The 71,980-nt window shown below is 43.9% G+C and overlaps 1 protein-coding gene and 1 long non-coding RNA gene across 3 annotated transcripts; both read left to right on the top strand.

Moving 5' to 3' along the window:
* The first annotated feature begins 32,708 nt into the window (after positions 1 to 32,708).
* Positions 32,709 to 69,573, top strand: rundc3ab (RUN domain containing 3Ab). Of its 2 annotated transcripts, XM_046369318.1 has the most exons (12): positions 32,709 to 32,751; positions 32,878 to 33,079; positions 35,936 to 36,051; positions 36,217 to 36,344; positions 36,594 to 36,679; positions 45,578 to 45,667; positions 45,927 to 46,007; positions 52,045 to 52,213; positions 52,815 to 52,972; positions 67,260 to 67,373; positions 67,708 to 67,808; positions 68,065 to 69,573. In XM_046369318.1, exons 2-12 carry the CDS (start codon positions 32,967 to 32,969, stop codon positions 68,205 to 68,207), a joined length of 1,299 nt encoding a protein of 432 aa, XP_046225274.1. In that variant the 5' UTR covers positions 32,709 to 32,751; positions 32,878 to 32,966; the 3' UTR covers positions 68,208 to 69,573. The 2 variants fall into 2 exon arrangements, with proteins under 2 accessions (XP_046225274.1, XP_046225273.1); XM_046369317.1 differs by having other exon boundaries at positions 32,719 to 33,079.
* Positions 40,960 to 43,083, top strand: LOC124048481. The gene is made up of 4 exons (XR_006841223.1): positions 40,960 to 41,991; positions 42,097 to 42,195; positions 42,308 to 42,383; positions 42,504 to 43,083. It is a non-coding gene; the product is annotated as an uncharacterized LOC124048481 (long non-coding RNA).
* Positions 69,574 to 71,980: the final 2,407 nt, after the last annotated feature.

Below are 71,980 nucleotides of genomic sequence, written 5' to 3'. Positions count from 1 at the left end.
CTTGTATGCTGCTGCATAAATGATGTAATATGCCAGGGAGATATGTATACTGTAGCTAAGAAAGGTATACTAAGTGTATGTTTGGTGGAAGCTGTTAGGAGCCCATTTGCCTCACCCTAATCATTTGATATATTTTCACCTCTTAATTTCACCTACTGTTTTGACTTGGTGGTGCACATGTAGCCTATAAGCTGTTTTTGAGAAATGTAATCATCGAATATTGAAAGAGCTTTCATTGCCTACTTATATGTCCCCTTTATTTATCCTATGGTTCTGAATTGGTGTACAGGGAGAACACTGTAAGAACGGCCCATGTCTGAATTCTGTCGCTGTACACTTCAAAAGTGCTGAACAAATAGTTATATTGACTACGTCCGTCCTAGCTCGCTCATTACTGTCTTAATCGAAGTTACGGATTGCCTCTTATCTGCTTGTCATCCCCTTATGCCATAGTTAGTACATGTCAATTGTCAGTTAAAAACACATTTGTTTCAGCAAGTCAGCCATATCAGCTATGTCTTTTTAAGAGGCAGTAAATGTGGCTGAATGAGCTGTTTTGCTGCCAGACATGACTCCGCTGAGAGCCAGGTGTAGCAGTGGTAAGGTGTTGGGACCGCTGTGGGGAGTCTGCTGTAGGGACAGCTTATGTAGGCCTTAATAGTTTGTGGGCACCGTTTGTCACCGTTATAGTGCAATTCATGTATTGTTTAATGTTGTGTTGTGCAGTTGCTTTGCTGGCATGCATCCCACTTCTTTTTTTTTCTCCCATCAAGCTTTACATGCTAAAATCGCCACTTCCTGTAAGGCAGGCAGTGTGCCCCTGGTGATGCGTTTGGCAGACCGCACCACCCTCTGAAGAGGCCTACGGTTGCGGTCGGTGCAGTTGCCGTACCAGGCGGTGATACAGCCCGACAGGATGCTCTCAATTGTGCATCTGTAAAGGTTTGCGAGGGTCTTAGGGGCCAAGCCAAATTACTTCAGCCTCCTGAGGTTGAAGAGGCGTTGTTGCGCCTTCTTCACCACACTGTCTGTGTGGGTGGACCATTTCAGATCGTCAGTGATGTGTACGCTGAGGAACTTGAAGTTTTCCACCTTCTTCACTGCGGTCCCATCAATGTGGGTGGGTCATTCTCCCTCTGCTGTTTCCTGAAGTCCACGATCAGCTCCTTCGTTTTGTTGACGTTGAGGGAAAGGTTCTTTTCCTGGCACCACTCCGCCAGGTCTCTCACCTCCTCCCTGTAAGCTGTCTCGTCATTGTTGGTAATCAGGCCTACTATGGTTGTGTCGTCTGCAAACTTGATGATTGAGTTGACTTGATGATTTGCAAAGTCATCAACAGCTATTGTTTCAATTCAACCTAGAGTTCAACAATAAATAGACAATACATATGCAGTGCCTTCAGAAAGTATTCTCACCCCTTGACGTATTCCACATTTTGTTGTGTTACAGCCTGAATTCTAAATATTTTTCTCTCACCCATTTACACACAATACCCCATAATGACAAAGTGAAAACATGTTTTTAGAAATGTTTGCACATTTAAAAAAAAATGAAATATCTAATTTACATACTGTAAGTATTTACACCCCTCAGTCAATACTTTGTAGAAGCATCTTTGGCAGTGACTATGGCTCTGTCATGTTTTGTCATATATTGTCTTGTCATTATGCTTTCCCTTCTGTTCGTTTCCCCCTGCTGGTCTTATTAGGTTTGTTCCCTTTTTCTCTCTCCCTCCCTCTCTCTCCTCTCTCTATCGTTCCGTTCCTGCTCCCAGCTGTTCCTATTCTCCTACTCAATCATCTAGTCTTTTCACACCTGTTCCCTATCTTGTCCTCTGATTAGAGTCCCTATTTCTCCCCTTGTTTTCCGTTTCTGTCCTGTCGGATCCTTGTATGATGTTCGCCGTGCTGTGTCTTTGTCTCGCCCTGTCGTGTCTTGTTTCCCTCAGATGCTGCGTGTGAGCAGGTGTCTGAGTCTGCTACGGTCGGTGCCTTCCCGAGGCAACCTACAGTTAATGGTCGAGTCTCCAGTCTGTCCTCGTCACTACGAGTGGAATTAAGTTTTTTATGTTTTGTTTTCTGCTCTGATTGTCCAGGAGTATTGCTTATATCCTTTACTGGAATAAAGACTCTGTTTTCGCCAAGTCGCTTTTGGGTCCTCATTCACCTGCATAACAGAAGGATCCGACCAAGAATGGACCCAGCGACTATGGATTCTCTCTACTCTACTCTCGAGTTCCAGGGAGCGATGCTCGGCAGACACGAGCAGGAATTGTCTGCTGCTCGGCATGCCGTTGAGACCCTGGCCGCTCAGGTCTCCGACCTCTCAGGACAGTATCAGAGTCTTCGTCTCGTGCCACCAGCTACTTCTGGGTCTTCCGAGCCTCCGGAACCTAGGGTTAATAACCCACCATGTTATTCTGGGCAGCCCACTGAGTGCCGCTCCTTTCTCACCCAGTGTGATATAGTGTTCTCTCTCCAACCCAACACATACTCAAGAGAGAGCTCGGATTGCCTACGTCATATCACTCCTTACTGGTCGGGCTCGGCAGTGGGGCACAGCTATCTGGGAGGCAAGCGCTGAGTGTACTAACGATTATCTGAACTTTAAAGAGGAGATGATAAGGGTTTTTGATCGTTCAGTTTTTGGGAAAGAAGCTTCCTGGTCCCTGTCTTCCCTATGTCAAGGTAATCGATCCATAACGGGTTACTCTATAGAGTTTCGCACTCTTGCTGCCTCCAGTAACTGGAACGAGCAGGCGTTGCTCGCTCGTTTTCTGGAGGGACTCCACGCTAAGGTTAAGGATGAGATTCTCTCTCGGGAGGTTCCATCCAGCGTGGATTCTTTGATTGAACTCGCTATTCGCATTGAACGACGGGTAGATCTTCGTCACCGAGCTCATAGAAGAGAGCTCGCGTTAACTGTGTCTCCCCTCTCTCCGACACTGCCATCTTTCCCCACTGACTCTGGTGTTGAGCCCATGCAGCTGGGGGGTATTCGCATTTCGACTAAGGAGAGGGAACGGAGAATCACCAACCGCCTCTGTCTCTATTGCGGTTCCGCTGGTCATTTTGTCATTTCATGTCCAGTTAAAGGCCAGAGCTCATCAGTAAGCGGAGGGCGACTGATAAGCGCTACTAGACGGTCCTCTCCGTCAAGTACCTGTACTACCTTACCGGTCCATCTACGCTGGACCGGATCGGCAGCTTCCTGCAGTGCATTAATAGACTCTGGGGCGGAGGGCTGTTTTATGGACGAAGCCTGGGCTCGGGAACATGACATTCCTCTCAGACAGTTAGGGGAGCCCACGGTCATGTTCGCCTTGGATGGTAGTCCTCTCCCCAGTATATTATGTGAAACACTACCTTTAACCCTCACTGTATCTGGTAACCATAGTGAGACCATTTCTTTTTTTTGATTTTTTGTTCACCTTTTACACCTGTTGTTTTGGGTCATCCCTGGCTAGTGTGTCATAATCCTTCTTTTGATTGGTCTAGTAATTCTATCCTTTCCTGGAACGTTTCTTGTCATGTGAAGTGTTTAATGTCTGCTATTTCTCCTGTTTCTTCTGCTCCCTCTTCACAGGAGGAACCTGGTGATTTGACAGGAGTGCCGGAGGAATATCATGGTCTGCGCACGGTCTTCAGTCGGTCCAGAACCAACTCCTTTCCTCCTCACCGGTCGTATGATTGTTGTTCTGATCTCCTCAAGAAGCGTTTTGCATCCGCTCCTATCCTTGTTGCACCTGACGTCACTAAACAGTTTATTGTCGAGGTTGACGTGTCGGGGGTGGGCGTGGGAGCCATTCTGTCCCAGCGCTCCGATACTGACGATGGGGTCCACCCTTGCGCGTATTTTTCTCATCGCCTGTCACCGTCGGAACGTAACTATGATGTGGCTAACCGCGAACTGCTCGCCATCCGTTTAGCCCTAGGCAAATGGCGACAGTGGTTGGAGGGGCGACCGTTCCTTTTGTCGTTTGGACTGACCAAAGGAACCTTGAGTACATCCGTTCTGCCAAACGACTGAATGCGCGTCATGCTCGTTGGGCGTTGTTTTTCGCTCGTTTCGAGTTCGTTATTTCTTATTGCCCGGGTACTAAGAACACCAAGCCTCATGCTTTATCCCGTCTCTTTAGTTCTTCTGTGGCTTCTACCGATCCCGAGGGGATCCTTCCTGTTGGGCGTGTTGTCGGGTTGACTGTCTGGGGAATTGAGAGACAGGTTAAGCAAGCACTCACTCACACTCCGTCGCCGCACGCTTGTCCTAGTAACCTTCTTTTCGTTCCTGTTTCTACTCGTCTGGCTGTTCTTCAGTGGGCGCACTCTGCCAAGTTAGCTGGCCACCCCGGCGTTCGGGGTACGCTTGCTTCTATTCGCCAGCGGTTTTGGTGGCCTACTCTGGAGCGTGACACGCGCCGTTTCGTGGCTGCTTGTTCGGACTGCGCGCAGAATAAGTCTGGTAATTTTTTTTCTGCTTCTGCTCCTGGTCTTGCTGGGTCTCAGTCTGTTCCCTGCCACCGCATCTCTCCTGGTCTTGTTCCTGCCCTTGCTGTGTCTCAGTCTGTCCCTAGTTGTTACTCTCCTGGCCTGTTTGGTCCTGTTTGCTCTAAAGCTTTCAGTTCTCTACCCGTGTCTCATTTTTTTTTTAGAGTAGTACCCTAGTTTCCCTTTTTATCGTTTTCCGTTACGGTCTGAGGAGAGGAGTTGGGTTCTTTCTCGGGACGTGCTGGACCGTTTGTGATCTATGATTTCCTCCGTTGCCGCCAGTGTTCCTCCTCGAGTGCGCCAGGAGGCGCTCGGTGAGTGGGGGGGTACTGTCATGTTTTGTCATATATTGTCTTGTCATTATGCTTTCCCTTCTGTTCGTTTCCCCCTGCTGGTCTTATTAGGTTCGTTCCCTTTTTCTCTCTCCCTCCCTCTCTCTCCTCTCTCTATCATTCCGTTCCTGCTCCCAGCTGTTCCTATTCTCCTACTCAATCATCTAGTCTTTTCACACCTGTTCCCTATCTTGTCCTCTGATTAGAGTCCCTATTTCTCCCCTTGTTTTCCGTTTCTGTCCTGTCGGATCCTTGTATGATGTTTGCCGTGCTGTGTCTTTGTCTCGCCCTGTCGTGTCTTGTTTCCCTCAGATGCTGCGTGTGAGCAGGTGTCTGAGTCTGCTACGGTCGGTGCCTTCCTGAGGCAACCTACAGTTAATGGTCGAGTCTCCAGTCTGTCCTCGTCACTACGAGTGGAATTAAGTTTTTATGTTTTGTTTTCTGCTCTGATTGTCCAGGAGTATTGCTTATATCCTTTACTGGAATAAAGACTCTGTTTTCGCCAAGTCGCTTTTGGGTCCTCATTCACCTGCATAACAGAAGGATCCGACCAAGAATGGACCCAGCGACTATGGATTCTCTCTACTCTACTCTCGAGTTCCAGGGAGCGATGCTCGGCAGACACGAGCAGGAATTGTCTGCTGCTCGGCATGCCGTTGAGACCCTGGCCGCTCAGGTCTCCGACCTCTCAGGACAGTATCAGAGTCTTCGTCTCGTGCCACCAGCTACTTCCGGGTCTTCCGAGCCTCCGGAACCTAGGGTTAATAACCCACCATGTTATTCTGGGCAGCCCACTGAGTGCCGCTCCTTTCTCACCCAGTGTGATATAGTGTTCTCTCTCCAACCCAACACATACTCAAGAGAGAGAGCTCGGATTGCCTACGTCATATCACTCCTTACTGGTCGGGCTCGGCAGTGGGGCACAGCTATCTGGGAGGCAAGCGCTGAGTGTACTAACGATTATCTGAACTTTAAAGAGGAGATGATAAGGGTTTTTGATCGTTCAGTTTTTGGGAAAGAAGCTTCCTGGTCCCTGTCTTCCCTATGTCAAGGTAATCGATCCATAACGGATTACTCTATAGAGTTTCGCACTCTTGCTGCCTCCAGTAACTGGAACGAGCAGGCGTTGCTCGCTCGTTTTCTGGAGGGACTCCACGCTAAGGTTAAGGATGAGATTCTCTCTCGGGAGGTTCCATCCAGCGTGGATTCTTTGATTGAACTCGCTATTCGCATTGAACGACGGGTAGATCTTCGTCACCGAGCTCATAGAAGAGAGCTCGCGTTAACTGTGTCTCCCCTCTCTCCGACACTACCATCTTTCCCCACTGACTCTGGTGTTGAGCCCATGCAGCTGGGGGGTATTCACATTTCGACTAAGGAGAGGGAACGGAGAATCACCAACCGCCTCTGTCTCTATTGCGGTTCCGCTGGTCATTTTGTCATTTCATGTCCAGTTAAAGGCCAGAGCTCATCAGTAAGCGGAGGGCGACTGATAAGCGCTACTAGACGGTCCTCTCCGTCAAGTACCTGTACTACCTTACCGGTCCATCTACGCTGGACCGGATCGGCAGCTTCCTGCAGTGCATTAATAGACTCTGGGGCGGAGGGCTGTTTTATGGACGAAGCCTGGGCTCGGGAACATGACATTCCTCTCAGACAGTTAGGGAGCCCACGGTCATGTTCGCCTTGGATGGTAGTCCTCTCCCCAGTATATTATGTGAAACACTACCTTTAACCCTCACTGTATCTGGTAACCATAGTGAGACCATTTCTTTTTTGATTTTTTGTTCACCTTTTACACCTGTTGTTTTGGGTCATCCCTGGCTAGTGTGTCATAATCCTTCTTTTGATTGGTCTAGTAATTCTATCCTTTCCTGGAACGTTTCTTGTCATGTGAAGTGTTTAATGTCTGCTATTTCTCCTGTTTCTTCTGCTCCCTCTTCACAGGAGGAACCTGGTGATTTGACAGGAGTGCCGGAGGAATATCATGGTCTGCGCACGGTCTTCAGTCGGTCCAGAACCAACTCCTTTCCTCCTCACCGGTCGTATGATTGTTGTTCTGATCTCCTCAAGAAGCGTTTTGCATCCGCTCCTATCCTTGTTGCACCTGACGTCACTAAACAGTTTATTGTCGAGGTTGACGCGTCGGGGGTGGGCGTGGGAGCCATTCTGTCCCAGCGCTCCGATACTGACGATGGGGTCCACCCTTGCGCGTATTTTTCTCATCGCCTGTCACCGTCGGAACGTAACTATGATGTGGCTAACCGCGAACTGCTCGCCATCCGTTTAGCCCTAGGCAAATGGCGACAGTGGTTGGAGGGGCGACCGTTCCTTTTGTCGTTTGGACTGACCAAAGGAACCTTGAGTACATCCGTTCTGCCAAACGACTGAATGCGCGTCATGCTCGTTGGGCGTTGTTTTTCGCTCGTTTCGAGTTCGTTATTTCTTATTGCCCGGGTACTAAGAACACCAAGCCTCATGCTTTATCCCGTCTCTTTAGTTCTTCTGTGGCTTCTACCGATCCCGAGGGGATCCTTCCTGTTGGGCGTGTTGTCGGGTTGACTGTCTGGGGAATTGAGAGACAGGTTAAGCAAGCACTCACTCACACTCCGTCGCCGCACGCTTGTCCTAGTAACCTTCTTTTCGTTCCTGTTTCTACTCGTCTGGCTGTTCTTCAGTGGGCGCACTCTGCCAAGTTAGCTGGCCACCCCGGCGTTCGGGGTACGCTTGCTTCTATTCGCCAGCGGTTTTGGTGGCCTACTCTGGAGCGTGACACGCGCCGTTTCGTGGCTGCTTGTTCGGACTGCGCGCAGAATAAGTCTGGTAATTTTTTTCTGCTTCTGCTCCTGGTCTTGCTGGGTCTCAGTCTGTTCCCTGCCACCGCATCTCTCCTGGTCTTGTTCCTGCCCTTGCTGTGTCTCAGTCTGTCCCTAGTTGTTACTCTCCTGGCCTGTTTGGTCCTGTTTGCTCTAAAGCTTTCAGTTCTCTACCCGTGTCTCATTTTTTTTTTAGAGTAGTACCCTAGTTTCCCTTTTTATCGTTTTCCGTTACGGTCTGAGGAGAGGAGTTGGGTTCTTTCTCGGGACGTGCTGGACCGTTTGTGATCTACGATTTCCTCCGTTGCCGCCAGTGTTCCTCCTCGAGTGCGCCAGGAGGCGCTCGGTGAGTGGGGGGGTACTGTCATGTTTTGTCATATATTGTCTTGTCATTATGCTTTCCCTTCTGTTCGTTTCCCCCTGCTGGTCTTATTAGGTTCGTTCCCTTTTTCTCTCTCCCTCCCTCTCTCTCCTCTCTCTATCGTTCCGTTCCTGCTCCCAGCTGTTCCTATTCTCCTACTCAATCATCTAGTCTTTTCACACCTGTTCCCTATCTTGTCCTCTGATTAGAGTCCCTATTTCTCCCCTTGTTTTCCGTTTCTGTCCTGTCGGATCCTTGTATGATGTTTGCCGTGCTGTGTCTTTGTCTCGCCCTGTCGTGTCTTGTTTCCCTCAGATGCTGCGTGTGAGCAGGTGTCTGAGTCTGCTACGGTCGGTGCCTTCCCGAGGCAACCTACAGTTAATGGTCGAGTCTCCAGTCTGTCCTCGTCACTACGAGTGGAATTAAGTTTTTTATGTTTTGTTTTCTGCTCTGATTGTCCAGGAGTATTGCTTATATCCTTTACTGGAATAAAGACTCTGTTTTCGCCAAGTCGCTTTTGGGTCCTCATTCACCTGCATAACAGGCTCCTGAGTCTTTTTGGGTGAGTCTCTAAGAGCTTTGCACACCTGGATTGTACAATGTTTGCACATTCTTTTAAAAACTCTTCAAGCTCTGTCAAGTTGGCAGTAAATGTATATGGCAAGACATGACCATTTTTACTCCTGAACTTATTTAGGCTTGCAATAACAAAAAAGTTGAATACATATTGACTCAAGACATTTCAGCTTCTCATTTTAAATTAATTTGTAAAAATGTATAAAAACATAATTACACTTTGACATTATGGGGTATTGTTTTTTTTATTTAAAAAAATGTTGAACCTTTATTTTACTTGTGTGTGTGTAAGGCCAGTGACACAAAATCTAAATTGAATCCATTTCAAATTCAGGCTCTAACACAATAAAATGTGGAAAAAGTCAAGGGGTGTGAATACTTTCTAAAGGTACTGTATCAATTATACATTTGTAGAAAAACTGGAATCAATGTTGATATTTGGTTGAATTGACAACCAAACACAATTCAGTATCACTTTTGCAACACAGTAAATAGCCAATTAACTTGTTGACAAGTTTTAACAAATTATATGTTGTATTCACGTCTCCAACTAAACCAAAAATGTAAGTAAAAAAATAGTGGTTCAGATGAAACTATCCAAGCATTAGATATCCTTGAAATGTTGATATTTGTTTGCGTTGTCAACCAAACACAATCTCAATAATACTTTTGTAATACAGTAAATAGCCGAAAGTTAACACTATCTTACAAACTAATGTAACAGTATTTATTCAACCTTAAAACGAGTAACACATCCATGGCCACATTACAAAAGGCTTAATGTAACTAGCAATGTCTTCTTATGTAATCTTAAAAAGTGTGCATGTTCAAGATTCCATGCATTGGTGTAGATTTTCACAATTGCTATAATAATCATACTTTTCATTAAATCTCAACTGCAATCCTTGTCATTTGGATGTGCTATTAGATGAAGCACAGTGCTAACATTAAGCTGTTATATAAATAGAAATATTTGACATTGTATTCCCATTTGAACTTTGTGCTTTTAAATGGTTGAAAGCGCAGTGATAACACTGGGAATTCAGCTAACTTCTGGCTGTCTTTTTGAGTGGGTGAATAAAGGTTGAATTCTCCTTGATCAAGAGCTCAACCAAATGTTACCAAAATGCCAATGTTGAAAATACATGGGCTGCCCAGTGGGACGTAAACAAACACACACACACACCTTCTCTCTTCTCTCGTCATTAACCGCAAAAGCCATTCTGTGGCACTGACTGTATTCCTGCTAGGCCTGCTTTAGTTAGAGATGATCACGTTTCCGCCGCTAGGCAAATATTGACCTGTACGTTTCAGGGAAGATTTACCCAAGCTGGTGATGGAAAAAAAAAGAGTTTTTCATCGCTTTCTTTTTCTCTCTCACAGTTGACTGTATTATTTCCACAATGGTCAGTCTAAACCCTCCTTTTGTTACAGGCTTGTGTACCTTGAATGTTAATTGCATATACACGTGGGTTGCTATACTCAAGGTCGCTGGTTTGTTTTTTGTTTTCTAACCTCATCCCAACCCCTAAACTTAACCAATTTATTTATTTATTAAACTTCACCCAACCCCTTACACTAACTTTAACCAATTGTGATTACTTGCCTAATCTTAATCAACAACATTTGTTTCGGCCTTCGAGACAGTGCTGCCCTCAGAACTCCAATGTGCGTGAAAACTGGGGTTACAGACAAGAGGACCAAGAGAGGTGGTCAGTGGAAGCTTCTGCACCTGGAAGGGCAACTTAAAGACCGTCGCTCCCGAAACCCTTCTCTGTCCCAAATGCCCTCGTGACCGGGTCTGGAATTTCACAGCCGGCCATGAGGTCTCGTCCCGGAGCAAGACGTAGCCAGGCTGTGTCTGCAGGACTCGAGTCTTAGTGGCAAAACCTGACTCCTAACCCGCCAGTGTCTCTCATCCACATAGCACATCGAAGATAAATACCAACACAAAATGGTGGTGGTGGCTAAGACATCTAATAATACCTGTTTTAGAACAAATGGGGGATTCAAAGGCAACTTGGCAAGCCAAGAAGGACATTTCAGCCCATGCGAGTATGAATGAACATGGCAAGAGACTGAATGCTCCAAATAATCCAATAATAGTTTATTGGTTAGAAACTTTTTGGAATGACTCTTGTCAAATTCTTGCAGCTCTCCTTTGATATCATAGAGGTTCCTTAATTATCAGTGGGCAAAAATAACGGATTGCCATTACTGTTAACAGACAACAACGTTGGATGGCCCTTTGAAAACATTTTGGAATCACTTTAATTTCCCAGACCATTGGAGAGAACACAAGAAGAGGCACTGTTGAAGTGATATTGACCCTGTTGTGACGGGTTTTTTTCCAGTCAGTGACATAAACGTTGGTAGACATAGTGGTTCTCTTTCCCTTTAACTATCTCTGGTCTAGTCTCTTCCTGTTTGCTTAGAGCAGACACACTGACCCGCTGAACATCCTTCTCCAGGCTGTCTACACATGTCATACTTACACACTATAGTGTAGCCTATAGCCGAAATTAACATTCTACTGACATTTCAATTACCAGCTTATTGGAAGAAGGAAAACTGTAAATGTTGTAAATTGCCATACACTATGTCAGGCTGTGTAGGTTTCATATAATGCAAATGTATTTCTTTAAAAAATAAAAATAATCTAACTTCATCCAAATGGTCTCTCTCGAATGTGATTCAAACTTTACTTATACTATAGTTTCAAACTGTGCAACTGAATGGATAAAATATGGTCTACATCCACCATCTGGTGGCCAACTATGAGAACAAATAGGCCAAATGGAAAAGTCTGATGCCATTCATGCCACAGTGAAACAGCCTAGAATGATTTCCTATAAGAATGCATTAGGTTTTAAAGAAATAATTGAATGCAGAGGTTAAATAGTGTGAAATTGAGGGTTTATAGAGATGTCAGGGCCACATGCTCCAAATGCTCTAAATGGTATCCAAAAGCAATATGTTTGCATACATTTTTGTGTAGGCTATATCTTGTATAGTTCTTTCCTAACCAATGAATGGGCATATGGCCCCTCAGTTTCAATGTGCAATCGTGCATGCATGGCTCTGGCTTCTGTGGAATGACCTGGAGTGGGTCTGGCGAGGGTTCAGTCCTCATATGTAAACCTGTAAAAGGGTGTTGACATTTGTGTAGAATACAATCGTCCAATTGCCCTTACAACTGTAGGCCTATGGATTTTCCTCTCCTAAAGCTCAGCCTCATTTTACCATGCATATGTATGGCCTAGTATCCCATAAATCAGCTGTCAAAGACAACTGGTGAATGTGGGAGTCTGCAGCAACCTTGCCGCTATTTCCCACTTCTGCAAACAGCTGTTCATTGTAATGATGTGCATTTCGCGACCTCTTTTTACTGACTCGAGAGTTATGATTCGTTTATCTGAGTGACTCGTTCATTTAAGTCATTTGTTTGAATTACTAGTGCTGGCAGCAATGAGCTCTTCAGCAGGATTAATAAACACTCCTCCAGCTCAGTGGCAACAGAGACCTTCTCCAACCACCAACTGTCATATTCATGCAGGGAAATAGATCATGAAATAGATCTTCTCTTGTGGTGAAGGAGAGTCGGACCAAAATGCAGCGTGTAGATTGCGATCCATGTTTAATGAACAAACGTAACACGAATCTAAATACAAAACCTACAAAACAATAAATGTAATGAAAACCGAAACAGCCTAATACTGGTGCACATACACACAGAACAAGGAACAAAGACACTAAGGACAATCACCCACGACAAACTCAAAGAATATGGCTGCCTTAATATGGTTCCCAATCAAAGACAACGATAAACACCTGCCTCTGATTGAGAACCACTTCAGACAGCCATAGACTTAACCAGAACACCCCACTAGCTACAATCCCAATACATACACACCACATACACAAACCCATGCCACACCCTGGCCTGACCAAATAAATAAAGATAAACACAAAATACTTCGACCAGGGCGTGACACATGAGGTGATGGCAGAGGACGAATGACACGACAATGGGCCTCAGGATCTTGTCATGGTATCGCTGTGCATTCAAATTGCCATCAATACAATTCAATTGTGTTCGTTGTCTGTAGTTTATGCCTGCCCATACCATAACCCCACCGCCACCATGGGGTACTCTTTTCACAACGTTGACAGCAGCAAACGGCTCGCCCACACAATGCCATACACGTGGTCTCCGGTTGTGTGGCCAGTTGGACATACTGCCAAATTCTCAAAAATTTGAGAGAAATAAGCTTTTCGTGTGTATGGGACATTTCTGGGATCTTTTATTTCAGTAAAGAACATGAAGGCCCAGACACTGTTAAATCTCCCAAATCCCAGTTTTATTGACAACGTTTAGATCCGAAACGGATCTTCATCAGTTCAAACAAACAAACTGAGTGCCCACTTCCCAAAATATACACATTTCACCTCACATGACCATTGCTCACATGGTGGGTGTGGAAACAATTCAATTCCCTTGTGTGCAAAATCAATCAAAATTCATCACAGAGGTACATCTTGTCATAAAATATTAGATACACACACATGGGTTCAAGTTAAAAACCTAGGCAACAGTAAAAAAAAAAATATCATGTTGTAAATTGTTGAAATACCCAATCATATGACCATTATGCGTCGGATGAACTTTGGCCTTAGATATAATTCCAGTGACCTATTTCAAAAACAATATGTGTATCTATAATTATTTGATATCAATGAGGTGGGCACATGTAGTCAATAATAGATTATCAGTAGCCCCCCCCCCATCCTAGGAGTCTTAACATGTTCGATACCAATGTATCTCAGAGAGCTAATGTTGTGACGGGCCTCCATGAAATGCGCAGCCACAGGGTTTCTCTGGTCAAGGGCCCTGTCCTTGTTTTCCAAGGTCGTTTAGTTTTCCCGACATAACATAGACCAGAAATACACTTGATCAGGTATATCACATTTTTGGTGGAACACGTAATAATTCCCTTAATCTTAATGGCCTTTGCCTGTGATATGGTGATCGAACATTGTGCATTTGTTTGTTAAGTTACACTGGGTACATTGGCCACATCTGTAATGACCGTCAGACACATTGTCTAGGAAGGTGCTATGTGGCACCAGTGGAAGATCAGACCTCACAACCATTTGACTGATGTTGTATTTTCCAGTTGTGGATCAGTGCCCAAGATTTGCCAGTGTTTTTTTAAATGATATGGTCAAACTGTTTACCAAGTGGGGAGCTTTAAAGGAAGTATTGAGCACGTTGGTGGTTTGGGCATGAGGCTGTCATTCTGTGTCATGCAGCCACTCTGGGTAACACAGCTGTCTGAAACGCTCATCCAGACAGTCAGCTTGTTTGTCATAGTCACTCTGTGTACTACAAATCCTGCGTATGTGGTCTTCCTCTGATGAGGAGTAAGAAATGTCAGACCAATGCACAGCGTGGTAAGTGTTCATCCTTTTAATAAACTGTCATGTTTTGTCATTTATTATCTTGTCTTGTCCCTGTGCTTCCCATTCTATTCGTTTCCCTCTGCTGGTCTTATTAGGTTCTTTCCCTCTTTCTATCCCTCTCTCTCCCCCTCCCTCTCTCACTCTCTCGCTCTCTCTTCTCTCTATCGTTCCGTTCCTGCTCCCAGCTGTTCCTATTCCCCTAATCAATCATTTAGTCTTCCCACCTGTTCCCGATCCTTTCCCCTGATTAGAGTCCCTATTTCTTCCTTTGTGTTCCGTTCCTGTCCTGTCGGTTCCTTGTCTAGAATTCACCGTGCTGTGTTTGTGTATCGCCCTGTCGTGTCGTGTTTTTCCTCAGATGCTGCGTGGTGAGCAGGTGTCTGAGTCTGTCTGGTTCAAGTGCCTTCCCGAGGCAACCTGCTGTTCACCTGCTGTTCAAGATCGAGTCTCCAGTTTGTCCTCGTCATTTCGAGTGAAAGTTGTGTTTTTTGTTTGTATTTACTTTACTGGATTAAAGACTCTGTTTTCGCCAAGTCGCTTTTGGGTCCTCTTTCACCTGCATGACAGAAGGAACCGACCAAGGAATTCAGACGCTCGTTACACTGCCGTCGAGATCCAAGGAGCCATGCTCGGCAGACACGAGCAGGAATTGTCTGCTGCTCGCCATGCCGTGGAGAACCTGGCCGCTCAGGTTTCCGACCTCTCTGGACAGTTCCAGAGTCTCGTCTCGTGCCACCTGTTACTTCCTGGCCTGCCGAGCCTCCAGAACCTAGGGTTAATAACCCACCTTGCTACTCCGGGCAGCCCACTGAGTGCCGCTCCTTCTCACGCAGTGTGAGATTGTGTTCTCTCTCCAACCCAACACATACTCTAGAGAGAGAGCTCGGGTTGCTTACGTCATTTCACTCCTTACTGGCCGGGCTCGAGAATGGGGCACAGCTATCTGGGAGGCAAGGGCTGATTGCTCTAACAAGTTCCAGAACTTTAAAGAGGAGATGATTCGGGTTTTTGACCGTTCAGTTTTTGGTAGGGAGGCTTCTAGGGCCCTGGCTTCCTTATGCCAAGGTGAACGGTCCATAACGGATTATTCTATTGAGTTTCGCACTCTTGCTGCCTCTAGTGAGTGGAACGAGCCGGCGCTGCTCGCTCGTTTTCTGGAGGGACTCCACGCAGTGGTTAAGGATGAGATTCTCTCCCGGGAGGTTCCTTCAGATGTGGACTCTTTGATTGCTCTCGCCATCCGCATAGAACGACGGGTAGATCTTCGTCACCGGGCTCGTGGAAGAGAGCTCGCATCAACGGTGTTTCCCTGCTCCGCATCGCAACCATCTCCCTCCTCTGGCTCAGAGTCTGAGCCCATGCAGCTGGGAGGGATTCGCATCTCGACTAAGGAGAGGGAACGGAGGATCACCAACCGCCTGTGCCTCTATTGCGGAGTTGCTGGACATTTTGTTAATTCATGTCCAGTAAAAGCCAGAACTCATCTGTAAGCGGAGGCTACAGGTGAGCGCAACTAAAGTCTCTCCATCAAGATCCTGTACTACTTTGTCGGTCCATCTACGCTGGACCGGTTCGGGTGCTACATGTAGTGCCTTGATAGACTCTGGGGCTGAGGTTGTTTCATGGACGAAGCATGGGTTCGGAAACATGACATTCCTTTCAGAGAGTTAGAAGCCTACGCCCATGTTCGCCTTAGATGGTAGTCATCTTCCCAGTATCAGATTTGAGACACTACCTTTAACCCTCACAGTATCTGGTAACCACAGTGAGACTATTTCTTTTTTGATTTTCGTTCACCGTTTACACCTGTTGTTTTGGGTCTTCCCTGGCTAGTATGTCATAATCCTTCTATTAATTGGTCTAGTAATTCTATCCTATCCTGGAACGTTTCTTGTCATGTGAAGTGTTTAATGTCTGCCATCCCTCCCGTTTCTTCTGTCCCTACTTCTCAGGAGGAACCTGGCGATTTGACAGGAGTGCCGGAGGAATATCATGATCTGCGCACGGTCTTCAGTCGGTCCCGAGCCAACTCCCTTCCTCCTCACCGGTCGTATGATTGTAGTATTGATCTCCTTCCGGGGACCACTCCTCCTCGGGGTAGACTATACTCTCAGAACGTAAGGCTCTCGAGGATTATTTGTCTGTGTCTCTTGACCCGGTACCATAGTGCCTTCTTCCTCTCCGGCCGGGCGGGGTTCTTTTTGTTAAGAAGAAGGACGGTACTCTGCGCCCCTGCGTGGATTATCGAGGCTGAATGACATAAAGAATCGTTATCCGCTTTATGTCATCAGCCTTCGAGATTCTGCAGGGAGCCAGGTGCTTTACTAAGTTGGACCTTAAACGCTTACCATCTCGTGCGCATCAGAGAGGGGGCGAGTGGAAAACGGCGATTAACACTCCGTTAGGGCATTTTGAACCGGGTTCTGCCGTTTGGTCTCGCCAATGCGCCAGCTGTTTTTCAGGCATTAGTTAATGATGTTCTGAGAGACATGCTGAACATCTTTGTTTTTGTCTATCTTGACGATATCCTGATTTTTCTCCGTCCTCGAGATTCATGTTCAGCACGTTCGACGTGTTCTACAGCGCCTTTTAGAGAATTGTCTCTACGTAAAGTCTGAGAAGTGCTCTTTTCATGTCTCCTCCGTTACTTTTCTCGGTTCCGTTATTTCCGCTGAAGGCATTCAGATGGATTCCGCTAAGGTCAAGCTGTCAGTGATTGGCCCGTTCAAGGTCACGTGTCGAGTTGCAGCGCTTTTTAGGTTTCGCTAATTTCTATCGGCGTTTCATTGTAATTTCGGTCAAGTTGCTGCCCCTCTCACAGCTCTTACTTCTGTCAAGACGTGTTTTAAGTGGTCGGTTCCGCCCAGGGAGCTTTTGATCTTCTAAAAGAACGTTTTACGTCCGCTCCTATCCTCGTTACTCCTGACGTCACTAGACAATTCATTGTCGAATAGGCGTGGGAGCCATTTTATCCCAGCGCTTCCAGTCTGACGATAAGGTTCATCCTTGCGCTTATTTTTCTCATCGCCTGTCGCCATCTGGCGCAACTATGATGTGGGTAACCGTGAACTGCTCGCCATCCGCTTAGCCCTAGGCGAATGGCGACAGTGGTTGGGGGGCGACCGTTCCTTTTGTCGTTTGGACAGACCATAAGAACCTTGTACATCCGTTCTGCCAAACGACTTAATGCCCGTCAACTCGTTGGGCGTTGTTTTTCGCTCGTTTCGAGTTTGTGATTTCTTACCGTCCGGGTAGCAAGAACACCAAGCCTGATGCCTTATCCCGTCTGTTTAGTTCTTCTGTGGCTTCTACTGATCCCGAGGGGATTCTTCCTTATGGGCGTGTTGTCGGGTTAACAGTCTGGGGAATTGAAAGACAGGTTAACAAGCACTCACGCACAGCGCGCTTGTCCTAGTAACCTCCTTTTCGTTCCTGTTTCCACTCGTCTGGCTGTTCTTCAGTGGGCTCACTCTGCCAAGTTAGCTGGTCATCCCGGTGTTCGAGGCACTCTTGCGTCTATTCGCCAGCGCTTTTGGTGGCCGACTCAGGAGCGTGACACGCGCCGTTTCGTGGCTGCTTGTTCGGACTGCGCGCAGACTAAGTCGGGTAACTCTCCTCCTGCCGGTCGTCTCAGACCGCTCCCCATTCCTTCTCGACCATGGTCTCACATCGCCCTAGACTTCATTACCGGTCTGCCTTTGTCTGCGGGGAAGACTGTGATTCTTACGGTTGTCGATAGGTTCTCTAAGGCGGCACATTTCATTCCCCTCGCTAAACTTCCTTCCGCTAAGGAGACGGCACAAATCATTATCGAGAATGTATTCAGAATTCATGGCCTCCCGTTAGACGCCGTTTCAGACAGAGGCCCGCAATTCACGTCACAGTTTTGGAGGGAGTTCTGTCGTTTGATTGGTGCGTCCGTCAGTCTCTCTTCCGGGTTTCATCCCCAGTCTAACGGTCAAGCAGAGAGGGCCAATCAGACGATTGGTCGCATACTACGCAGCCTTTCTTTCAGAAACCCTGCGTCTTGGGCAGAACAGCTCCCCTGGGCAGAATACGCTCTGAGTCGCTTCCTTCGTCTGCTACCGGGTTATCTCCGTTTCAGAGTAGTCTGGGTTACCAGCCTCCTCTGTTCTCATCCCAACTTGCCAGTCCAGCGTTCCCTGAAGCGTTTGTCCAACTGAGCGCACCTGGAGGAGGGTGAGGTCTGCACTTTGCCGTTACAGGGCACAACTGTGAGCCGCCAATAAACGCAGGATTAGAGTCAAGGTATTGTTGCGGCCAGAGAGTGTGGCTCGCAACCTTCCTCTTACGACAGCTTCTCGTAAGTTGACTCCGCGGTTCATTGGTCCGTTCCGTGTCTCCCAGGTCGTCAATCCTGTCGCTGTGCGACTGCTTCTTCCGCGACATCTTCGTCGCGTCCATCCTGTCTTCCATGTCTCCTGTGTTAAGCCCTTTCTTCGCACCCCCGTTCGTCTTCCCTCCCCCCTCCCGTCCTTGTCGAGAGCGCACCTATTTACAAGGTACATAAGATCATGGACATGCGTTCTCGGGGACGGGGTCACCAATACTTAGTGGATTGGGAGGGTTACGGTCCTGAGGAGAGGAGTTGGGTTCCGTCTCGGGCGTGCTGGACCGTTCACTCATTGATGATTTCCTCCGTTGCCGCCAGGAGGAGTGCGCCAAAGTGGGGGGTACTGTCATGTTTTGTCATTTATTATCTTGTCTTGTCCCTGTGCTTCCCATTCTATTCGTTTCCCTCTGCTGGTCTTATTAGGTTCTTTCCCTCTTTCTATCCCTCTCTCTCCCCCTCCCTCTCTCACTCTCTCGCTCTCTCTTCTCTCTATCGTTCCGTTCCTGCTCCCAGCTGTTCCTATTCCCCTAATCAATCATTTAGTCTTCCCACACCTGTTCCCGATCCTTTCCCTGATTAGAGTCCCTATTTCTTCCTTTGTGTTCCGTTCCTGTCCTGTCGGTTCCTTGTCTAGAATTCACCGTGCTGTGTTTGTGTATCGCCCTGTCGTGTCGTGTTTTCCTCAGATGCTGCGTGGTGAGCAGGTGTCTGAGTCTGTCTGGTTCAAGTGCCTTCCCGAGGCAACCTGCTGTTCACCTGCTGTTCAAGATCGAGTCTCCAGTTTGTCCTCGTCATTTCGAGTGAAAGTTGTGTTTTTTGTTTGTATTTACTTTACTGGATTAAAGACTCTGTTTTCGCCAAGTCGCTTTTGGGTCCTCTTTCACCTGCATGACATAAACTGAACTGAACACTAAATACAAAGTAACAAATGAGAACAGACGAAACAGCTCCGTCAGGTGCAACACACACTAAACAGAAAATAATCACCCACAACTCAAAAGTTAAACCAGGCTACCTAAATATGGTTCTCAATCAGGGACAACGAAAAACAGCTGCCTCTGATTGAGAACCATACCAGGCCAAACACAGAAATCCCAAAACATAGAAAAAGGAACATAGACAACCCACCCGACTCACACCCTGACCATACTAAAACAAAGAGATAATAAAAATAACTAAGGTCAGAACGTGACAATGTTAATATATTGGCTGATGGGGAGGCTCTTTCTTAAGGGTGTAGGGTGGAAGCCGTCTCCACGTAACAGGGAATTAATGTTCGTCGGCTTCCTGTATAGGTCCGTGCTAAAGCCACCCCCCTCCATCTTTATCAAAATGTCCAGAAAACGTGTTATATGTCATGAATACGTCATCAATGAAGCGTTTGCAGAGCTTGATATGGCAAATGGATTGTTAGGGGTGAAAATCCCATTATTCTCAAACAACCCCACATACAGATTGGCATAATTTGGGGGCATTTTATTACCCATAGCAGTTCCCTTCTGTTGAATGAACCTTGTTATTTTCAAACATGAAAAAGGTCTTTGTCAGAACAATCTCGTTAAGTTCAACAATACAGTCAGAGCTAGGGAGTGTACCAGTGCGTCGTTTAATTCAGCTCAACCAAAACTATTTGTTCCGTTTTTATATTTTAATCCAGTGTATTATTGAATGTTCTGATGGACACGACTTTGTAAAACCAAAACATACACAGACTCAGGTCAACAAACTCAAAGTCGATAATTAATCATTTGTGGGGGGGGCTGCAGTTCACGAACGACATTGTGGGGGGGGGGGGGGCTGCAGTTCACGAACGACATTGTGATTATCACAGCAGTCAAGGAATGCATTCTGCCATGAGTCGTTTACAATCAGGTGCGGTTGCGGCTACAACCATTCCTAGACCTCATTTAAAATGTATCAAGAAATAATCGTATGTGTTTGTATGCCAAGCAATACACAAATGTACATTGTTTAAAATACATGTCAACAAGGCTCAGTCACAAATGACAACTCCTATATAATCCCCCTATGGTGAACGAGAGGCTTGTAGAAACTTGGAGTTCGAGTTTTCAGTTCATTGTTCTGTCCTGTGTGTTCTGTGCATGACTGACTCAAATTAACAAAATTAGTCAAAAGATTTGTTATTTTGACTGAACAAGTCAAAAAGATCTGAGTCAATGAAAAGAACCGAACTTCCCATCACCAGTTCATGGTTAATTGTGTTGGGGATGGCTGTGGTGAAAATATTGCCTACTAAATTGTTAATTTCATTACAGTGCATGTGTGTGTGTGTGTGGGGGGGGTTTCTTACATATATTTTAATGTGAATGTGAGGATGATGATGTGAGGATGATGATGATGAAGGAAATATAGCTGTCTTGACAGTGATCAAATCAAATCAAATCAAATTTATTTATATAGCCCTTCGTACATCAGCTGATATCTCAAAGTGCTGTACAGAAACCCAGCCTAAAACCCCAAACAGCAAACAATGCAGGTGTAAAAGCACGGTGGCTAGGAAAAACTCCCTAGAAAGGCCAAAACCTAGGAAGAAACCTAGAGAGGAACCGGGCTATGTGGGGTGGCCAGTCCTCTTCTGGCTGTGCCGGGTAGAGATTATAACAGAACATGACCAAGATGTTCAAATGTTCATAAATGACCAGCATGGTCAAATAATAACAAGGCAGAACAGTTGAAACTGGAGCAGCAGCACAGTCAGGTGGACTGGGGACAGCAAGGAGCCATCATGTCAGTTAGTCCTGGGGCACGGTCCTAGGGCTCAGGTCCTCCGAGAGAGAGAGAGAAAGAAAGAGAGAATTAGAGAGAGCATATGTGGGGTGGCCAGTCCTCTTCTGGCTGTGCCGGGTGGAGATTATAACAGAACGTGGCCAAGATGTTCAAATGTTCATAAATGACCAGCATGGTTGAATAATAGTAAGGCAGTTGAAACTGGAGCAGGAGCATGGCCAGGTGGACTGGGGACAGCAAGGAGTCCTCATGTCAGGTAGTCCTGGGACATGGTCCTAAGGCCCAGGCCAGTTGAAACTGGAGCAGCAGCATGGTCAGGTGGACTGGGGACAGCAAGGAGTCATCATGTCAGGTAGTCCTGGGGCATGGTCCTAGGGCTCAGGTCCTCCGAGAGAGAGAAAGAAAGAGAGAAGGAGAGAATTAGAGAACGCACAATTAGATTCACACAGGACACCAAATAGGACAGGAGAAGTACTCCAGATAAACAAACTGATCCTAGCCCCCCGACACATAAACTACTGCAGCATAAATACTGGAGGCTGAGACAGGAGGGGTCAGGAGACACTGTGGCCCCATCCGAGGACACCCCCGGACAGGGCCAAACAGGAAGGATATAACCCCACCCACTTTGCCAAAGCACAGCCCCCACACCACTAGAGGGAAATCTCCAACCACCAACTTACCATGCTGAGACAAGGCCGAGTATAGCCCACAAAGATCTTCGACACGGTACAACCCAAGGGGGGACCCAGACAGGCCGACCACAACAGTGAATCAACCCACCCAGGTGACGCACCCCCCAGGGACGGCACGAGAGAGCCCCAGCAAGCCAGTGACTCAGCCCCGTAACAGGGTTAGAGGCAGAGAATCCCAGTGGAAAGAGGGGAACCGGCCAGGCAGAGACAGCAAGGGCGGTTCGTTGCTCCAGAGCCTTTCCGTTCACCTTCCCACTCCTGGGCCAGACTACACTCAATCATATGACCCACTGAAGAGATGAGTCTTCAGTAAAGACATAAAGGTTGAGACCGAGTTTGCGTCTCTGACATGGGTAGGCAGACCGTTCCATAAAATGGAGCTCTATAGGAGAAAGCCCTGCCTCCAGCTGTTTGCTTAGAAATTCTAGGGACAATTAGGAGGCCTGCGTCTTGTGACCGTAGCGTACGTGTAGGTATGTACGGCAGGACCAAATCAGAGAGGTAGGTAGGAGCAAGCCCATGTAATGCTTTGTAGGTTAGCAGTAAAACCTTGAAATCAGCCCTTGCTTTGACAGGAAGCCAGTGTAGAGAGGCTAGCACTGGAGTAATATGATCAAATTTTTTTTTTGGTTCTAGTCAGGATTCTAGCAGCCGTATTTAGCACTAACTGAAGTTTATTTAGTGCTTTATCCGGGTAGCCGGAAAATAGAGCATTGCAGTAGTCTAACCTAGAAGTGACAAAAGCATGGATGAATTTTTCTGCATCATTTTTGGACAGAAAGTTTCTGATTTTTGCAATGTTACGTAGATGGAAAAAAGCTGTCCTCGAAATGGTCTTGATATGTTCTTCAAAAGAGAGATCAGGGTCCAGAGTGATATCATTCAACAGCTTTTTTGTGCTGAGTCGTCATCAATTGCTGTGATGTGGTTTGAGATCACCATAATGCCAAAGATGGGGGGACCGTCTACAGAGCCGTCTGTTTAGTTGGCGCCGCCGGCATGAGCAGTTAGCACCGACCCAACAACTTGGGAAACACAGCTTCAGCTTAATCACCAAATTAATTGGGAAATAAATGAAAATCTCACCAGCTAGCTAGCAATCTATTTTAGTTTCACTGTCCGATCACTCACAAAACGAGCGCAGTAATTGTTAGTTTTACCTTTCCACAAACAATTTGGTATGTGTTGCTTGATATGAGCAAGTTAACCCAAATATATCAAAGAATAGGTCACGCGTCCCCGATTAGTTAGTGGCTACTGCCTGGCCAGTGATCTAGCTAGCTACATTTCAGTAAATAGCTATCCTCCTTAATGAGGTGGCCAGTGGATAAACTAACATTGAGTTGAAAATATTTGCCAGAAAATGAACTAGTTGCCAGTTATTGTTGCCTGTGGTGTAATCATGTGCCTAGGTGATTATTATTATTGCTGCAATCGTACTATTCAGGAATGTATATATTGTTGTCATTTTTCCCAGACAGCCATAGACAAATGTAATTTCCATCACATCATTAAACATTCATTTTAGTTGAAAATTAAATATCATACAATTGATTTATAACGGATTTCTAATACATTTGTACATGAACTTGTATTGAATATTATTTTAAGTGACTTTTAAGGTTTTTCTAATATTAACAATTCAACATGACGCCTGAATGTAATAACTTGCCTTGATGACAGCTGAAAACATTTATTTATAATGAAAAATAAGATATTTCTACCCAACCTTTTTGTGAGATTATGATAACAACCATATGATTTCCATGTGTAAAGGAAAGGACAGAAAATATGTGCCAAGTGTGAAGGGGAACATGATTACGGTGAATGTGGGAGCAATGTGAAAGTTAAGGGTTGTAATTGTGGGGGGGGGGGACATAGTGCAGCATTTGGTGGATGCCAGGTGCAGAGAGAGGCTATAGAGGCTCAGAGATATAGAATAATTATATAGTTGACTGTTGCCCACTATAGCCCCATAGGAGACACTAAAACATGAAAGTCTTTAACGACTGGTATAACTCATTAGAAGTTACTTTATACCCATGGTAGCAGGCTCAAGGGGGTGGGGTTTCCACGTCACCAAGTTCAATAACCAAACACGCACACGAAGCACAACTAGAATACAAATGAGGAATTTATTAGGGAGATTTGCAAACTGTGGGAAAGGGGGGGAATTCAGCAACCAGTTCACATTACACACTCCGTTCTCATTGTCCGTTCCGTTCTCCAGGAGTAATCCTAAAACACGGGTCCTCAGCCAAACTTGTTCGGTACACAGTGGGGGAAATCAGACAGTCCAGGTCACAATGGGTAATCACACAGCTAATTCTCTCTTTTCTCACACTTTCCATAACACAGGTTTCCCTCTCAGTCCTCTCCCTGTTTGTGCAGCCCGCTTCCTCTTTCATCCCCAAGCACTCCATGGCTTGATGACCCACAGGCCTGCCTGGGACAGGAAGTCCATATAAGGCTCGGGGGTGGAGCCAGCAGGCTGTAAGATATCTCCCTTCAATCACCACTCCCTTCACATCTCCCTGCCAACCCGGGTGTTACTGTCCTTATTCCGTCACATCCAAACCAGTGGTGCATGGTCCATCACAAGGGTGAAGTGCCGTCCCAATAAGTAATATTTCAGCATCTCCAGCACCCACTTGATCACGAGACATTCTTTCTCCACGGTGGAATATCTTTGTTTCCGGCTAATGTGCATGACTGAGTGTTCCTCACCTTCTTGTAGCTGTGATAAGAGTGTACCTACCCCTGTTTTGGACGTATCGGTCTGTACCACCAGTGGTCTCGAGAAGTCCGGTGTCACCAGCACGGGTCCAGAACACAGTGCCCCCTTTAGGTCTTGGAAGGCTTTCTCCGTCTCCTCGGTCTGTCACCTAGGCGAGCAGACGGCTCCTGGTCAGATCTATCAGGGAGCTGTCTAGGGAGACAAAGTGGGGAATAAATCTCCGGTAGTAACTAGTCAATCACACAAACGTGCGTACCTGCTTCTTGGTGAGGGGGCGGGGCCAGTCCCAAATCACCTCCACTTTCTTCACCTGGGGTTTAACACATCCCCTCCCGATTGTGTACCCCAGGTACCCAGCCCCCCCAGGCCGAGCTGACATTTCCTTGGGTTAGCTGTTAACCCCGCCCTCCGTAAGGCCTGCAATACCGTGCTCACCTAGTTTAGCTGCATCTACCACTCGCTCCCATGGATCAAAATATCATCGAGGTAGGCCACCACATAGGGATGGAGAATCTGGTCTATTAACCTCTGGAAGGTGGCCGGGGCCTGGTGCAACCCAAAGGGCAGCTTCTTGTAGTGGAACAGCCCGTCAGGGGGACGAAAGCAGTTTTCTCCCGTGCCTCGGGAGGTTAGAGCATCTGCAAATAATCCTTCATCAGGTCGAGCGTGCTGATAAATCAGGCGGTCCTTAGCCGTTCAATTAGTTCATCAATTCGGGGGATGAGGTAGGCGTCAAATTTGGACATTTCATTTACCTTTCGAAAATCATTACAGAAGTGAATAGTGCCGTCTGGATTCGGCACCAACACTATGGGGCTGCACCACTCACTTTTGACTCTTCGATAATATCAGCTTCCACCATCATTCTTATCTTCAGCCCTGATGGCCTCTCTCCTTGCTTCCGGTATGCGGTATGGGCTCAACCACACCTTTTTCCCGGGTTCGGTGATGATACTGCGCTGAACCAGATCGGTGTCCTGGTTCACTGGAGAACACATCCTGGTTCCCCAGTGGCACCTCCGCTGGCTTGGTTTCTGTGGTTGCATTCTTTGGGGAAATAGAGTAGATTACATCACGTGCATTCCATTTCTTAACAAATTCACATGGTAAATCTGGGTCAGATACCTACGTTCCGGCTGTCTGACCCTATAGTTAACTTCCCCCACCTTCTTCTGGACTTCGTATGGCCCGTTCCATCGGGCCAAAGATGTACATTATGAGGTGGAGATCAACACCAACACTTTGTCTCCTGGCTGGAAGGCTTGTTGTTGTGCCCCTCTGTTGTACACCCACGCTTGGGCCTCCAGCATATGTTACCGTACCGGGGACACAGGGTTGCTATCTGGTCTCTCATGTCTTCTATGTGTTCCACCATGGTTCGATGGAGCGACGGTTGCTGTTCCCAGGCTTCTTTAGCCATGGCCAGCAGTCCTCGGGTCATCTCCCGTACAGGAGTTCAAAGGGAGAGAATCCTGTTGAAGCTTGGGGCACTTCTCGGATCGAGAACATCAGGGAGGGTATCAGCTGGACCCAATTCTTTCCATGCGGCTCCATCACCTTCTTTAGCATCTGCTTCAGGGTTTGATTGAATCTTTCCACCAACCAATCGGTCTGCGGGTGATACACTGAGGTGGGTAACTGGGTTATTTTCATTAGTTGCAGAGATCCTTCATGATTTGTGACAAGAACGGGGTTCCCTGGTTGGTTGATATCTCGTCTTGGATGCCTACTTGGAGAACAGCATGACTAGCTCATGTGCAATACCCTTGATGGCCATGGTGCGCAGGGGATTGGCTTCCGGGTACCTGGTGGCATAATCCAGAATCAACATGATGTATTGTTGCCCTCGGTTGATCTTCGGTAGAGGTCCCACCAGGTCCATTGCGATCCTGCTGAAAGGGACGGAAGCAATTGGTAGGGGAATTAAGGAGCTGCGAAAGTGTGGTTTTAGCACCACCTGCTGGAGTGGTGAAAAGAGCTCAGCCATGTGCTTGATGGTAGGCTTTACCCTGGTCTAAGGTGCTGAACCAGGAGTAGCCACCAAGCGTTTCTGTCAGGTATTTGATTCTGGGTAAATGGTGCCTGTCAGGTACCGTTTTCTTGTTTAACAGGCGGTAGTCAATACAGAGGCGCTGAATATACCCCTTAACTCCTTGGAACAATGGCTTCGGGACTGATGAGTACACTCTCTGCACAGGAATGTCATCTTTGAGGTTGAGTGACATTGTAGGCTTGGAATACACCCAAGGTCATTGCTGTCTCGAGTGAACACTGCTGATTCTTTATATAATATCTTCTTGGCTGTCTCTTTCTGCCGCTCGTCTAGGTGACTGATGTCAACTGGCGGGTGCCACAGTGATGGGTTTCCATCAACTGGTGGGCTGGTAACACTGTTGACATTCACATTGAATTCTGATTTGCTGGATGAGACTGTTTCAACCATCTTCTGAATGGCCTGAATACTGCCCAGAGCTGTCTTTCGTGGCAGGATGATGATGTGTTTTGTGTTGTTGCCTACCAGCATATGGCCTCCATTGGTCCTGGATTTCTAGCAAGCCTTCACCCATATACAGTTGCTGTAGCGGCATACCGTTTTCATCTAGCTCAAACAACACTGGGGCATCGGATCGGTCCATACTGAGCGGAACTCTACACTTAATCCAAGCTACCTGGCCAGCGGCGATGTCTCAGGCATCCTTGTTGCACATTGGGTTTTACGGTCTGCATACAGCTCACAATGGCCTTTGTTTTGTCAATCGGGACAGAAATGGCCCCACAGAGTAGGGTAATGAGGGTAGGTATGAGTCTTTCTGGATGCCCTTGGACCAGTTCTTCAAGTACATTGAACCCAAGCAATGGCCTCTCCAGTGGTAAACTACTCACTAGGAAAGCAAAGTTTATTGACAGGCTGGGGTCCTCATTCCCAGGTAAGTTTACTGTTACGGTAACCCAACCATCGAAAGGGATGAGGTCTCCATTTACTGCATACACCTCCAGCTCGTTATCACCGTTAATGATTTCAATTAGTTATCTGATATCAAGATCAGGTATGTCTTTCCAAATACGATCTATCATGCTGACTTGAGCTCCTGTGTCAAGCAAAGCGTTTACTGCTAAGCCATTCAAGTTACATTGGGTCAGGGCTTTCCTCCCTATGAGTCTTACAACATGTTCATTTTTAGCAGGTGCTGGGTCTGGTGATGGTAAAGTGGAGATCTATCTCAGCCTACGTTTCTGTTGTACGCTGACTACTTCTGGTGTGATACAGGGAGGAGTATTGATATTACCACATGGCCCTGTATTAAGCTCAGTTCTTTGGACACTATTAGCCTGGAACGGTTGTCAGGGCCCGGTCACTGGGCGTCCCCCTGCAGCGACCGGCTCCAGTTTCCCTGGCGCTTTGGTTTCTTCACAGCCCATGGCCCTGTGATCTTCCTCACTGAAAAATAAGCAATATTGACTGTTTCCTTGAATCGATTATGCTCGTGAGTATTGGTTGCACAGTGTTTGAAACTTTCCGGTAAATGTCCGGAATTTTCCCCAAAATGTTCCATGGGAAGTTAAGCCCTGGAATTTGGGGAATTTTACTTAAAATCATCAAAGAAGTTTGCTTATAACAGTAAAAGAAAATTGTGGGATACACATAAGGCAATTTTAGGTATTGTGGCATATTTTGGTGAAACTATCCCCAATTCAATGGAATTGTAAGCCTCTGCATGTCACGGCCGTTGAAAATGAAGAGGACCAAGGTGCAGCGTGGTGAGCATAAATGTTCTCTTTATTAGAAAAAGACGCAGAACACAACAATAAACACTCCAACAAACCGTCAACTTCCCACAAAGACAGGCGGGAAAAAGGGCTACCTAAGTATGGTTCTCAATCAGAGACAACGATAGACAGCTGTCCCTGATTGAAAACCCTACCCGGCCAAAACATAGAAATACAAATAATAGAACATAGAATACCCACTCCAAATCACACCCTGACCAAACCAACATAGAGACATAAACAGGATCTCTAAGGGTGTGACACTGCATGCACAGTGCATTTTTCCATCACATGTGCAGTGCACTCTTCCATCACATGTACATCTGATTGTCAAGATCTTACACACTAATGAGATGCTATTGAGCCCACCCTACTACACTGGCTAGCCAAGGACTACATGTTTTCTGGTAAGTTTTGATTACAATACTGGGTGGGGTGAATATATTTCATAAGACATATATGATTTCTTTGTTAACTAGTAAATAGTAGCCTAGAGCAAAGTGTGTTTAAATCATTTCAAACTTGTTAACAATTTCAACTAGTTAGTATTTGCTTACATGTGGGTTTCAGCTTACTTGAGCCTTCTAACTGAGGAGTGTTAATTCACCTGTTTCCACGTTTCATTAAAAAATATATATCTTACAAAGGAATTGTTTAATCTAACTGCTGAACTATGTTTTTTTTTGCTATTTTCTTTCTCATCTTTACAGGAAAATGCCACGGGCACTATCTGACAGAGGTGGGACCAAGTCATTGTTTTACAAGTCACAAGTAAGTCTCAAGTCTTAGCACTCAAGTCCCAAGTCAAGTCCCAAGTCAAGAAGGGCAATTCTGAGTCAAGTCTCAAGTCAAGACAAACAAGTCACAAGTCAAGTCTCGAGTCCTAAACAAGTCATAATGTGCTCTTCACTAATTGTAATACCATTTCATATTTTTAACGGGAGTAATAGTTAGTATATTACGTTTATGCAAGTCATGAATGCTTTTAAAAATATATTTATTACTTTCCAAATAATACATGGGTAGCCATAAGAAAGACCCCCCCCCCCCAATAGCGATCGACTATCCAGGATCGCTATGGGGCACAATTAGGTGATGTAGGCTTGTACACAATCGCCCAACCTTAACACACACACACACACATACACACTGTGTGTGTGGTTACAGTAGGCTAATATATGTCAATGGCTTTAGGGAACAGCAGTAACATCAGACAGGGTTTAGACTACCAACTGCCTAGCCAGTTGTTGCTCAATGTTGCGTACATGTTGGACCCCTAGTATGTTGACAAGAGTATCCTGTCTGGTGCAGAGACCAACAAGACCTACGGTGTCATCACTACTGTGTCTCGCCACCTTGGCCTGGATGAGGGCAAGATTATTGGCAGTCTGGCGAAGTACACTTCCAAGCAAGGGCTTTGGAATGGAGTTGCAATTTGGCAGTCATGCCAACATATCTCATCAGCCACCTGGTGGAAGGGACTTTGTGGATCTAAGGCTCGTTCCCCTGTTCCCGCCATCATTCTCCAAATCCCACCAACATCAGCCTCCTCAGAGCGTAACTGGTCCTTGTTTGGGAACACTCACACCAAAGCACGCAACAGGCTGACCAATACAAATGTTGAAAAATTGGTGACCATCCGGGCAAATATGAGGCTTTTTGAACGTGACAACGAGCCATCCTCAACAATGTTAGAAAGTGATAGTGAAGATGAGGCCTCAGAGTCTGATGATCAAGAGGTGGTCATTGAGGGGTGCCAGGGAGTAGACATGGAAACCTGAGAGGGTTGACAACTAAAGATTTCGTTTCTAGACTATCATTTTACAGATGTATGTTGAAAACGTTTTTGAGAGATGCGATGGATCATTGGGGATCATTCAATATACCCTTTATTTTGTTGTTCAGTGAAATCATCCCATGTGAAGAGTCAACTCATTTAATTAAAGTTCAATTCGTAGCTAAATATTTTAAAAAATTTCTATTGGAATGATTGAATAATTTGCAATTATGTCTACTTATTATAAGATTAAAGGTTTATGTTTCTGTCTCCATATGATATGGAGAATATATCCAATGCAAAACACATCTACATTTAAATGGTATTAATATTAATTTGTATATATTTCCGTTAATTCCCATATATTCCCACGGAAAGTTTCCACCTCTGAATATTCCCTAACATGTGCAACCCTACTCGTGAGTGCATCTATTTTGGCTGAAAGTTGTTGCATGGTGTCAATCTTGGTTTTACGCCCAGATGCCTTTGGTTTGACACTGGAGTCTGGTACTGCGTCTACCCCTAACTGCTATCTGTGTGCATGTGATGTGTGTTGACGAAGCATGGAGCCTTTCCTTCATTGTCTTTCACTTTCCTCACTCGCTATTCTCATCAAGTCTCAATATTGTCTCGTCACTGACATCGTTACCTGAGAGTAGGGGTTTGAGGTCTCAGTGAATTTCGGTGCATTTACACCCAAGCCCCTTGTGCACAGTGTGTAGGAAAACATCTCGAACAGTGGCTGCACTGTATTTTATGCCTGCATCAGGTAATTTAGGTTTCGTTGTTTTAGCCCTATCACATGGTCGAGGAATTGTTGTTGTGTCTCTTGCTGATCTTGTCTAGCACCCATTAGCTCCTGGAATAGTTCAGTACTGTTCTTTTCTCTTAAGTGGGCCTGGAGGAACCCCTTGAGCTCCGCTACTGTCATTTCCTCTTTATTTATCAACATGTCTTTGAAATGTTCTGGTTTTATTGTTCTGAGCACGCCTCTGACCATTTCCGAATCACTGAAGTCTTCCTTGATTCCTTCCTCTAACTGCTTACACACACTGTTGTAGGTGATGTCTGATGTGTAGTCACCAATTTGACCACTCTGCATTTTCAAATCCCCACGGTGGAGGTAGGAGAGGCCTCTTAAGGAGATCATCTTCTCGTGTTTTGGGTGTGTCTTCAGCCCAGACTGCAGGCTTCTGCATGGCGTGTCACTGTTTTGTGTTGTAGAGGGCGGTGTGGACACTGGCTGTGAGGTAGGTACGGGAACATGTGGGAGAAATGTCTTGCTAAGCTCCCCATAGCTTGCAAAATCAGTATTTGGTGTCGTTTTAACTGTACTAGCTGTGACTGCGTGAGCTTTTTCAGTAGGTGGTGGGATTGTTAATGTGTCGCACGGCTCAGTATTATCAGGTGAACTTATCGGAATAGGCCAATATTAGCTAAAAATGCCAACATCGGTATCGTCCCAATGTCTAGTTTAATAGGCGATGTGCAAAAGAGATGTCAAAGCTTACGTGCATACCTATATAATGTAGGTACATGACACAATGACACCACATAAAAGTTTGCGCTACACGTGCAACACAGCATTCCTAACCTAGCCCACAATGTCTGCTGTGTGGATCGAGCAGTCAACAAGTTGAGCAGTCATTTGAAAGAGTAAGAACATTTCAGTGAGATAACTCAAAGGCGAAATCCATTAACGCCAAGATAATGGAATTCATTGCCCTTGACAATCAACCTTTCTCTGTCTTGGGTGATTTTGGCTTTCGCAACTGGTCGAGCACCGGTACACACTACCAAGTGCGCTATTTTTCAGATGTTACCCTACCGGAGTTACACAGTAATTGCATCACTGATATTGCCTTCATGACATACCCTGTTTGGGTCTTTGCGAGTCAAAAAAGATACATGTCAAATAGCACTATTTGACAATAACACTATTTGACGCATTAATGACACTTCAAATAACACAGCTCTATTATAGAATGTTGTGTGTTCTGAATTTGCACGTGCAAGCCAAGCACCACCACGACTATCAGTAGCACTGTCAAAGCTGAACAAAAAAGTCTGCAAACAAGCAAACACCAGTCTCGAACAATGGGTTTCCAATACCACGTTGGTAATGCATACCAGACAGTTTATGGAAAGGTAAACATTACAATTAGTGGGCACATTTTTTGGGGAATGATTGGACAGTGAAACTAAAATTAATTGGTAGAGCTGGTGAAGCTTTCATTTATTTCCCAATTCATTTAGCGATCAAAATCTCATTAGGTATGTGCTACTGCTCATGACAGTGGATGAGCTAGCTAACCGCAGGTAGCCTAGTGGTTTGGCGGCAGGTAGCCTAGTGGTTAGAGCATTAGATCAAATCCCTGAGCTGACAAGATAAATATCTATCTGTAATTCTATATATATATAATGACCAATTTGTAAGTCGCTCTGGATAAGAGCGTCTGCTAAATGACTTAAATGTAAATGTAAATGTATATAAATAACAGACAGTATAGCGTCTGTGTGACGTCACGCACTCAAGAAAGCTAAACCAATCACCCAACCGGTTCTTTGTCGAGACCCTCGTCCTACGGAAGGACATTTCGCCGACTGAGAAGAGAGCAGGAGGAGAGCGGAATACCGGTATAGATTATTCGGCTCTCTGTTATTGTCAATGCAGGTCCCGAGGTTCAGCTTGTAGACTTAAACGTGGAGGCATGCGAGGGTGTCTTTAAAAAAGTGTCATCTTTTTTTTACCCCTAACAACAGAAAAGTGGATGAGGAGCATCGCCTGGGCAGGGAGGGGTCCTGTGGTGCAGGATTCATAACAGTGGGCTGAGCGGTGCCGCCATCTCCGTATGGAGCCGAGTTGTGTGCAGGCAACTATGGCTATGCTTGATGTCTCAAAAAAAACATCCTCTATTTCTCGGAGTGTTGCGGTGGAGCGCAAGAACCTCATCACGGTTTGCAGGTAATGTGCGCATTTTTAAAATGTAGGCTATTACAAAATGGGTGTGCCTATATATTTCGCTCACGCCTTAGGTTTAGGTCTACAATAGCGCATTGTGATGTGCTATCTCCTGTTTTTCTTATGAATCATTTTGACATTTACACTCAACCTTCAAAACTAAGAGACCCAGCATTTCCACCACCCCTTCAATACAGAGCACTTGCAAGATAGGCTACAGCAGCCATACTGTAGCTTGTGAAGCGATTACGTCATCCATAGGCCTATACTGTAACAAGATGACTTGGATGGGGGGGGGCATATCTTCATTATTTTTAATGTTCATGAGCGAAACTACAAATAGACTAACACAGCACAAGCTTGACTGTTTAAAAAAAAAGTTGAATCCTTTCCATCGACCTGGCTCTTGTGAGTTGAGAGTGTCTCATGTCATCTCATGTCATCATGTCTCCTCGCGGATGGTGTCGTTGCTATGACGACAACCTTTTATGGGCAAGGACATAGCATAGCAGCTGGTACCCCAGGGAGTCGGGATACATAGGCTCAGGAGACCATTAAAAATGGCCTACAATAGGAAGATGAGTAATAGGCTATTACAATGTTGAGTCCTTGGAAATGCAATGTCCTTAGAAGTGGTCCTTAGTCTTTTTAAGGTTCCAGTCTTCTATAGTGTTATACAGTAAGCCACAGAACAGGGGAATCGCCTCCCACAATTTTGAAGCATTGGTCTTCATTTTAGGCTCAAAAGAAGCTTGTCACCCTATTACATGCCCCTGGCCACTTTATATTCCGCTGTGTTTTGTATTATTGTTTTTTTTTCCCCAGGTTTTGTTTTTGGAATGCCTCGGTTGCCATAGGTAACAGTGCTGTCACAATGCAGATGATGTGTGCATTTGTGGGCCAATTTGGAAACTGTAGACTGACTACCTTACCCATAATGCTCCACTGGGCACACACTGGTTCAATCAATGTTGTTTCCATGTAATTTAATTTCATAAAATTACGTTGAACCAATGTAGAATAGACAATGAATTGACAACTGTGCCCAGTGGGGCTCATTGACTGAACATTCCAAATTACCATAGCAATTATGCATCACAATAGTAATTATATTTTGAAGGGCCTTCTATGATGTAAGGCAGGCCAGTAACTTTTGCAAACAAATTATTTTACTGTGCCTGGTCGCGGACAGACTTTTATAGTCACACAAGATACCACCGGTGAATTCAAAATTAGTTGCCTAAAAATTGACTTGGCTCCAGTTGCATTTGAAACCCCCAAAAATGTCTGTGCAAAATCAGTAATAGTTGCACTCATAGGTTGACAGTGAGAAATTGACATTGAGCAGTGAGCAAAATAACCATAGACAGGAAGTTGACAATATCTTATTAGTAGCATAAATACATTTTATGTATATGGTTGCAGTCCTCAAAGATCGAATTGCATTGAATCAAATGAATCAGATCCAATGATTTATAGTTGTATCAGAGCTAAAAATGTATAGTTGTATCAGAGCTAAAAATATAGAGAATATTCTACATTATGATCCAGTTGATAACATTAGAATTTAAAGAAAAAATGACTACCTGAACTAACCAGGGATATAAATTCTTGTGTCTTTCCCTAGCTCCTTTTAAGTACAATGACAAATCAGGTGAATATATGCACTGCTGGCTTCCCGTATTGTCAACCAATTATTCTCTTGTATCCGGGATGCCCCAGTGTAGCTGAAGGAGACATTGTTACCCTCCGAACAATGGAGAGTGAAATCACTTGCTTCTCTGCCTGGGCTTGTTACCAAACTACCGTTAGAATAAGCATTGTGTGTGTGTGTGTGTGTGTGTGTGTGTGTGTGTGTGTGTGTGTGTGTGTGTGTGTGTGTGTGTGTGTGTGTGTGTGTGTGTGTGTGTGTGTGTGTGTGTGTGTGTGTGTGTGTGTGTGTGTGTGTGTGTGTGTGTGTGTGTGTGTGTGTGTGTGTGTGACGCTGACTGCCTGCCTGCTCGCTCGCTCCCCTCCCTGAAATTCATCACAGTGACTGACCACCTGAACATGAATGGCCCTCCATTTACATACAGTCTCACACTAATATTTCTGAGCAGTGCTTTAGGGTGCAAAACACTAAGACTGTAGACTCTATTATAGTATCCTTATCTATCTGGCTCTGCAGTAGCCTACCCATCAGAGTCTAATGACCTTAGGAAATGAAGGAGGTTTGAAATGGTTATTCAGCAGGGGCCAGTGCGACCAAATGGCTATTTTCACCCAGTAATATAGCTCCGTCTCATTGGACATTCTGTGAAAAGGACTTCCTGAATTATTTAGCGTAAAAGTTAGTGCATGACTGTTTTGCTCTGCACGAAATATCTCTTAGTTACCATAACAACAGATTGGTGAAAGGAAAAATGTATTTTATGTAGAGGAACATATAGGCCTACAATAGGCAGATCTAGTAATATCTTTGTCACATTGAACTTACACATTATACTGTTATTACTTTTGTTGGAGCATGTGCTGTTTGTTTTCTTTCATCACTGAGTAATTTCCTAGAAGTGTCTTATTCATGCAGTGTTGTAAATTTGAGCCAACCCAGTAAAAGCTGATTGACTCTTCTTTTGAGAGCTTCCTGACAGACTCCTGTTCTTTCTAAAATTATTGGCATCATTATTTGTTTTTCCTCATTTGTAATGATATTATAGTCTCGTGAAGGTATTATGACAAGTTGCTTCAAGTATAGTTTGTAATTGTTTGTCTGTTTACCACCCTCAACATTCACATGAAACACTCTTTGTGTTGATTGGTGGAAAAAGGATCACTTAGTAGTGACCATCTACTAACTAACCATCTCTCTCTTCCTGATAGGTTTTCAGTGAAGACTCTGTTGGAGAAGTACACCGCCGAGCCCATCGATGACTCATCAGAGGAGTTCATCAACTTCGCAGCTGTCCTCGAGCACATCCTAAGCCACGGCTTCACAGGTAAAACTAGCATAAACCATAGAACATTGACATATTATCAAATACATTTGAATAGTTGCCAGTACACAAAGACATACTGTAACATTTTAAAGTATCACAATCAGAAGAGGGATGTATTCCAAAAAGCAGTGTTTTGAGAGTGACCCTTTCTTTGGGCGGGGTCAGGGTCGGGCAGCTGGTTTGATGGACAGCGCAGCTACTGGGACTTCATCAGGCTGGCCTGCGGAAAGGTCCAGAACAGCTGCATCAGCAGCATTGAGAACATGGAGAACATCAGCACCTCGCGGGCCAAGGCAAGAGATCGGCATCCTTACTTACTTAGACTGACTGAATAACTGGCTGACTTACTTCTTACTTATTTACTTACTTATTTACTTAAAGCCTAGTAGCGCTATGTTTGTTTCACTGGCATTTGGCAGGGACTACAGATTAAATGTAGCTATCAAGCTAAATCTGGTGCAATGGCATGTTGTACATGGTCCCTGACAAATAAACAAATAAATAAATGTGATTAATAGTTTCTGCCTCTCTGTCTTCTGCAGGGTCGAGCCTGGATTCGAGTAGCCCTGATGGAGAAGAGACTCTCTGAATACATATCCACTGCCCTGAGGGACAGTCGGACAACCAGGTCAGCAGTATGCTCTGACTACAGTGCAACCATGCCTCAACCATGCTATTGTAGCGGATATGAGTCTGGCATGGTTGCTCATGGTCACGTGATAAGGTAGCCCCACCTGCGAATGTCAAAACCAGTGTCTGCCCTCGGACCAAGAGGGAATTTCCTCTTGGACTAACGGTCTAAGATGTGACCCACGGGAGCAACCAACGTGCTAGACCAATAGGATATTCCATCTTGGCCTCAGGGCAGAGACTGGTTTTGAAGTTCGCAGGTGGGGCTACCTCATCACATGATCACGAGCAACTATTGACAGCCACTATGACTATACAATGTTCACCAAAGTCCACAATGCAACCATACCTGAACTAAGCCACAACCATACAGTGTGCACAAACAACTAATGCAGGCACACAAACTGGGTGCGTAGCATGACAACTAGGGCTGTTGCTTTGACTGTATTACCGCTGCACTGGGAGTCATGAGTCAGGACCTGGGCTGTGGCAGTCACAACATTTCGTCAGCCGGTGATTGTCAAGCAAATAACTGTCGGTCTCAAGGTAATTGAGCATTAATTCACACAAACACATTTCACATCTCCTGGCCTCCACACATAGCCTACAAGACACCGATGCAAAACTTTGGAACATCTACGTTTTAAAAAGTCTAATAAATCCATGTAATATAGCCTAAACCTTCACAAAAATACATGATTTATTTTAGACGGGTCTAAAGAAACACGATATGAAGAAATTGTAGTCTATTGCAGAAGAACAGAATAGCATACTCTGAGTTGTTACGTCCTGATCTGGCTATGCCAAATGGCTGTGGGCTCCACTAGTTCATTTAGCAGACAAGATTTGCTTATAATTCCATGTCATTATTTGATATAATTTTTTAATATGGAGAATACAATTGAACAAAGCTGAATAAAATAAAAAGGATATTTTCTCCAAACGACTTGAGGGAGTGCTCACATGCGGCTATTCTGTGTTGAGCGAAAGCGGTACTTTTATATGCTTAATTCAGCGTTATTAATGTAACTTTAGTTGTTTTACAAATGTTGGGCTATATGTTTAGATTTTTAATACACTGTAAGGCTGCATGATGCATGATGTCTCACACTCACAATTTTACAAGCACTTGATTTTGCCTCACATTTCCTGGTGTCATCCCCTGTGTGTGGCCGTAATGCACCCTAAAAAAATCCATGCCTTTTGCCCATGGCCCAGAGTGCTGTGTTGTGCCTTTCTCCCTGAGTGCTGCGTGATCCGAATCACCTCTCACTCATATTTCTCTCCATCACGTGATCGGGTCTTTCTCACAGGCTACAAGTGAAGACAGACACATCGGGGATGCAACTGCACGCTTCCTTATCCAATTTCAAGGTTCATATTGAAGATATTGGAAGAACTGTCCACATAGTCCTACAAACAGCAAAAGCACTAGCCTGTGTCAAATTACTATCCCCCATAGTACAAAAATTGACCTATTCTATTCAGCGCGAGAAATACATATTCCCAACATGGTTTGGGACATTTGTGGGATGCGATAGATCCCAAATTAATACAACCACTAGCATCCCAAACCGCTTTTTCCGCAATATGGCTGATGCAACAGATCAGAACGTTTAGCAAATTTTAAAAATAAACTATTAGGCTATTTCTTCACATTATAAGAGCAGCAATGCGTACACTGCAGTAGCTATAAGCGCAAATGTTCCATTCGTGGTAAAAAAATATGATCAAAAGTGACTGCAAATGCGATTATGCATGTAATGCTTTTATTATAAATGTTCATTTTTATGTGAAAATGATCTTCCCAAACTTGAAACTCACGCGCTACTTATGTATGCCAGTTAGGCTCTACAACCCTTGTAAAGTGGATTAATGTGCTTCATTTAAAGAAGTTATTTGGCCACTTTAGTTGTGATTACAAACCTTATCAAAACATATAGGCCTATGGGCTAGGCTACATGAGGTGTGTGACTACGATTTGAAAAATCACGCAAAAAAAGGGAATGTTTCCTGCCTTACGCTGGGCATCATTCACAAATAACAATATATAATTCACACAAGTGATATGCTAATATTGTCACCCATTAGACTATTCTTGATGTAATCGTGTCTTTAAATATACAAAGTAATATACACTACCGTTAAAAAGTTTGAAGTCACTTAGAAATGTCATTGTTTTTGAAAGAAAAGCAAATTTTTTGTCCATTAAAATAACATCAAATTGATCAGAAATACAGTGTAGACATTGTTAATGTTGGAAATTACTATTATAGCTGTAAACTGCATATTTTTAATGGAATATCTACATATTCCTCCTTTAAAAGTGGTGTCATACTGCAGCACACCGCATTCTATGGCACGTTATTTAATTGTCAGTAACTTTTTACGTTAATGCAAGGTTAGTGCTAGTTTGACCACCAGAGGGCAACATTGAGAAGCATTTGATAGTCTCCCATGTTGGCATTACTAGAGAATATACAACCTTTGCCATAACATAGTACATGGGATTGATTTTAAGAAATTTGGTTTAATAAATGTAATTAATATTATGGTGTTTCTATTCTGAGAGAAATTAAACCCTCAGGGTGACAGTTGGGAGTAGGCTACAGCATTGGAGGATTCTAAATGGTTTGCCTTCATTAGACAACTTTGTTCCAATATTTCTGTAAATCAGTGAGATTTATTCCCATAGTAATTTGTTATGGCTCCATAACTAAATCAACATCAGTATTTTGAAAGAGTATTTTTATCATTATTTTGTTCATAAAAGCATAAAGATGCAGATGAAGAAATACAGTACTGTACAATATATGCTTTTACATTTGTAAAATAAAGCATGTAAAGCATTTTGAAGATATAAGCCACCTGCATTTGTTTATTAGGCTACTGTGCTGTCTGACAAGTAAACATAGCCTACAATAGTAGTAAACATGGGAAATTGCCTAATTCCTTACGTAAGGGAGAGCAGGCCATGTCTGTACTAGAGAATGCGGGAGACCGGTGTCCAATTCCCCCGACGGGGAGGAAGGAGTAGGCTGTCCTTATAAGTAAGAATTTGTTTTTAACTGATTCTATATGTTATTTCATAGTTGTGATGTCTTGACTATTATACTACAATGTAGAAAATAGTAAAAATGAAGAGAAATTCTGGAACGAGTAGGTGTTTCCAAACTTTTGACTGGTACTTTTTATTTTATTTTTATTTCACCTTTATTTAACCAGGTAGGCTAGTTGAGAACAAGTTCTCATTTGCAACTGTGACCTGGCCAAGATAAAGCATAGCCGTGTGAACAGACAACAGAGAGTTACACATGGAGTAAACAATTAACAAGTCAATAACACAGTAGGAAAAAAAGAGTCTATATACATTGTGTGCAAAAGGCATGAGGAGGTAGGCGAATAATTACAATTTTGCAGATTAACACTGGAGTGATAAATGATCAGATGGTCATGTACAGGTAGAGATATTGGTGTGCAGAAAAGTAAATAAATAAAAACAGTATGGGGATGAGGTAGGTAAAATTGGGTGGGCTATTTACCGATAGACTATGTACAGCTGCAGCGATTGGTTAGCTGCTCAGATAGCATATGTTTGAAGTTGGTGAGGCAGATAAAAGTCTCCCACTTCAGCGATTTTTGCAATTCGTTCCAGTCACAGGCAGCAGAGAACTGGAACGAAAGGCGGCCAAATGAGGTGTTGGCTGTAGGGATGATCAGTGAGATACACCTGCTGGAGTGCAAGCTACGGATGGGTGTTGCCATCGTGACCAGTGAACTGAGATAAGGCGGAGCTTTACCTAGCATGGACTTGTAGATGACCTGGAGCCAGTGGGTCTGGCGACGGATATGTAGCGAGGGCCAGCCGACTAGAGCATACAGGTCGCAGTGGTGTGTGGTATAAGGTGCTTTAGTAACAAAACGGATGGCACTGTGATAAACTGCATCCAGTTTGCTGAGTAGAGTGTTGGAAGCTATTTTGTAGATGACATCGCCGAAGTCGAGGGTCGGTAGGATAGTCAGTTTTACTAGGGTAAGTTTGGCGGCGTGAGTGAAGGAGGCTTTGTTGCGGAATAGAAAGCCGACTCTAGATTTGATTAATATTATGGTGTTTCTGTTCCAAGAAAAACAAAAACCCTCTGGGTTTCTGTTAGGATGGAACGGGAAATATGGAGCTGTACAACGTGACGGTCGTCAGTACAGTACTGGGCTATTTAGCTAAAGAATCCCTGTGTTGTGCGGGCAGGGCACGCCAGAGACCAGGGTTCAACTCCCAGACGGGGAGGAAGGAATAGGCTGTCCTTGTAAATCAGAATTTGTTCTTAACTGACTTGCCTAGTGAAATAAAGGTTACACTAAGAGCATAACATTTCAGTACCCACATTTTCTAATTCTAGTCTAACCTATATCCAAATGGAGATTCAGTGAAAATGAAAATCTCATTGATTTATCAAGACCAGTCGCCATGCTTGTCTCAGAGCAGCGCGAAATGATGCTGAAATCTCATTGCTTCAAATCCTATTGCTTCAATATACTTTTTAAATAAATAAGACCTACACCACTTTTAACATCACATTACTCAACACTAGTGAGACTAATTTTGCCTATGGTAGGCCTACAGTATATCTAAAAAAAATCAATGATGTGACTCTCTGACAATAATTACATTTAGAGGATTGGAGGATTCTAAATTAATGTCTTAAGGAGCATTTTCCGTTAAGACCCGTGACAATATCCAAGGGGCTTTTATATCATTCTAAATTAATTAATAATAATAATAATCGCTTTGTTTAAAAAGTAACGATATTTTGGAGATTTCGTTTTCATTTAACCTAGAGTGAGTGAGAAAAAGGCAATTCTTGAACATGGGGTGAGACATTCTCACTCATTGAAAATAAGAATATGTTCTTAACTGACTTGCCTGGTTAAATAAAGGTAAAATAAAAAATAAAATAAAAATTGTAAATAAAGCCAGTTTGTTATTTAGCATATTTATTTCTGGAGAAACCTAACTTGGTTATTTAGCAGACATCACTTGCTTATATTCAGTCAACACATATCTTAAGAATATCATGGAAAATAATTGAACATGATATTCTTAAGATGTTTGTTGACTGGCATGGATCAAAGCTGGCAAGACATTGACTTGACATGACATGACGAATCAACCGTGGCCCTTGAGCAATTTGCTCAAAATTGTTACAGAAGAAAAGGAAGAATATCAAGTAAGCCGAGTCCCAAGCATCCGCTCAAACTCCATGTGTGGGGGACAATTTCTCTCGAGACAAGGCCCACATTTGATTTTTGATGGTAAGTTTGGCTATTTACAAAGCAAAAGGTACATCAAATATTGTAGCCTACACCTCACGGACTGCTATGTATTCCACAATAATTCACTGTTGCCTCCTTTTTCAGGACTCATGGTTCGAGACTTATTTGAGGAAGAAATCATCAAGAGATATGCTGGACCCTATGTCAGAAAGGTGTTTCTGGGACCACATCATTTCTTTCAAGGTAGGATTATAGCAATATTTTTTATGTTTAGACCTATTTACATGTATATTTCTATTATTGTACCTAATGTTGGCTGTTAGGCTAAATGTCTTTATTTCTTCTCCAAATGCAGACAATGGCCCAAAACACACTGCCGCCCAGGTTTGCATTGCAAATGGGGGCATAAACTGAGTCAAGACGCCAGCAGAGTAAGTAGACCTTCATGTAGTAAAATAAAGGTTAAACAAAAATAAATAAATAAATGAAAGACCTACAACACCCATGGTAGGCCTACGTTATATCTGATTTTTTTTATCTCTACATAAAAGGTATCCTGATTTAAACCTGATCTAACTTGTTTGGCATCAACTGAAAACATTCATCCGTAACTCTGCCAAGCCGACAAGCAAAGATGAACTGGTCAAGGCCATCAAAGATGTTTTGGCAAGAGAAATTGACGATACAACAATGCAAAAATACATTGATCATCTCAGCAAGGTTTTACCTGTGGTCGTGGAGCTGGGTGGAAGTGCGACTAAAATGTAGTTACAATAAGCGTCCGCATTTGAATGTATTTTTTTCTTGTTATTTTATTAACGAAAGCATAAAGATGGTTGATGAAGAAATACTGTACTGTTGTTTTGAGTTAGAAAATGTAACACCCTAGAGTACTTAAGCATCGAATACATTGCAAATTGAGGGATTTTCACAACAGTAGCCGCGTTATAAAAAATATATCATCCTGCTAATAGGAAACATTTGCATGATGTGCTACACCTGCTACAGTACTACAGTACACTTGTGAAAAACAAGTGTTTCAAAACCTGCTGTCCATCACTACTGTAAATAAAAACATCATCTTGATCACATCTTGTTTACATTCTTTATTGTAACCACAATGTCACAAATAATTTGTCTCTACCTTTCCAATTACTTTACAAATTTACTCTTTTCATTATTAGTTACATTGTTTTAGTTCGAAAGTGCAGACTTATTTTCTTTAAATGATTGTTTTATGTAGGATGCTACATTTTTGACCAGTTGCAATTGTAACTAGGCCTAATAAAACAATTCCAACTTTTAATAGACTGTTAAGCCTCATTGACTACCTCAGCCAGTTGTTATTTTTATAAAGGTCTGGGCTCCGAAGAAATAGACTCCAATTAAGCCATCTTGTTGTTTGTAAAATTAAAATGAAGATAATTTATTTATGTTTTTTAAATTTAACCTTTTATTTAACTAGGCAAGTCAGGTAAGAACAAATTCTTATTTACAATGACGGCCTACCCCCGGCCAAACCCAGATGATGCTGGGCCAATTGTGCACCGCCCTATGGCATTCCCAATCACGGTCGGATGTGATACAGCCTGTATTCGATCCAGGGACTGAAGTAAAGCCTCTTGGCACTGAGATGCAGTGCCTTAGACTGCTGAACCACCCGGGAGGCATGACCAATATATATATATATATATATATATATACACACAGTTGATGTCGGAAGTTTACATACACCGTAGCCAAATTTAAACTCAGTTTTTTCACAATTCCTGACATTTAATCCTAGTAAACATTCAATGTCTTAGGTCAGTTAGAATCACCACTTTATTTTAAGAATGTGAAATGTCAGAATAATAGTAGAGAGAATTATTTATTTCCGCATTTATTTATTTATTCACATTCCCAGTGGATCAGAAGTTTACATACACTCAATTAGTATTTGGTAGCATTGCCTTAAAATATGTTTAACTTGAGTCAAACTTTTCGTGTAGCCTTCTACAATTTTGACCCATTCTTCCTGACAGAGCTGGTGTAACTGAGTCAGTTTTGGAGGCCTCCTTGCTCGCACATGCTTTTTCAGTTCTGCCCACAAATGTTCTATGGGATTGAGGTCAGGGCTTTGTGATGGCCACTCCAATCCTTTGACTTTGTTGTCCTTAAGCCATTTTGCACAACATTGGAAGAATGCTTGGGGTCATTGTCCATTTGGAAGACCCATTTGTGACCAAGCTTTAACTTCCTGACTGATATCTTGAGATGTTGCTTCAATATATCCACATACCTTTCCTGCCTCACATAATTTTCCTTCCCTCTTATGATGCCATCTATTTTGTGAAGTGCACCAGTCCCTCCTGCAGCAAAACACCCCCACAACATGATGCTGCCATCCCCGTGCTTCACGGTTGGGATGGTGCTCTTCGGCTTGCAAGCCTCCCCCTTTTTCTTCCAAACATAACGATGGTCATTATGGCCAAACAGTTCTATTTTTTGTTTCATCAGACCAGAGGACATTTCTCCAGAAAGTACAATCTTTGTCCCTATGTGCAGTTGCAAACCTTTTTTATGGCAATTTTGGAGCAATGACTTCTACCTTTCTGAGCGGCCTTTCAGGTTATGTTGATGTAGGACTCATTTTACTGTGGATATACAGTCGTGGCCAAAAGTTTTGAGAATGACACAAATATGAATTTTGACAAAGTCTGCTGCCTCAGTTTGTATGATGGTATTTTGCATATACTCCAGAATGTTATGAAGAGTAATCAGATGAATTCCCTATTTGCCATGCACATGAACTGAATCCCCCAAAAACATTTCCACTGCATTTCAGCCCTGCCACAACAGGACCAGCTGACATCATGTGGGTTAACATATGATCTCTTGAAGAGAGAACAGCTGTGCAGCATGAGGCAAGGAGCAGAGCACAAGCTTTTTTTGCGACTTTCTCAAATCATCAATAGCCTATAGTCGCATCATGCAGCCTTTATATGTTTTGATTTATAAGACTTTCGAAGGTTTGTATCATTCACAACTAAAGTTGCCAAATAACTCTAAGTCAAGCATATAGGCCCTGTTTCAAACCCTTTTGCGCTCAACATAGCCACTTCATATGCGCACTCACTCTAGAACGGGAACAATATCCTTTCTATTTTATTCAGAAAAGTTCAATTATATTGTTCTTACTATAAATTGTATAATATAAAATAATGGCACAGGATTTATAAGCATATCTTGTCAGCTAAATTAACACGCCTACAGCCTATGGCATTGAGCATAGCCAGATAACATACAGTAGGCCCTCCATATTCTGTTCATTCTTCACATCATAATGTTTCTTTAGACCTGACTAAAATAATGGATTTAATGTGATGGTGTATATTAAATAGATTTCTTTGACTTTTTAAAAATGTTCTAAATGCGTGCATCTGTGGCTTGTATGTGTGGACTCTGTGGAGGCCTGGAGATGCTGACCTGTTTTATATGAATTAACGTGAGACCGGCAGTCTTTTGCATAACAATAACCGGCTGACAAAATTTAATGACCGCCACAACCTTAATGACAACTAACAATCCCAACAAACACCTAGGGTACCTGACACACCTATATTTATGTGTGTGTGTGCTACAGGAGGTTCTATGGTGATGGGGCCATCATGCTAAGGGAAGAAGCCACGGTCCTAACAGGGATGCTTATTGGACTCGGAGCCATAGACTTCAGGTGAGGCTGGGAGAACATGCTCGATGAAATCAGAGAAATCAATTGTTTTTCTAGTGCTTTTAAAAAAAATGCATTTGTCAGAAAATGCTTTTCAAAAACAAGGCCTTCAGAAAGTTTGAGGAAGTTACAGCCACCATGGCAGAGAGACACCAGGAGAGGAACTCAAGAGGGCCTTGTTATTCTGTGAGGGACATAGTCATATGACAAGGTTGCTGTCCATAGGTTCGTGTTTGATTGGGTTATGAATTTCTGTCCACAGTTTCTGTCTAAAGGGGGAGGCCCTGGATGGAAAATCCTCTGCTGTCATTGACTACACGCCATACCTAAAGTTCACTCAGAGGTAATGTAGAGCTATGTTAAAGCCACAATCTTGATTAAACAAACATTGGACAATACATTGTTTGTTTATACGTGGTTTATAAAGACTGAAATGACCATGAAACATAAACAACCTTGTGTATTACAACCTGGTGTTATGATAGTGTTAGACAGTTTAAATAATCATGAGGTTTGAACATGTTAGTTTTTAAAGGTTTTAATTTTTTTTTTACAAATAATCCTAAGTAAATAATATGGATCTTTATTGGAATCTTTGACGGGGTAAATATTGTCCTTGTTTTTAGCGTAAGATCCCAATGGGGATTGAAACATTGTCCTTGTGTTGTGCATCTCACCAATAAGTCACTGCTGGGAGTGTGTCGTTGTTGTGGAAAGGAATTACTTTCTCATGCGTGGTCCAGCTCCTCAACCAGTGGGATGTGTGTTCATTTGCTTTCATTGATAAATGACTATAGAACGGGACACACAGTATGAACGAAATTCAACTGAACTGAATTTTAGGGGGGTTGTTCCTAGAGCTGTGGCGGTCATGACATTTTGTCAGCCAGTGATTGTCAAGCAAGTAACTGCCGGTCTCGCGGTAAGTTACCGTTCATTAACATAAACACATGCAAGCAGGCCTTTGGAACATCTACATTTTAAAAAGTCTAAGAAATCCCTGTAATATAGCTTACTCCATCACAATGAATCCATTATTTATTTTAGACAGGTCTTAAGAAACAAGATATGAGCAAAATGTAGTCTATTTCAGAAGAACAGAATAGCATGCTCTTGTCCTTATGTTAGGCACAGATCTGCCTAATGCCACATAGTTGTGGGCTACACTAGTTCATTTAACAGACAAGATTCGGTGGCAATATTTTATAGTAGGACAAATACAATTGAACATAGCTGAATAAAATAGAAAGGATATTTTCTCCAACAATTTGAGGGAGTGAGCACATGCGGCTATTCTGTGTTGAGCGGAGTTATTTATGCATCTTTAGTTGTAATACAAACAATGGGCTACATGTGTGGTGAGCGGAGTTATTTATGCATCTTTAGTTGTAATACAAACAATGGGCTACATGTTTAGATTTTTAATACATTCTAAGGTTGCATGATGCGACTCTAATGATGATTTGAAAAAAGTATCATGAAAGGCACGAGCTGTTTCTCGATGAGTCTCTTATTCACAATTTGTGTGGCCTTTTGTGGCCAGTGGCCGTCTGAATATAATAATTATAATTCCCTTCTCCCGGCTGCCAATCGCCGTGCTCTGAAGCACCTCTCACTCACATTAAATACTATATTTCCCTCATCAATCTACACACAATAGCCCATAATGACAAAGCAAAAACAGGTTTTCAGAAATGTTTGCAAATTTGTAAAAAAAATAAAAAATGAAATACCTTATTTTACATAACTGTTCAGACCCTGCATTCACATAACAGGCAGGCTCCTCGTGGAGTGCAATGAGAGGCAGGTGGTTAGAGCGTTGGACTAGTTAACTGTAAGGTTGCAAGATTGGATCCCCGAGCTGACATGGTGAAAATATGTTGTTTTGCCCCTGAACAAGGCAGTTAACCCACCATTCCTAGGCCGTCATTTAAAATAAGAATGTGTTCTTAACTGACTTGCCTAGTTAAATAAAGGTATATAAAATAAAATATATATATTTTTTTAAATCAGCAAAATCGGCGCTCAAAAATACCGATTTCCGATTGTTATGAAAACTTGGCCATTCCGATTAATCGGTCGACCTCTAGTCTGAATATGGATGAAGGCACTGTATATGGATGATTTATAAAGCCAGGCACATTTAACAGTTATTCTATTGATTATAGACGTAATTTCGTTGCGGTTTCCTCTCTCTTCATTTCAAATCAAATTTCAAATCAAATTTATTTATATAGCCCTTCGTACATCAGCTGATATCTCAAAGTGCTGTACAGAAACCCAGCCAAAAACCCCAAACAGCAAGCAATGCAGGTGTAGAAGCACAGTGGCTAGGAAAAACTCCCTAGAAAAGCCGAAACCTAGAGAGGAACCAGGCTATGAGGGGTGGCCAGTCCTCTTCTGGCTGTGCCGGGTGGAGATTATAACAGAACATGGCCAAGATGTTCAAATGTTCATAAATGACCAGCATGGTCAAATAATAATAATCACAGTAGTTGTTGAGGATGCAGCAAGTCAGCACCATAGCCGATCATTAAGAGTATCTCTACCACTCCTGCTGTCTCTAGAGAGTTGAAAACAGCAGGTCTGGGACTGGTAGCACATCCGGTGAACAATTCAGGATTCCATTGCCGCAGGCAGAAAAGTTGAAACTGGAGCAGCAGAACGGCCAGGTGGACTGGGGACAGCAAGGAGACATCATGCCAGGTAGTCCTGAGGCATGGTCCTAGGGCTCAGGTCCTCCGAGAGAAAGAGAGAATTAGAGAGAGCATACTTAAATTCACACAGGACACCGGATAAGACAGGAGAAGTACTCCAGATATAACAAACGGACCCTAGCCCCCCGACACATAAACTACTGCAGCATAAATACTGGAGGCTGAGACAGGAGGGGTCAGGAGACACTGTGGCCTCATCCGATGATAAACCCGGACAGGGCCAAACAGGAAGGATATAACCCCACCCACTTTGCCAAAGCACAGCCCCCACACCACTAGAGGGATATCTTCAACCACCAACTTACCATCCTGAGACAAGGCCGAGACTTGGCCGAGTATAGCCCACAAATATTATCTATTTGTGACCGACCGCCTTGATTCGGTCTTATGTAGCAAAATGTGAAATGGTGTTTTGACATTGGATAAAAGCAGAGACACAGAGCTACAAAATGGCATATCATACACTGCATTTGAGGAACAATGGGAAAGTAATTCTGCTTTAAAAGTTGATAAACTTGTAATCTCACTTTTGAGAAAATGGCCTTTGAATATTTTGCCCCTACTTGAGAACTCCTCTTTGTCTACACCCATTCAGCATCATTCACACCCGCTTAAGCTTTAGCCCCCACCCAAACTCTGACCATTTTACTCGCCCTAGCAGAGCTGGTTAGGCTGTTTTCATGATATCCAGAGCGTTGGTGATTACAACTGTGCTGCTGAAAACAATGTATTTACGCTTTTTTACTGACACCGGCCAAATTCAGCGGGTGTTGAGCTTTCATAAATTCATCAGTTATTCTGTGCTCTGGCACACTCAGATGAGAGGGATCTAAAATCAGAGTAGACTGGCCAGACTGAATCTTCGAACGCACTCAAAACTTGCATTAGTAGAGTCTTTTGTTAAGACATGTAGCTAGCTAGCCTGCTAGCTAAACAATAAACCATAATCCCAACTCATGACGTTACTACCCTGCATCAATCTGCAGGTAGCTAACCAACCAGGTTCAATGTTAGCTAGCTAACATTATGATATAACTAGCTAAGCAAATGGCTCTGAGATACAAATAATAAGATCATATATGTAACATTAGCTAGTCAGACAGCTAACGTTAGGTAGCTAGCTAACAATACACTAACTTGAAATGAAACCACTTTCTGTCAAAATTAGAAACATGTAATATCAGAAAATGTTGCTAGCTAGACTATTTTACCCGTTTAACATTACATCATAGATGGACACGTCTCCTGTCATGGATGCCATGGTTGCCCTTTTTAAAAATATTTGCAAAAATGTATTTATTGAATATTCTTAACATACAAAATACTTGCAGTGAAGCAGCTCAACAACAACATCATACCAGTCATCCAACAGATTCCCATTCAGAGCGACACACAAAAGCATCCAGTGTCAATGCTCTGCTCAAGGGCACGTTGGCCGATCTACCACCAGGCCAAAAAACGTGAACCCCAACCCACCAAGATCCCATTCAAATGTATTTTTTATTATGTTTTATTTTTACAAAAAAAAAAACTTAGAATGACGGTCAATCTACCAAACAGCAACTCCACTCACATTGGTCTCCAATTCCACATGCTTCAGCTTCCCTCAGCCCATCCCATCTATCTCTGCTGGCCACCCACTTCAGGTTTCTACGCAACACATGTCTTTCAACTATGCTGTGATGTTTAACGTACAATTTCAATCTATCTAATCGAATTGAATCCACAGATTGTGAGTTGAAGATAAATACTTTTACTAAGAGTATTAGTATATTAGTAATTGACTGACCCGGTCTCTCCAGATCTCCTAACAATACTATTTCTAGGGTCAATTTTACATCAATGCTATGCATTTTCCACCATTCCTGAACCTGAGACCAGAAACAGGCTACCTGAGGGCAATACCAAAATAAATGGTCTATTGATTCTGTATCCTCACAACAAAATCACAGAGCTTCCATGATTTTATGACTCAAATATTCCACATTTTGTTGGTGGCAAGAATTCTATATCATCATTTTAGCTGAAAAGCACAAAGTCTTGAATCTTGCGTTGTTTTATATATCATCTCATACACCCTGTACCATGAAATTGGTACATCAAAAATCTCTTCCCAACTCTTTTGCAATCTGTATGGCACAGTTGTCAACATCCTGGTCATCAAATGAAACTGGTATACTTTCCTATTTATTTTTTTATTCTTCCGCCAGTTTTGATCCTTTATATTGAGCAGACAGACCAGTTCCCTACCTCCTCTCGCTGCCTCCTGCCTCCTCCATTTTTGGGGTAATGCTGTAATCAAATGGTTGTACTCTTGGATTGAGCAGACCTTCCCAAACAATTCTGATAACTCCATGAAGGACATAACTCTACCATTCCAATTTACAATATAATTTAAGAACAAAATACCCTTTTCAAACATATTTTCCATAAATACAGGTATTTTATCAACCAGCACATTTGAGTTCAGCCATAATATATGTTGTAATATATATATATATTTTCAGGGGGATGGAATTGAAATTGCCGAACAAGCAAACAATGCTTGTTTGAAAAAGAGAGATACTTTGAAAAAAAGTCTAATTTTCAGTTAATGGAAAATGAAAATGAGACATGGCAAATAGGCCATTTTTAAATAATGGATGAGCTTTTCTTAGTAATCTACTTGAGAACCATTTAGGGTTCAAATAAAACTTGTGAATGAGTGAAGCTTTTAGAGAGAGGTTTGGTGCTTTTGTATTTAATCATCTCAACCCACCCAATACATATTCATTATATAGATTGGCACGTTTTATTTTGTCCGGTTTAGCGTCCCAGATAAATCAAAATATTTTTTGCTCATATGATTTGAAAAACGAATCATCAAGAGTAGGCAGCACCATAAGTAAGTGAGTAAACTGAGATATGACTAAGGAGTTAATCAGGGCAATTTTTCCATAAATAGACAGGTATTTACCTCTCCATGGTTGCAGGATCTTGTCTATTTTTACAAGTTTTCTATTGAAATTCACGGTGAGAGCTTATTTATATATTTTGTGATGAATAGCGAGTATGTCTACTTCACCATCAGCCCATTTTATAGGTAAACTGCAGGGTAATGCAAAAGTTGTATTTTTAAAGATCCAATATGTAATATTGTACACTTGACTTAATTAGGTTTTAGTCCAGAGAGTCCAGAAAAGTTATCTAGATCTTCAATGAGACATTGCAGGGGTCTAGCTTGAGGACTTAATATAAAACTTGAGTCATCGGCATACATGGACACCTTTATTTTAAAGCCTTGGATTTCTAATCCTCTAATGTGGTTATTGGATCTGATTTTAATAGATAGCATTTCGATGGCCATAACGAATAGATATGGTGACAGCGGACACCCTGTTTAACTCCTCTTGACAATTCAAAACTCTCTGAGAAGTAGCCGTTATTTACTGTTTTACACCTGGGGTTGCTATACAGTAAGATACTTCATTGTTACCCAGAAATGATTTGATTTTGAGATAAAAACGGCTGTGTTGGCCAACACTAAAAACATGCTTTTAATGGTGATCCTCTATAGAGAAAGATTTTTAATCCAGGACTATGCTTAATCTGGGTTCGGGAAACGGGCCCAATATTACATAGCCTAAATAGGCCTATTATTGACATCTGTTGTTGTCTGTGTAGCTATGACTACCTGAGTGATGACGACGACGACCGTCGGAGCATCGACAGCAGCACGAGCGATGACAGTGTCCCTGAGCACCCCTACGTCCCGCTGGTCACCGTCGAGGAGAGCTGGGCCAACAAGTGCCGCAAGATGGAGCAGAGGTTCAAGATTGTCTACGCTCAGAAGGTGGGTAGCCATTTTGTCTTTTTGTAGATCCCCACAGTAAGCCTATGAGTGGCACTCAAGTACAGGGGACAAGATAGTCGTTGTTGGGTGTCCTCAAGCACTGTAATAACTATTCACAGCTCACTTGCTCCCTAGGGTAGGTTGCTCCTAGGTGTACACTAGGTCATAGGTGTATCCTTGTACACTAGCCCTTGGTATATAATCACAAACTAGACACTAGGTCTATATTGTGGTGTATACACGTGCCCAGGCATGCCTCAAATGACTGTTACCTCAGAGATCAGGGCTGAATGTTATTGCACAGTTTGTTCTTATGAAGATGCTGCTCCTGCCCAACCATAACTTGAAATGCCTCATCTACAAGAGATAATCTGGCTCACAAATTGCTCTCTGTAGTCTATCATAGGACTCATTGATAAGACAGAAGTAGATGGAAGGCATCTTTGGATATGTGTAGCTGGGTCATAGGGCACACTGTAGCAAAACGTTTCAAAACAACAACAAAAACAAGTTTCTTATTTGACAAGTACCTCCCCATTTGACTCCATTTCAGCCCGTTTTCTTCCAGAAAAAAACACCCCTGATGTGTGCTTGTCTCCAGGGCTATTTGGAGGAGCTGGTGCGTCTGCGGGAATCCCAGTTGACAAACGTGGAGACGGAGAACAAGGAGCTGAACGCGAGGCTGGTGGAGCTGGAGGAGCAGAGCCAGCAGGAGAAGAGGGAGCTGGAGGCCATCGTGTTGGAGCTGCAGGAGCAACTGTGAGTGGCTACACACACGCACACACATGCACGTGCAGACACGAGCATGCATGCGACGTACATGTAGACAAACATACACACACAATACACACAACTAGAGAGACACACCCAGCTAACAACAAACATTCCCACAACTGTAGAGAACGTTCCCTTAATGTCAAATAGAACATGGTTCTCAGAATGTTATATATTAATATTCTATACACGTTTCATAGGAACGTTGCAAGAACACTCATGTGTCCAGTTTTCTGTTGGTTAGGAGAATATTCCATCAACATCCCAAAAAACATACAAAGAACATGGTTGCCATGTTCTCAAAACATACACTCTTAGAAAAAAAGGTGCTATCTAGAACTTAAAACAGTTCTCCAGCTGTCCCCCATAGGATAACCCTTTGAAGAACCTTTGTTGGTTCCAGGTAGAACCCTTTTGGTTCCAAGTAGAAACCTTTGGGTTTCATATAGAACTCTTTTCCACAGAGAGTTCAACATGGAACCCAAAATGGTTTTACCTTGAACCAAAAAAGGTTTTACCTGGAACCAAAAAGGGTTATGCTATGGGGAAAAGTGGAAAACCCCTATTAGAACCCTTTTTCTAAGTGTAAGATATTAGTGTTCTAGGCAAGAAACATACGTGTCAATGTCCCACCAAACATACATATCGCAAGCCGAAGAACACCATCCCAACCGTGAAGCGCGGGTGTGGCAGCATTATATTGTGGGGGTGCTTTACAGCAGGAGGGACTGGTGCACTTCACAAAATGGATGGCATCATGAGGTAGGAAGATTTGGATATATTGAAGCAACATCTCAGACATCAGTCAGGAAGTTAAAGTGTGGTGCAAATGGGTCTTCCAAATGAACAACGACCCCAAGCATACTTCCAAAGTTGTGGCAAAATGGCTTAAGGACACCAAAGTCAAGGTATTGGAGTGGCCATCACAAAGCCCTGACCTCAATCCCATTGAACATTTGTGGGCAGAGCTGAAAAAGTATGTGCAAGCAAGGAGGCCTACAAACCTAACTCAGTTACAACAGCTCTGTCAGGAGGAATGGGCCAAAATTCCCCCAACTTATTCTGGAAAGCTTGTGGAAGGCTACCCAAAATGTTTGACCCAAGTTAAACCATTTTAAGGCAATGCTACCAAATACTAATTGAGTGTATGTAGACTTCTGACCCACTGGGAATGTGATGAGAGAAATAAAAGATGAAATAAATCACTCTCTCTAATATTATTCTGACATTTCACATTCTTAAAATTAAGTGGTGATCCTAACTGACCTAAAACAGGGATTTTTTACTACAATTAATGCCAGGAATTGTGGAAAAACTAAGTCTAAATGTATTTGGCTAAGGTGTATGTAAACTTCCGATTTCAACTGTACATTTGCCATATATTTTTAACTCTGCTGTTTCACAAAAGTTCTGAACCTATATACATTTTACAGACACAGTATATACTCTCACACTCTCACTCTCACACACAGTTTCCCTAACTAATGGAAAACCTTAGGGGAACATTACGGGTAACATAACAAAAAATGTTCTCTCTCCCTAGAATTGTTAGCTGGGTAGGATTCTGGCGGCTCTGTTATTGTGTGGGGTGTATTTTCCTGGCATGGTTTAGGTCCACTCAACCTCTTTGGGCAACGTAAACTGCAGTAAATACAAAGCTGAAGGGTTTGATGAGCATAAATGATGTAAACCGTATGCCATGACCATCTCAGTCACCAGATCTTAAACCAATTGAAGAATTATGGGACATTCTAGAGAGTTACCTGAGACACACCAAATTATGGAATTTCTCGTTTTTGTAAATATACACAGAATATGTTATGCAGGTGAATGAGGACCCAAAAGCGACTTGGCGAAAACAGAGTCTTTAATCCAGTAAAGGAAATATGCAATACTCCTAGACAAATCGGAGCGGTAAATAAAGCATAAAAAACAATTCCACTCGTAATGACGAGAACAGACTGGAGACTCGATCATAAACTGTAGGTTGCCTCGGGAAGGCACTTGACCGTAGCAGACTCAGACACCTGCTCACCACGCAGCATCTGAGGGAAACACGTCACGACAGGGCGATACAAAGACACAGCACGGTGAACAATATACAAGGATCCGACAGGACAGAAACGGAAAACAAGGGGAGAAATAGGGACTCTAATCAGGGGAAAAGATAGGGAACAGGTGTGGAAGACTAAATGATTGATTAGGGGAATAGGAACAGCTGGGAGCAGGAACGGAACGATAGAGAGAAGAGAGAGAGGGAGGGAGAGAGAAAAAAGGGAACGAACCTAAAAAGACCAGCAGGGGGAAAACGAACAGAAGGAAAAGCAAAATGACAAGACAATATAAGACAAAACATGACAGAATATGGTTGCCATGTTCTCAGAACATAATATATTAATATTCTAGACATGTTTCATGGGAACATTGCAAGAATATTTGTGTCCCCCCACAAAAAAATGTACACGTCACTGTTGCTGAGCCAATCAAGGCACGGATTGGTGAACGACTGATCCATTCATATCGCTTTGTCTATTGGCAAGGGATACTTATAACATACAGTGTTTTTACACGTTTTCACACTTGATTACATTGTGCATTTTATACGGTAATTATTAATCAACTTGTCTTCACCTGGGATTTGAACTCACAATCTCCTGGTTCATACTCCGATCTTTCCCGCTATGGTATGACACCATGTCCATGTCAAGTATTGGTTAATATGACTATTCTGATCATTGATTTGATTGACCTATTTCAGCTATTTAAGGCCTTTCTGTATAGTTGTCTAATGTTGGTTGGGCATATGAACATGTTTTAATGATACTCCTGAATCACTGATCAATAAAATATATTTTCTTGAGTGCACTTTTAACAGAGCTGAGATTTACTTCAAAGTGCATTCACCCTATTGCTTACACCTATCAAGTTGTTTCATCTACATAAGTGTAAATGCCTAGGGAGGAGGGGTTAGGGTTTCTTCTGGACAGGGCCTAACTCTACTGGCCCAATAAGCACATGCCTATGAGATAACCCTTATTGGGACAGTGTTCAGTTCGTTCCTCATTGGTGCTTGTGGCCTGGGAGTCTGGCCTTTTTGAGTTCCTCTGTCCAGTGTCTGTGTTCTTTTTCCCATCTTAATCTTTTATTTTTATTGGCCAGTCTGAGATATGGCTTTTTCTTTGCAACTCTGCCGAGAAGGCCAGCATCCCAGAGTCGGCTCTTCACTGTTGACGTTGAGGCTGGTGTTTTGCGGGTACTATTTAATGAAGCTGCCAGTTGAGGACTTCTGAGGCGTCTGTTTCTCAAACTAGACACTCTAATGTACTTGTCTTTTTGCTCAGTTGTGTACTGGGGCCTCCCACTCCTCTTTCTATTCTGGTTAGAGACAGTTTGTGCTGTTCTGTGAAGGGGGTAGTACACAGCGTTGTACAAGATCTTCAGTTTCTTGGCAATTTCTCGCATGGAATAGCCTTCATTTCTTAGAACAAGAATAGTCTGACGAGTTTCATCAGAGAAGTCTTTGTTTCTGGCCATTTTGAGCCTGTAATGGAACCCACAAATGCTGATGCTCCAGATACTCAACTAGTCTAAAGAAGGCCAGTTTTATTGCTTCTTTAATCAGGACAAAAGTTTTCACCTGCGCTAATATTATTGCAAAAGGATCTTCTAATGATCAATTAGCCTTTTAAAATTATACACTTGGATTAGTTAACACAACGTGCCATTGGAACACAGGAGTGATGGTTGATGATAATGGGCCTCTGTACGCCTATGTAGATATTCCATTAAAAAATCTGCCATTTCCAGCTACAATAGTCATTTACAATGTCTACACCTTGTTTCTGATCAATTTGATGTTATTTTAATGGACAAAAGAAAATGGCTTTTCTTTGAAAAACAAGGAGATTTCTAAGTGACTCCAAACTTTTGAACTGTAGTATATACTTCCATAACGGTAGTGTATATACTTTGATAGAGTGGGGATTGGAACCAGGTGCCTCCTGGACGACGGCCTCCATGGCTTCGGTCTCTGCATGCGAGAAAGGGTAGATGTGCCCCCGTGGGAGGGTAGAACCAGACAGTAGATCGATAGTGCATTCCCATGGGCGATGAGGGGGCAGGCACGTGGCACGAGTCTTCGAAAAGGCCACCTGTAGGTCCCGGTACTCCTCCTGGATAGGGACGTGGGTGGCCTAGTCCGGACTTTCCGTGGAGGTGGCACAGATTGACACATCAGACACATCCCCTGGCACTCCTGCGACCAACCCAACAACCTCCTCTCTGTCCACGATATTCTGGGGTAATTCAGCTGTATCCATGGGAAACCTAAAACTACGGGGTGTGTAGGAGATTCTAAGATGAAAAAAGTGATCCGTTCATGGTGGTTGTGAGCAACTGTGAGGGAAATTGGAATCGTGGTCTGGCGCACCAGTCCTGTTCCTAGGGGAAGGTTGTCTAGGGCAAGGACTGGGATAGGGGGTTGTAAAGGGACTAGAGGAATGCGTAATGATAAGGCCACTGACCGGTCTAGGAAATTGCCTGCAACACCTGATTTCACTAGGGCAGAACTCAGTGCGGGGCCAGGATAGTCAGGGGGAGGACAGGCTGGGTGGACAGAGAGAAGCAAGATACGTCCACGCCTACCTGTGAAGGTGCAGACGTCATACTCTTTTTGTCCTGACAGCATCAGATACATGGGCCACATATAGTAAGACAGAGGGGCACTGTTTCACTCATTCGGATGCTATCTCAGGTGAGATAGTTTCAGCAGAGAGGAAGAGGGGAAGTGAGAGGGCTCACTCTCGCCAAAATAAGCCCAATGCGTTACTATGAGCTTAATATGCAGACCTAAGCTTGTCGCCTGCCTTCATGCTTTTGGGACAACGACTCCCATTGTTAGAGTGGAGACATGAGCATCTCATCAGTATACTGTATTACAGGTCTCTGGTTTCAGCCACTTGCAAATTGGAAAGGAACGTTGGCGGATAAACAGTGCTGGCTGCCCCTAAAGTAAATGGATGTTTTACCAAAATTGTATAATTACACCTGTCTAAATAAAATCATTCAATATACTTCACCAGAGAGCATGATTTAGCCAACAGAGGATTATTAGCTTTTTGTAAAAAAAAAAAATGCTGTGGATTCTTTCAAATCACGTAAGCCTATGCCTATTTGGGAAGCCAGGATTTTGGGCAGCCTAGGTGATTATTGGTTTGCGGCTGTCAGTGAAAAGCATCTAAATGTGTATGAAGACAATGTGTCTTGAGTATAAATGTTGAGACAAGAAGGGGATGGGTGAAGATATGACGTGTCTCTCTCTAGAGTGCATACACTCAGCTCTCCAGAATGTGTTCAGATGTCTACAGCCAATCCTTGCACATTCATCGTTTCATTGTGGGAATTATTTTCCCTTTGAGTGGTTATTTTGATAAATTCCCCATTACATATGTCACCAGCAGTAAATGTAGCTTTAATCCTCATCATTTGGTTACATTAATTTCTGTTAATGCATATGTATTAATTACACTAATTTATGATTCTCATTGTCGGGGTGGAAACGTTATTTGCAGAGTTAACATCCTGCTACACTTCTAAGAAACAGTTTTGGTTTATTTCATCATCAATTCCAAGTTTTGTAAAAAAAAAAAAAAAAATGTAATTGGCTTTTGTTTGGAGTGCTCCATGTGAGCAATGAGCATATGTCTGGTTTCTCTGTCCTGGTTATGCTGAGGGAGCGTGCATACCTGAGCAGGAATAGAAGTACTTGGCCTGCTGCACACAAATGTAGGAAAGTGCCCCTTTGGAAATATCTGATTTCTGGCCTTTTATAACTCACCATGTCCACTGCTAATAAGCTGAGCTGAGCTGTCATTTTTTTCTTCACCTCACACAGTAAGTCAACAAAAGTATATATCTTTTTTACATCCATTGAGAATGATAATAGTTCCTCACAGTATTTTAAAAATATTTCCAACACTCTCCCGGCCTCGATAATCACCAAGCCAAATATCATGATCTGATGATCCCATATATCCAGTGTAAACGTCATAAAATACCTGATCACTTCTCCCTTGCTCAAAAACAGCTGTCTGTTCTGAGCTCACTGGCATGGAAAACTCTGAGGGCCCGGAATAGGCTAGTTGATACAATGTTGCAAGTTCGCGGATTGATTTGATACAGAGCTAGCTCAAGTAAAGACAGATAGAGAGGCAGACAAGCTGAGTAGAGAGATTAATGTGGTTAAAAGATCCGAAATTTTCATGAGGATATTCTCTGCTGTTTTTATTTTTTGTCTTTAGGCTTATGTATTTTACTTAGTTGACGATGGAAGTTATACGCTTACTGCTGCATTGGCCTATAGGAAAATATTTTGTTGAACCGCCAATCGATCAGTGTGTCAATGTGTTAAATGGCTGGTGCTCTTGCATTAGTTTAATTTTAACTTTTAGATATTTGCCATTTTAATTCAGATTTTAACGTTTAACCACGTGACAAGGATGGAGAAATGAAAATGTTAGTATTGAAATGCGCATATGAAAATCATAACTGGCACAGAGATTGATAGAAATGCTATTATAAATTGTAAGCTTCCCCAAACTTGAAACTCACGCGCCGCCTATGGTCTTTACTGTAATATCCATTCAAAAATGTGTGCAAGCTCAAGTGCGTGCTCATGCAGGAGGTCCCATGAAAAGAATGTGCCCCTCTATAGAAATCAAATTCCCATCCAACTAATTCGTTATGGCCCCAGTGATGCACCTATCTGATCTAATTAAAATAAGTTTCTCAATGACAGATGTTTGTTCTACATGGTATGTGGTGTCGAGTTGAAAAATACTATGGAGTTCTCTTTGAGATGCTCAGCTATATAGAGTTGAAGTCGGAAGTTTACATACACCTTAGCCAAATACATTTAAACTCAGTTTTTCACAATTCCTGACATTTAATCCTAGTAAATTCCCTGTCTTTGGTCAGTTAGGATCACCACTTTATTTTGAGAATGTGAAATGTCAGAATAATAGTAGAGAGAATGATTTATTTCAGCTTTTATTTCTTTCATCACATTCCCAGTGGGTCAGAAGTTTACATACACTCAATTAGTATTTGGTAGCATTGCCTTTAAATTGTTTAACTTAGGTCAAATGTTTTGGGTAGCCTTCCTGCTTTGTCTTGGCTGTGTGCTTAGGGTTGTTGTCCTGTTGGAAGGTGAACATTTGCCCCAGTCTGAGATCCTTAGCTCTCTGGAGCAGGTTTTCATCAAGGACCTCTCTGTACTTTGCCACGATCCTGACTAATTTCCCAGTCCCTGCCGTTGAAAAACATCCCCACAGCATGATGCTGCCACCACCATGCTTCACCGTAGTGATAGTTCCAGGTTACCTCCAGACGTAACGCTTGGCATTCAGGCCAAAGACTGTCATGTTTTGTCATTGATTATCATGTCTTGTCCCTGTGCTTCCCCTTCTATTCGTTTCCCTCTGCTGGTCTTATTAGGTTCTTTCCCTCTTTCTATCCCTCTCTCTCCCCCTCCCTCTCTCACTCTCTCGCTCTCTCTTCTCTCTATCGTTCCGTTCCTGCTCCCAGCTGTTCCTATTCCCCTAATCAATCATTTAGTCTTCCCACACCTGTTCCTTATCTTTTCCCCTGATTAGAGTCCCTATTTCTTCCCTTGTTTTCCGTTCCTGTCCTGTCGGATCCTTGTCTATTATTCACCGTGCTGTGTCTATGTATTGCCCTGTCGTGTCGTGTTTCCCTCAGATGCTGCGTGGTGAGCAGGTGTCTGAGTCTGCTACGTTCAAGTGCCTTCCCGAGGCAACCTGCAGTTCTTGATCAAGTCTCCAGTCTGTTCTCGTCATTACGAGTAGTATTATGCCTTTTGTTTGTAAAGTAACTTTACTGGATTAAAAACTCTGTTTTCGCCAAGTCGCTTTTGGGTCCTCATTCACCAGCATAACAGAAGGATCCGACCAAGGAATGGACCCTGGACCCAGCGACTACAGATGCTCGTAACACTGCCGTCGAGATCCAAGGAGCCATGCTCGGCAGACACGAGCAGGAATTGTCTGCTGCTCGCCATGCCGTGGAGAACCTGGCCGCTCAGGTTTCCGACCTCTCTGGACAGTTCCAGAGTCTTCGTCTCGTGCCACCTGTTACTTCCTGGCCTGCCGAGCCTCCGGAACCTAGGGTTAATAACCCACCTTGCTACTCCGGGCAGCCCACGGAGTGCCGCTCCTTTCTCACCCAGTGTGATATTGTGTTCTCTCTCCAACCCAACACATACTCTAGCGAGAGAGCTCGGGTTGCTTACGTCATTTCACTCCTTACTGGCCGGGCTCGAGAGTGGGGCACAGCTATCTGGGAGGCAAGGGCTGATTGTTCTAACAATTACCAGAACTTTAAAGAGGAGATGATTCGGGTTTTTGACCGTTCAGTTTTTGGTAGGGAGGCTTCTAGGGCCCTGGCTTCCCTATGCCAAGGTGATCGATCCATAACGGATTACTCTATAGAGTTTCGCACTCTTGCTGCCTCTAGTGACTGGAACGAGCCGGCGCTGCTCGCTCGTTTTCTGGAGGGACTCCACGCAGTGGTCAAAGATGAGATTCTCTCTCGGGAGGTTCCTTCCAGTGTGGACTCTTTGATTGCTCTCGCCATCCGCATAGAACGACGGGTAGATCTTCGTCACCAAGCTCGTGGAAGAGAGCTCGCGTCAACGGTGTTTCCCTGCTCCGCATCGCAACCATCTCCCTCCTCTGGCTCAGAGACTGAGCCCATGCAGCTGGGAGGTATTCGCATCTCGACCAAGGAGAGGGTACGGAGGATCACCAACCGCCTGTGCCTCTATTGCGGATTTGATGGACATTTTGTCAATTCATGTCCAGTAAAGGCCAGAGCTCATCAGTAAGCGGAGGGCTACTGGTGAGCGCTACTACTCAGGTCTCTTCATCTAGATCCTGTACTACTATGTCGGTCCATCTACGCTGGACCGGTTCGGGTGCTACATGCAGTGCCTTGATTGACTCTGGGGCTGAGGGTTGTTTCATGGACGAAGCATGGGCTCGGAAACATGACATTCCTTTCAGACAGTTAGACAAGCCTACGCCCATGTTTGCCTTAGATGGTAGTCATCTTCCCAGTATCAGATTTGAGACACTACCTTTAACTCTCACAGTATCTGGTAACCACAGTGAGACTATTTCTTTTTTGATTTTTCGTTCACCTTTTACACCTGTTGTTTTGGGTCATCCCTGGCTAGTATGTCATAATCCTTCTATTAATTGGTCTAGTAATTCTATCCTATCCTGGAACGTTTCTTGTCATGTGAAGTGTTTAATGTCTGCCATCCCTCCCATTTCTTCTGTCCCCACTTCTCAGGAGGAACCTGGCGATTTGACAGGAGTGCCGGAGGAATATCATGATCTGCGCACGGTCTTCAGTCGGTCCCGAGCCAACTCCCTTCCTCCTCACCGGTCGTATGATTGTAGTATTGATCTCCTTCCGGGGACCACTCCTCCTCGGGGTAGACTATACTCTCTGTCGGCTCCCGAACGTAAGGCTCTCGAGGATTATTTATCTGTGTCTCTTGACGCCGGTACCATAGTGCCTTCTTCCTCTCCGGCCGGGGCGGGGTTCTTTTTTGTTAAGAAGAAGGACGGTACTCTGCGCCCCTGCGTGATTATCGAGGGCTGAATGACATAACGGTTAAGAATCGTTATCCGCTTCCCCTTATGTCATCAGCCTTCGAGATTCTGCAGGGAGCCAGGTGCTTTACTAAGTTGGACCTTCGTAACGCTTACCATCTCGTGCGCATCAGAGAGGGGGACGAGTGGAAAACGGCGTTTAACACTCCGTTAGGGCATTTTGAGTACCGGGTTCTGCCGTTTGGTCTCGCCAATGCGCCAGCTGTTTTTCAGGCATTAGTTAATGATGTTCTGAGAGACATGCTGAACATCTTTGTTTTTGTCTATCTTGACGATATCCTGATTTTTTCACCGTCACTCGAGATTCATGTTCAGCACGTTCGACGTATTCTACAGCGCCTTTTAGAGAATTGTCTCTACGTAAAGGCTGAGAAGTGCTCTTTTCATGTCTCCTCCGTTACTTTTCTCGGTTCCGTTATTTCCGCTGAAGGCATTCAGATGGATTCCGCTAAGGTCCAAGCTGTCAGTGATTGGCCCGTTCCAAGGTCACGTGTCGAGTTGCAGCGCTTTTTAGGTTTCGCTAATTTCTATCGGCGTTTCATTCGTAATTTCGGTCAAGTTGCTGCCCCTCTCACAGCTCTTACTTCTGTCAAGACGTGTTTTAAGTGGTCCGGTTCCGCCCAGGGAGCTTTTGATCTTCTAAAAGAACGTTTTATGTCCGCTCCTATCCTCGTTACTCCTGACGTCACTAGACAATTCATTGTCGAGGTTGACGCTTCAGAGGTAGGCGTGAGAGCCATTCTATCCCAGCGCTTCCAGTCTGACGATAAGGTTCATCCTTGCGCTTATTTTTCTCATCGCCTGTCGCCATCTGAGCGCAACTATGATGTGGGTAACCGTGAACTGCTCGCCATCCGCTTAGCCCTAGGCGAATGGCGACAGTGGTTGGAGGGGGCGACCGTTCCTTTTGTCGTTTGGACAGACCATAAGAACCTTGAGTACATCCGTTCTGCCAAACGACTTAATGCCCGTCAAGCTCGTTGGGCGTTGTTTTTCGCTCGTTTCGAGTTTGTGATTTCTTACCGTCCGGGTAGCAAAAACACCAAGCCTGATGCCTTATCCCGTCTGTTTAGTTCTTCTGTGGCTTCTACTGATCCCGAGGGGATTCTTCCTTATGGGCGTGTTGTCGGGTTGACAGTCTGGGGAATTGAAAGACAGGTTAAGCAAGCACTCACGCACACTGCGTCGCCGCGCGCTTGTCCTAGTAACCTCCTTTTCGTTCCTGTTTCCACTCGTCTGGCTGTTCTTCAGTGGGCTCACTCTGCCAAGTTAGCTGGTCATCCCGGTGTTCGAGGCACTCTTGCGTCTATTCGCCAGCGCTTTTGGTGGCCGACTCAGGAGCGTGACACGCGCCGTTTCGTGGCTGCTTGTTCGGACTGCGCGCAGACTAAGTCGGGTAACTCTCCTCCTGCCGGTCGTCTCAGACCGCTTCCCATTCCTTCTCGACCATGGTCTCACATCGCCCTAGACTTCATTACCGGTCTGCCTTTGTCTGCGGGGAAGACTGTGATTCTTACGGTTGTCGATAGGTTCTCTAAGGCGGCACATTTCATTCCCCTCGCTAAACTTCCTTCCGCTAAGGAGACGGCACAAATCATCATCGAGAATGTGTTCAGAATTCATGGCCTCCCGTTAGACGCCGTTTCAGACAGAGGCCCGCAATTCACGTCACAGTTTTGGAGGGAGTTCTGTCGTTTGATTGGTGCGTCCGTCAGTCTCTCTTCCGGGTTTCATCCCCAGTCTAACGGTCAAGCAGAGAGGGCCAATCAGACGATTGGTCGCATACTACGCAGCCTTTCTTTCAGAAACCCTGCGTCTTGGGCAGAACAGCTCCCCTGGGCAGAATACGCTCACAACTCGCTTCCTTCGTCTGCTACCGGGTTATCTCCGTTTCAGAGTAGTCTGGGTTACCAGCCTCCTCTGTTCTCATCCCAGCTTGCCGAGTCCAGCGTTCCCTCCGCTCAAGCGTTTGTCCAACGTTGTGAGCGCACCTGGAGGAGGGTGAGGTCTGCACTTTGCCGTTACAGGGCACAGACTGTGAGAGCCGCCAATAAACGCAGGATTAAGAGTCCAAGGTATTGTTGCGGCCAGAGAGTGTGGCTTTCCACTCGCAACCTTCCTCTTACGACAGCTTCTCGTAAGTTGACTCCGCGGTTCATTGGTCCGTTCCGTGTCTCCCAGGTCGTCAATCCTGTCGCTGTGCGACTGCTTCTTCCGCGACATCTTCGTCGCGTCCATCCTGTCTTCCATGTCTCCTGTGTCAAGCCCTTTCTTCGCACCCCGTTCGTCTTCCCTCCCCCTCCCGTCCTTGTCGAGAGCGCACCTATTTACAAGGTACGTAAGATCATGGACATGCGTTCTCGGGGACGGGGTCACCAATACTTAGTGGATTGGGAGGGTTACGGTCCTGAGGAGAGGAGTTGGGTTCCGTCTCGGGACGTGCTGGACCGTTCACTTATTGATGATTTCCTCCGTTGCCGCCAGGATTCCTCCTCGAGTGCGCCAGGAGGCGCTCGGTGAGTGGGGGTACTGTCATGTTTTGTCATTGATTATCATGTCTTGTCCCTGTGCTTCCCCTTCTATTCGTTTCCCTCTGCTGGTCTTATTAGGTTCTTTCCCTCTTTCTATCCCTCTCTCTCCCCCTCCCTCTCTCACTCTCTCGCTCTCTCTTCTCTCTATCGTTCCGTTCCTGCTCCCAGCTGTTCCTATTCCCCTAATCAATCATTTAGTCTTCCCACACCTGTTCCTTATCTTTTCCCCTGATTAGAGTCCCTATTTCTTCCCTTGTTTTCCGTTCCTGTCATGTCGGATCCTTGTCTATTATTCACCGTGCTGTGTCTATGTATTGCCCTGTCGTGTCGTGTTTCCCTCAGATGCTGCGTGGTGAGCAGGTGTCTGAGTCTGCTACGTTCAAGTGCCTTCCCGAGGCAACCTGCAGTTCTTGATCAAGTCTCCAGTCTGTTCTCGTCATTACGAGTAGTATTATGCCTTTTGTTTGTAAAGTAACTTTACTGGATTAAAAACTCTGTTTTCGCCAAGTCGCTTTTGGGTCCTCATTCACCAGCATAACAAAGACTTCAATCTTGGTTTCATCAGACTAGAGAATCTTGTTTCTCATGGTCTGTCCAAGCGGGCTGTCATGTGCCTTTTATTGAGGTGTGGCTTCCTGTCCCTACCACATAAAAACAGCCCCACAGCATGATGCTGTTACCACCATGCTTCACCGTAGTATAGTTCCAGGTTACCTCCAGATGTGAAACTTGGCATTCAGGCCAAAGACATCAATCTTTGTTTCATCAGACTAGAGAATCTTGTTTCTCATGGTCTGTCCAAGCGGGCTGTCATGTGCCTTTTACTGAGGAGTGGCTTCCTGTCCCTACCGCTGAAAAACAGCCCCACAGCATGATGCTGTCACCACCATGCTTCACTGTAGGGATGGTACCAGATCTGTACTTTGCTCTGTTCATCTTTCCCTTGACCCTGACTAGTCTCCCAGTCCCTACCTCAGAAAAACAGCCGCACAGCGTGATGCTGCCTCCACCATGCTTCAACGTAGGGATGGTACCCGGTTTCCCAAGCGTGACGCTTGGCATTCAGGCCAAAGAGTTCTGTCATGGTTTCATCAGACCAGAGAATCCTTTAGGTGCCTTTTGGCAAACTCAATGGGAACAGGATGCACCTGAGCTCAATTTTGAGTCTCATAGCAAAGGGTCTGAATACTTATGTAAATAAACTATTTGTTTTATATTTTTAATACATTTGCAATCACTTTTAAAAACCTGTTTTTGCTTTATCATTATGGGGTATTGTGTGTAGATTGATGAACAAAACTGTAATCAATTTTAGAATAAGTCTGTAATGTAACAAAATGTGGAAAAATCAAGGGGTCTGAAATGTTTCCAAATGCACTCTAAATGAACATGCACAATGTAATCATGTATGTCAAGTATGTAAGATAAAAACACTATGTTAAAATCCCTGTGTGTGTGTATCCCTTGCCAACAAACAAAAAGAGTTGTGAATCACCAATCAGGCCCTTGATGGGCTTGGCCGTAGTAATTAAGGCATGATATGTATTGATTATTTTTGGGGGAAAACAAGGGACCATCAGGTGACATTCTGACTGATACACGCGAGAAATGTTCTTGCAACGGTCCTATGAAACATGTTTCAAACTTTAATATCTTACGTTCTGAGAACATGGCAACCATGTTCTGTGTATGTTTGATTTCACATCAATTGAATATTCTCCTAACCCTCAGAAAACTGGACACAGGAATGTTCTTGCAACGTTCTCATGAAATGTGCTTGGAACAGTAATGTCTTATATCTTGTATATTCTAAGAACATTGGAACATAGATAGAATGCTCCCCTAATTAACAGAAAACTGGACACTCAAACATTAGGGTAACATTACATGTAACTTTACAAAAAATGTTCTCTCCCTAGAATTGTTAGCTTGGTGTGGCATACACATATTCACTGTGAAGCACAGGGATATTACTGTAAAAGCCTACCATATTGACACAATTTGGATATGCTTTGATTATACTGGGATTCTTGTTTTTTGCAGGACGAGCCTGATTCCGTGTGACTCCAACATTTTGGCCAAAAACCTGTCAATCCCTCTCGTCAACCAATGGCAACAGCCCTACAACAATCATGACGATGGCAAGCTCTTTCGCAGGTGTGACTACATCCTCCCAGCAAAATGCTTGTCTTTGTACTGCATCTATGTAGCAACAGTTTGGTTTAATTAGTTCCTAAATTCATAAAGAGGTTATTTTGTTGATCAGTCAATTGAAATAAGGAGGAAAAGGTGCAGCCAATTCTGTTTGTTTTTTAAATATTTGTCTGCTTGGCCTTGAAACACGACAGAACTTTCAGATTGAAATTAACGATATGAGGTAGATATGATTGTTTGTCATGTAGAATCGGGGATCGTGTCAGCGCTGAGAGAGCGAGAGGGAGTGTGAAAAAAAGAACGAGAGTATATTTTCTATGTCCCCATATGCCTGTAGGAGGAGCTTCCCCAGCACAGAGCTGCTGTCAGTGGTCAGCCTGGACTCCGACTCCCAGAATACAGCAGGGCAGCAGAATGGAGAGGCGTGGTGCACAGCAGGTGCTGTAGTCACACACTCATACACACTACCCGTATTGTTCACAAATAAGGATACATGCCATTACACTACACACAGACAGCTACGCATCTATGGAGCCATGGACACATGCATGCATAAGCTCGCCACACACGCAAGCGTGCAGAAATTATGCACGTGCACACACACTCCTATGCTCTCATAAATATAAAACCATGAACACAACTACAGCTAACACACATTTCATGTTGGTTTTGACAACATATGTCCTTCCCCTAGATAAAGACTACACCCCTTCCATGATGGTCCTGTGTGGTTCTCTAAACTCCCTGCCCAGCTGCAAGTCCCTGGCAAGCCTTAAGTCCAGCGAGTGCCTGGTCCACATCAGCACAGACAACAGCCCTGCCCTCTCTCCCAGCTAGAGGGCACCAAAGAACGACTGCCATTCACAAACACTGGGAGACACAGGTCAACCCAACATGAGAAACCTGGGTCGTGTTCATTAAGCACCAAACGGGTGAAGACAAACTGAAACAGGGAGGGACTCCCTGGACTTGTCAAAAAAATAAACACAAATGTTCCTTTTTTCTTCTGCCGTCAAAAGGAGGACGATGTTCCCCCTCAATAAACCTTGAAATCCCCTTTATTCCACCCTCATTCCCCAAATCCAACGCTCTCTCATTTCAAAACACTGTCATTCTATATGACCGTCTCATCTCTGACTGAAAAGCCTGTCTATCACATGCATCTCCAATCGTGTCAAAAAAGAAAACCAACCGGAAGAGCTGCAGTACTGCCCGAACCCTTCAATTCCACTGTCTTTCAATGTCTTTATTCGGCTGAACTACGCATCATCTCCTATAGATGGGAAATATGGTTGCTTACTTGAAAACATAGCCATTACACAATTACAGATCGTAATTTACAATTTACAGCAAATACAAACATGTATCTCTCCCGTTGACCAAAACATTTCACCTCCCTAGAGGGTTGTACTGTAGAATTAAAACTATCTGTCTGTGTTCGTCTGTCTCTGTCTTCAGTCTTGCAAGTCTGTCGGTAGTAGTATCGGTACTAGTATCTACTTTCTGCCTACTGTGAACTCTTGCAGTGCAGGGCTTTGAACTGTCAGGGCCACCTTGACACCATTCAGAAGCTTAGCCATTTTTTTTCTTTGCCATATTACACCTGACGTGGCATTATTACAAGTCTGTTAGCACAAGCTAACATTGAGGGATGCAAAAGGGTTTGTATTATATCATTTCTAAACATACAGTAGTGGCCACTCTGATTGTGAAGAATAAATTAGCAGTGCTTCAAATGACCAAGTAAGTATCAATGAAGCTTTGGGCCCGACTCAGTCAATTCAGTTATCCAGGTTTTCAGGATATGGCGAAAATGAAATTGCTCTTGTACTGCACGAATGCATGGAATTTAAGTGTGGGAAACAACCAGAGACATAACTGCATATCAATTCAAGGCTGTGTTGCTGCGCAGGATGGATGTTGCCTTTCACTTATCCTTCTGACCTGGATCGAATTGTTTTGATTGAATTGTCTGTCTGTCTATGAGTGCGTTTTTGTGTGAGTGTAGGACTTACTTGTATGAGTATTGGATGTTGCAATTTTTTGGAGGGTGTATGCTATTTATTTTGTATTATGATGAATTCCCATTATACTTACTCGTTTTATTAAACTTCATGTAGATAGCCATCTCATCCCAGGTGTTGGGAGTTTGGATGTATGTCATTTAAAACAGCAATAAAACAACCTTTTTTGTTAAACATTACATTGCTTGTGTTGTTGCTAAAGTATGGATACTTATGGTACAGTTCCTTCAGAAAGTATTCACACCTCTTGACCTTTTCCACAATTCCACAATCAAGTCACATGGACTGGGAGGTTTTCCAATGCCTCCCAAATAAAGGTAACTATTGGTAGATGGGTAAAAACAAAAAAAGCAGACGTTGAATATCCCTTTGAGCATGGTGAAGTTAATAATTACACTTTGATGGTGTACTAATACACATAGTCACTACAAAGATACAGGTGTCCTTCCTAACTCAGTTGCTGGAGAGGAAGGAAACCCCTCAGGGATTTCACCAATGGTAAATTTAAAACAGTTACAGAGTTTAATGGCTGTGAAAGGAGAAAACTGAGGATGGATAAACAACATTGTAGTTACTCCACAATACTAACCTCAATTACAGAGTGAAAAGGAAGCCTGTACAGAATACAAATATTTCAAAAAATGCATCCTGTTTGCAATAATGCACTAAAGTAAAACTGCAAAGAAAATTGGATTGGAAATTAACTTCATGTCCTGAATACAAAGTGTTATGTTTGGGGCAAATACAACACATCACAGAGTACCACTCTTCATATTTTCAAGCATGATGGTGGCTCCATCATGCTATGGTTATGCTTGTCATTGGCAACGACTAAGGAGTTTTTTGGGATAAAAATAAACAGAATAGAGCTAAGCCCATGTCACGACATTGCCGAAGTCGGTCCCTCTCCTTGTTTGGGCACTGTTCGGCGGTTGATGTCACCGATCTTCTAGCCATCACTGATCCATTTTTCATTTTCCAATGGTTTTGTCTTGTCTTCCTTCACATCTGGTTCCAATCCCATCAATTACATGTTGTGTATTTAACCCTCTGGTTCCCCTCATGTCCTTGTCGGAGATTGTTTTATTGTATGTGACTGTGCTAGTATGTGTTGATGTGCAACAGGTTTTGTACCCACTTTGTTATTTTTATATATTTTGTTTTTTGGAGTTTGGTCAGCACTTATTAAACGACTCTGTTTATACCAAGTTCATTCTCCTGCGCCTGCCACCAACACGCACCCATTACAGAATCTCAGACCACAACTATGGAGACAGCAGGAGAAGGTAACCCGGCCATTGAGGTGGAGGAGCACGTCCAGGAGCATGCAGTTATGCTTCACCATCTTGTCATCGCCATGGATCGAGTTGTCCAGACAAATGGACCGCTGGGAGAGACAGGGAATTCTTCCAGCTCCTTCACCATCACAACCAGCGTCTCTCTTGAGCGCCCTATTCCCGCTCGAACCCTCGGAAACGGCGGGTGAGCGCCTCTACCATCTGAGGGAGGAGACGAGGAGCGCCCAGGAGTTCACCCTGTAGTTTAGGACTCTGGCTGCCGGTGCGGGATGGACCAACAGGGCCCTAATTGACCATTATCGTTACAGTCTGCGCAAGGACGTCCTTCGGGAGCTGGCCTGCAAAGACACCACCCTCAGATTTGACCAGCTGGTGGACCTGTCCTTCCGGCTTGACAACCTGCTGGCTACTCGCGGACGTTCAGATCGGGGTCTGGTCTGGTTACGTTCCCTGAATTTCCCCCGCATTCCCAGCATAAGGCGCTCGTCGATTCAGGCACGGTTGGGAATTGTATTGATAGTGCTTTAGCCTAAAGTTTAGGGATCCCTATTGTTCCAGTGGATGTGCCTTTCCCCGTTCACACCTTAGATGGTCAACCATTAGGATCATGGTTAATTAGGGAGGTCACCGCGCCGTTGGGCATGGTGACACAGGGGGTTCATACGGAGAGAATTAGTCTCTTCCTTATTGACTCTCCTGCGTTTCCCGTGGTGCTGGGCCTACCCCGGTTAGCTTGTCATAACCCCACTGTTTCTTGGCCACAGAGGGCTCTCACAGGGTGGTTGCGAGAGTGCTCAGGTAGGTGTTTAGGGGTTTCCGTTGGTGCTACTACGGTGGAAAGTCCAGACCAGGTCTCCACCATGTGCATTCCCCCTGAATATGCTTATTTGGCTCTCGCCTTTTCCAAAAAGAAGGCGACTCAATTACCACCTCATCGAGGGGGCGATTGTGCGATAGATCTCCTGGTAGATGCTGCACTTCCTAGGAGTCGCATGTATCCCCTCTCACAGGCGGAGACAGAGGCTATGGAATCATATGTCTCCGAATCCCTGCGTCAGGGGTACATTCGGTCCTCCACTTCACCTGCCTCCTCGAGTTTCCTTTTTGTGAAGAAGACGGAGGGAGGTCTACGCCCGTGTATTGACTATCAGGGTCTGAGTCAGATCACCGTGAGGTGTAGCTACCCGCTACCGCTCATAGCCACAGCGATAGAGTCCATGCACGGGGTGCGCTTCTTCACTAAACTAGATCTCAGGAGCGCTTACAACCTGGTGCGTATCCGAGAGGG

Source organism: Oncorhynchus gorbuscha, linkage group LG11, assembly GCF_021184085.1.
Source record: "Oncorhynchus gorbuscha isolate QuinsamMale2020 ecotype Even-year linkage group LG11, OgorEven_v1.0, whole genome shotgun sequence".
In the NCBI taxonomy this organism is placed as follows: domain Eukaryota; kingdom Metazoa; phylum Chordata; class Actinopteri; order Salmoniformes; family Salmonidae; genus Oncorhynchus; species Oncorhynchus gorbuscha.
Note: the sequence above shows the minus strand (reverse complement) of the source record. Positions and strands in the feature narration are given on the sequence as shown.

Excerpts from the sequence above, each read along its gene's own strand:
- rundc3ab (XM_046369318.1), top strand. The coding sequence starts at position 32,967 with ATGGAGCCGAGTTGTGTGCAGGCAACTATGGCTATGCTTGATGTCTCA. Across the intron at positions 46,008-52,044 it reads TACCTAAAGTTCACTCAGAG|CTATGACTACCTGAGTGATG; the intron begins GTAATGTAGAGC and ends TTGTCTGTGTAG. Across the intron at positions 52,973-67,259 it reads TTGGAGCTGCAGGAGCAACT|GACGAGCCTGATTCCGTGTG; the intron begins GTGAGTGGCTAC and ends TGTTTTTTGCAG.